General features: G+C 45.7%; 1 protein-coding gene and 1 long non-coding RNA gene across 2 annotated transcripts in view; one reads left to right on the forward strand and one right to left on the reverse strand.

The window, feature by feature from the left end:
* Positions 1-15,022: 15,022 nt before the first annotated feature.
* HAPSTR1 (HUWE1 associated protein modifying stress responses) lies at positions 15,023-43,376 on the reverse strand. Its single transcript, XM_047780526.1, has 4 exons — positions 42,449-43,376; positions 41,718-41,798; positions 29,844-30,119; positions 15,023-18,122 (listed from the first exon to the last, which is right to left on the reverse strand). Exons 1-4 carry the CDS (start codon positions 43,212-43,214, stop codon positions 17,878-17,880), a joined length of 1,368 nt encoding a protein of 455 aa, XP_047636482.1. The 5' UTR covers positions 43,215-43,376; the 3' UTR covers positions 15,023-17,877.
* A 20,205-nt stretch (positions 43,377-63,581) lies between these two features.
* Positions 63,582-72,089, forward strand: part of LOC125126764 (uncharacterized) — an 11,570-nt gene continuing 3,062 nt past the window's right edge. The window contains exons 1-2 of the long non-coding RNA XR_007134781.1: positions 63,582-63,638; positions 68,037-68,199. This is a non-coding gene — a long non-coding RNA (uncharacterized LOC125126764). The remainder of the gene's footprint in view (positions 63,639-68,036; positions 68,200-72,089) is intronic.

The raw sequence follows: 72,089 nt of genomic DNA on the forward strand, positions 1-72,089 counted from the left end.
AATTACAATACTTTCTGGGGTTTGGGGGTCCAGCAGCAGGTGTGGAAGACACAGGATGAGTTTCCTGTTTCATGACTGTGTACTAAGCCAAGGTCTTGTGCATGACTGTGAAACAACTATTCTTCAAATAAAGCTTTAAAGTTTTCTAAGCACAAGTCCCTGATCCCAAGGACACCTAATGAAGCACCTACTGAGGCCAAAGCAAATACCTTCAGAGGGGTGGATCTGGGCATCTCTTAAAAATATGGGAGCCATACCTCTGCTGCCATCTAAATCTAATTTAAGAGGTACACAGGGGAGCATCACATAACAGTGACAGGATGAGAAAGTTACTCCCTTTCCAATGATCTTGCCTTTTTTTTTTTTTTTTTTTTGCACTTCAATGAGAAATGCTCAGTTAGGTGCTAATGGATCTTTAACATTTCTTTCTTTTTTTTTTTTAATTGCCTACGGTACACCTTGACTTAGATTGCTTGGACAGTGAAACTTGGACGGTGAAAGAATATCTTAAGACAGGATATTTTTTTTTTCCTTGCCACACTCATGGCATGCGGAAGTTCCCAGGCCAGGGATCAAATCCAAGCCACAGCAGTGACAGAGCCAGGTTCTTAACCCTCTGAGCCACGAAGGAACTCCCAGGATTTTCTTAAAATTGTCAGGAACCCATGCAAAAAGGACAGATTAAAATGCCCGGGGGCCCAAAGCCTCCCCTTCACACTATTGTTCCTGCACTCTGTTTAGGTTTCTTTAGAGGAAAGCTGTGCTGGGGTGGGGGCCTGGAGGCGCTGCCCTGAGGACAGGGAGGGGCACACACAGGGCTCGCCAGAATTCAGCCTGGCCTACCCCAGCTACATTAGCCCCCACCCCAGACCAGAGCCCAAGGCACAGGGAATTCCGTAGACTCTTGGAACTTTGTTTGTTCATAAACTCAGGCTCCAGGGAGAGACAGAAGGGCCCAGCATGTGCAGTTACTCAGCTGCAGGGGCAGCTTTTGGAAGCCTGGACATAGGCCATGGGCCACTGTCACGTGTGTTTATCCAAAGCCCAGCAGGGGGGACCTCCATGGGAGGCTGGAGGGAAGCCCAGTGACCTCCAGATCTAACACTTGTTTTTTTCTTTGTTTGTTTTTGTTTTTTGTCTTTTCTAGGGCCAGAACCATGGCATAGGGAGGTTCCCAGGCTAGGGGTCTAATCAGAGCTGTGGACACCGGCCTACGCCACAGCCACAGCAACACGGGATCCGAGCTGTGTCTGTGACCTACACCACAGCTGATGGCAGTGCCAGATCCTTAACCCACTGAGCGAGGCCAGGGATGGAACTCGCAACCTCCTGGTTCCTAGTCGGATTCGTTAGCCACTAAGCCGTGACAGGAACTCGCAGATCTAACACTTGTGACCTCCCTAAGACTCATGCAGGCACAACGTCCATCTTTCTTGGCCTGAGCTCCCTGCTCCCTGGCTCTGCTCCAGCCACACTGGCTTCCCCCCACCCCTAAAACTCACCAGGCACCCTTCTGCCTCAGGGCCTTTGCACGTCCTATCCCCTCATGGTTCACACCCGCTCTCTTTCCCTTTCTACCTCGTTCCCATTCTCTGCCTTCTTTTCCCTATAGCATTTATATCCTTCCCACTTGCTAAATGATCCCTTTTTTCATTGTTTAATGTGTATATAGACTTAGGAAACTTGGGGACTTGAACCCCATTGGTCACCCAAGATCACACATCCAAGAAGTGAAGCCAGGAGTCTGACTCCAAGCCAAGCCGCCATGCAGGACAAGGAGTGTGACCCTCAGAGGAATGGCCCTGAGATGGACAACAGCCGGCTGGCCCCTAGAGGACACTCACTGATCACCAGGCATACCACTGAGCACCCTCCTTTTTTTTTTTTTTTTTGCCTTTTCTGGGGCCGTTCCCACAGCATACGGAGGTTCCCAGGCTAGGGGTCGAATTGGAGCTGTAGCCACTGGCCTACACCACAGCCACAGCAACACAGGATCTAAGCCGCGTCTGTGACCCACACCACAGCTCACGGCAACGCCAGATCCTTAACCCACTGAGCGAGGCCAGGGATCGAACCCGCTACCTCATGGTTCCTAGTCCGATTTGTTAACCACTGCACCATGACAGGAACTCCATGAGCACCCTCCTTCTGAGCCGTGTAATAGGACCATTCACAGCACTATTCTACAGGTGAGGAAACTGAGGCTCAGACAGGTCACATGACCTGCTCAAGGTCATGGAGCTAGTGACTTCCAGAGCCAGAGTCCAGCTCAGGCATGTGGCCCACGGTTTTCCTTTACAATCCCGTGGCTGGGGCCTCCCAGGCAACCCCCCTTCCCTGGAGTCCTGTTTCGTCCCCAGTCCAGGGGACCTTGGGCAGGTTCCTTGCCCTGGGCCTGCTCACCTGGAAAGGGGGCCGTCTGGACTCTTCAAAGATTCCTACACTAAAGATTTCAGAAGATTCACATGCGGTGGGCAGTCCTCACCCCCCTTCATGTGGTTAAGTACTGAGCCCTAGAGATGCGATATAGAATATGTTAAAATACAACCCATTTTTACAGTTCTATATAGAATTTTTTCTTTTTCTGTAAAATTGATTTCACACATAAAATACTGCTTTATGCCATAATAAAGCGCTAATTACTTACTGGTTTCTTTTAATTATATCAATGTAGAGTAGTAACAGGCTTTATTTTCCCCCCAAATGATATATTTAATATTGTTCATTCTGAAGGGTGTTTTTTTGTTTGTTTTGTCTTTTCTTGAGCCACTCCCGCGGCATATGGAGGTTCCCAGGCTAGGGGTCTAATTGGACCTATAGCCACTGGCCTACACCACAGCAACACGGGATCCAAGCCGCATCTGCGACCCACACAACAGCTCATGGCAACGCCAGATCCTTAACCCATTGAGCAAGGGCAGGGATCGAACCTGCAACCTCATGGTTCTGACCTGGATTCGTTAACCATTGCGCCACGACGGGAACTCCTGAAGGGTTTTTTAAATTTAATGTTTAAAATTTAATATTTACTCTTTAATGGAGTAACCATCTTGATGTTTTTCGTCTCCTTCCTTTCATCCATTGATTACAAATCTTGTAACAATTTTATTTCTTCAATTTTATTCTCATTGTTCTTTTTCCCTTAGGATTCCCTAGGAATCAAGGTTTGCATTCTAAAGACTGGCAATATTTTGCAGAATCAGAGAACGTGAGAGCTAAACAGGATCTTCGAACATTCTGAGTCAAATGCTAACTGGACGCAGTAGATATTATTGAATATTTGATAAACAGACCATCCATAGGTTACAAAGCACAAAGTTGGACTGGGGCCATTTGACTCCCGGAAAACATTCCAACATGTTTTCTAAAACAGAGAAAGCAAAGGAAAAGAATGCACCTAAATTTTTTTGAAAGGCTGGGTTTCAAATGTGAAACAATTGAGCTTTGTGTTTGTAAACACAGCTATTTAAAAGAATGTATGACTTATCTTTCAATTGAAATACCACACAGCGTTCCCCTCGTGGCTCAGCAGTTAACAAACCTGGCTAGGATCCATGAGGATGCGGGTTCAATCCCTGGCCTCACTCAGTGGGTCAAGGATCTGGTGTTGCCATCAGCTGTGGTGTGGGTCACAGACACAACTCAGATCCCAAGTTGCTGTAGCTGTGGTGTAGGCTGGCAGCTGTAGCTCCTATTCAACCCCTACCCTGGGAACCTCCACATGCCCCAGGTGCAGCCCTAAAAAGGTGGGGGGGAAATGGAGTCAAGGACCTTCTTAAAATACATCTATATGAAAAAAAAAAATACATCTGTATGTATGTTTCCAGGGAGAAGGTCAAAGGCTTTATGCCAAGCCCCCCCCCACTTTAAATTATAAAATTTCATTAAATTATAAAATTACTTAAATCATAAAATATCACTGGTCTGGATTGATGGCTCTCAAACTTTAGTATGTATCACGATCACCCAGAGAACATGTCAGTATTCTCCATACTCAGCATCCCTGCGCAAACCCCAGCAAGGTCTGCTTCAGGGGGGTTGGGATGCACCCTGGATCTCTGCTATGAGTCTCCCACCAGCCAACGCTGATGCAGGTTCAAGGACTACATTTTTTTTTTTTGTCTTTTTGCTATTTCTTTGGGCTGCTCCTGCGGCATATGGAGGTTCCCAGGCTAGGGGTCGAATCTGAGCTGTAGCCACCGGCCTACGCCAGAGCCACACCAACACTGGATCCGAGCCGCGTCTGCAACCTACACCACAGCTCACGGCAACGCCGGATCGTTAACCCACTGAGCAAGGGCAGGGACCGAACCCGCAACCTCATGGTTCCTAGTCGGGTTCGTTAACCACTACGCCAAGACGGGAACTCCCAAGGACCACATTTTAAGAAATACTGCCCCAAAGGCTTCCTTGATCCCTCTAAGGGTCTTGACAGAAGGCATCTTGAAGGGTATTTCTAGTGGTGACATTCTCAAGAGGATTCAAGCGGCCCTCCCAGGGGGCAGGTGTCTTGGTCAGAGCCCAGGGTCAGGAGGAGCGGCTGCCAGGAACAGCTGCCCTGTGGACCAAGAGCCTCTAGATGGCAGTGTTCAGCTAGAAACAGAGCCGGCTGAAGGCCCAGGGCACCTCCCAGAGGGAAGCAGGAGCCAGGGGCCACTCCCACAACCTCCTCAACGGAGCGGGGACTGAGGGATGAATGGATGAGGGACAACTGGAGGGTTTGACATGATCCATAGTGTATCGATCACATTTATTGAAGACTTGCTGCCAGGCACTATTCTGGGCAACTTAGGACAAATGAAGATCACGTTTTATCATCAACGCTGTATACGTTTCCTGTTAAATCATCAGCATTTCCCCATTTCTTTTTTTTTTTTTTTTTAGGGCCGCATCTGTGGCATATGGAGGTTCCCAGGCTAGGGGTCAAATCAGATCTGTTGCCACCGGTCTACACCAGAGCCACAGCAATGCCAGGTCTGAGCCGCGTCTGCGACCTACACCACAGTTCCTGGCAACGGCGGATCCTTAACCCACTGAGCAAGGCCAGCGATCAAACCTGCAACCTCATGGATACGAGTCAGATTCCTTTCCCCTGTGCCACAACAGGAACTCCCCTAGCGGATCATGTTTAAAGATCTTTCTATATATGGCCAACTTATTTTGGGGGTCATCGTTAAGTTTGCCGTCTCAGGAGCAGCATAAGCAAAGATACATCGTGGACTTCCCAGAGCTAAGCAGTATCCACTTAGCTTTTCAAATGTCTTCAAAACACAATATCTTTTTCTAAATCTGAATTTCACAAAGTAAGGTTGAACTTTTTAATTCATATATTGTTTGGTCATTTGTATTACCATTTCTGAATTTCCTGTTCATATCTTTTTATTTTTCCTTTTTGGTGTATTGCTTGTCACAGTCCCATTTTCTTTCAATTTTGTTTACATCGGTGATGAACAAAAGTAAAATTTATGCTCATAATCAGCCTTTTTTTTTTTTTGTCTTTTGTCTTTTTAGGGCCGCACCTGCAGCATACGGAGGTTCCCAGGCTAGGGGTCGAATTGGAGCCTCAGCTTCTGGCCTACACCACAGCCACAGCAACTCGGGATCCGAGGCACATCTGCGACCTACACCACAGATCATGGCAACACCAGATCCTCAACCCACTCACTGAGTGAGCCAGGGATCGAACCTGTGTCCTCACGGATGCTAGTCAGATCTGTTTCCACTGAGCCACAAGGGGAATTCCTCCTTATCCACATTTGAGATGAGGAAACAGGCACAGAGCAGTTCAGTGCGTTTGCTCAAGATCACATCTCACTGGTGGTAGAGCCAGGATATTCCAATCCAGGCAGCCTGTGTCCAGAGAATGTCTATCAGCATTATGTGTTTTTTTAGCCCTGCTGTGTTGTTCTACTTCTTTAGTGTGCCAGGCATTTTAATTAAAATTTTCCATTTTTATACTAAAGAAAAGGCATGATTGAGTAGAAAAGAAGCTATTATCTCTCTTTATGCTGAGGCCACGAAATACCACCATTTAACTGGAGTGAATAAAAAGCAAAGGTAAACATGCAAAATGATCCTGAATGACAACTCCCCACTGTATTACAAGATCCATGGATTTTTTTTTGTCTTTTTTTGTCCTTTTAGGGCCGCACCCATGGCATAGCTAAATATGGGTGCTGTAGCCACCAGCCTACGCCAGAGACACAGCAACACGTGGGATCGGTGCCGCGTCTGCGACCTATACCACAGCTCACAGCAACACCAGATCCTTAACCCACTGAGCAAGGCCAGGGATCGAACCCGCAACTTTATGGTTCCTAGTCGGATTTGTTAGCCACTGAGCCACGACAGGAACTCATGATTTTTGTTTTTCTTTTTATGGCCACACCTGTGGCATACGGAAGTCCCCGGGCTAAGGGTGAATCAGAGCTGCAGCTGCTGGTCTACACCACAGCCACAGCAACACCAGAACTGGAGCCACATTTCAGAGAGGCCAGGGATCGAACCCACATCATCCTCATCGACACCATGTGGGGTTCTAAACCCTCTAAGCCACATCGGGAACTCCCCACAAACTCCATGGAAACATGGATTGTACCTTGACCAGGTAAAGAAAGTAACACAGGAGGAGAGAGTCTAGACTTTAGAGAGAGAAAATTCCAAATTTGAGTCCCAGCTGGGTATCCTCAGACAAGTCACTCAACCTTTCTGAGCAGCAGCTTCTCCCATGGCAACAAAGACACAGACACATGCCTTAGGGGTTGCAGCAACCTTGCCATGGGATATGCATGTAAAACACCCAAGAGAAATGGGGTTATCAGTATGACTAGCCCTTCATCTCCCTGTGGCCATAACACAAATTCCTGCAGGACTGGTGGACTTCCTGTTTGTTTTGGCCCACCCTGCTGCACTCAGAGAAGCCCAAGCCTGCTTTGCCCACAGCCATGTCTCCTGCCGAAGGCTAACAGAAGGATGACAGCCATAGCTGGGACCTAGGAAGGACTTCTGAGACAAAGCCCTGGAGGGCAGCCCTAAGGCACCACCAGAACCGGGGTGGTACAGTCTGGGAATGGGAGGGAGTTGGGGGGTCAGAGAGCAGGAGCCAAACCCTGAGAATAAGTAACTGCACATCACAGGTCAAGAGTCCCGAGTGTCTCAAGCCAGACCCCAAATCCAGGACTGGTGAGAGGGCCCATTTTATTTACTTATTTATTTATTGCTTTTTAGGGCCGCACCCACGGCATATGGAGGTGCCCAGGCTAGGGTGTTAAATCGGAGCTGTAGCTGCTGGTCTACACCACAGCCACAGCAACATTAGATCTGAGCCGCGTCTGCGACCTGCACCACAGCTCATGGCAATGCCGGATCCATGACCCACTGAGCGAGGCCAGGGATCGAACCTTCGTCCTTGTGATGCCGGTCAGATTTGTTTCCGCTGAGCCATGACGGGAACTGAGGACCCATTTTAAAGGTGGGCAAGATGAGCCCCAGAAAACTGAATAGCCATTCTTAAAGGAGCTTGGAAAGGCATCCACCCATCGTCCCAGGAGCCCTGACCCACAGAAGGTGCTTAATTGGGCCACCAGCATGTGTTGAACTAAAGCTTCCTTAAGCAGCTGTGCACCCTGCAATTCACCTTCGTCACAGGCATGACAGCTTCACTCATGGATCTGACCCCATCAGCATCTGAGTGTACCACCTTGGACGAACAGGACTTCATGGAATTTTCACAGTCAGCCTAGGGTACTGTTACCCAGTTTAACAGCAAAGGCCCAGACCAAGCACCGAGCTCAACAGGATTAAGGAGTGAAGTCCTGGCAGAGCAGGTCCTTCCACAATGGGCCAACAACTGGATTGGGCACTGGGAGGTGGAAGAGGGTGGAAGAGAGTCTTTAGAGGAAAAGAGGCCTATGGGATCTGGCGGCAGACACCCCCCGCCCCCGCCGCCCCTGGGCTCTCAAATCCTGACTCCCGATCTCTGGCCCCATGCATCAGCACCCCACTCACCACCAGGAATCCCCAGGACAAGCCCTGCCCTAGGAGGGCTGTCCCTTTAAGGCTCTGGTGGGCAGACCCATCCTTTTCCATGGAGCTGACACAGTGCTGTTTCTCTGTCATCCAAATTCCAGGCCGAAACAGGAAGTGAGTTGCCACCGGAGAATGTGGGACTCTCAGCCTAAGGGACAGGCTCAAGGCCAATGCTGGGTCCCTACAGGGGTCAGGCCTTTGGGAGGGTCAGGCCTTTGCCAGGTGCATGGCTCTTGGGTGAAGGAACACCAGTATCTGCTTGTGTCACTAATAGTATGCAACTGAGAGTCGTTCTCAAACTCGATCCAAGTTCATCCAAGTTTGACCAGATCACTCAGGGATCTTTCAGTCCCCATCCAGGCCCCCAAAATGAAAGCGTCGGGTAATCTACACGCTCATATTCCTGGGCTGTAGTTAACCCAGGCCATCCCCACTCTGCAAGAGGACACTGAGGCTCCAGTTAAGGTAATCTGCCCATGGTCCCAATCCTCGTGAATTTGATCCACCTGGACGTGGAATGCTCAGGCGCCTTCTACACAGGGCGGAAGCAGACAGATGTGGGTTCAGATCCTGGCTGAGGCACCGCCTGAAGCTTCTGGTGCCTCTGTCTTATCTGTCAAATGGGGATCCCCTCATCCCATCAACAAGTATTTCCTCCCGGATGTCTGCTCGGTGGCAGGCACAGTGACAGGTAAAGGGCCCACGACACAGTCCAGGAAAGGCAGACGCAGCTCAAAAGTAAACCAGTAAATGAAATGACCACCGGATGAGAACAAGGGCTTGAGAGGACGGTGGGGAGGGGCCGCTGAGCTGAGTGAACACAAACCAGGAAGAATAAAGGGGCGGCCTTCGCCACCAATGGGTCAAAGGGAGGAAATCAAAAGTCCAGCACCCCTAAGACCTGGAGCAAAAGCTCACAAGGATGGGCCTCTGGGGAAGGGTCCAGTGCGGTGACCACCCTCCTCCCCAGCCCCGTACGACCTGCTAGGTCATGCCCAGGAAGGGGACGCCCAGGCCGCCACCGTCGGAGAACGCCAGCGCGGGTGACAGCACTGCGGCCTCGGGCCCTGGTCCTCCCCAGCCTGGGACAGAGCCGGCTCGCGGCCCAGGGCTTGGAAACGACCCCCTGAGCCTTGAGGCCCCCACCCCCGGAGGCGTGAGCCCCTGTGAGGAGGAAACAAGCCCCAGCGGGGACGCGCTGGCCGCCTACCCTGTCGGCGCTCGGGCTTCCTGAGCTGGAGGCGCGCCCGCTGCACGGGGCCCAGCGAGCGGGTTTAAAGCGAGGTTCACTGCGCAGCTCCGTCTCCCGCTCGTCGGGTCCCAGGCGGCGCCGCTGGGCACAGCCCGCCCCTTCCCTCCGCGGTGGTCCCTCGCCGACCCCTCCTCCCCAGAGCGCCCCCTCTGGCCTGGGGGCCTCGGCGGCCCCGCGGCCCCGCGGCCTCGCAGCCGCCGGGATGAGGCGCTTGGTGCTCACTGGAAGCCAGGGCCCTTTCCCCGTGAGGCACCGCCTCATCCCGCCCTCACCAACAAGGCCCTCACCAGCGGGAAACCGAGGCCCGGGTGGGTGGGTGGGTGACTGGCCACGAGGTTCCAGGCGCCCCGCACACGCGCCGGGCAGCGGCCACCCAAGCCTCACTCTTCCTCATCCGGAAAGTGGAGCTGGCGGACCTTCCTACGAGGAGCTTTTCGTTGCAATATTCATGACTAACACAAGGTCCACATCTGTAGGGGCGGGTGAGGGAAGAGCTCTAACCTGTTTTATCTGAAAAGCAAAAATGCAGTTGAAAGCGCTTGTGACCTTTTATATATAGTTTCTCGAGAACACATATATTTAAGTACATGCGTAGCAGTTCTTTTTCATGTGCACCCAGTCACTCTGGATGAGATAGGAAGGCTTAGGGTCTGCAGGGATGGGTAAGAGGTGCACCCCACCCTCATTTTCTGGAATGCTCTTCCAAACTGAGTTAATGCAATGGCTGGCATTGCTCGGGGACCAGAGTCCTTTGTTTTCTGCTGTTTTCATCAACCTTGGCCCAGCTTCCCTCATGGTCGCAGGCCACACAACTCCAGGCTCAACTACACACAGGATGACATCCAGGAGACTTTTCACCTTGAACTTTTTCGTACTATTTTTCCAAGTGCACGTATTATGGACGTACGATGTACACTGAGGTGGAGTTCTCTCGTGGTCTAGCAGGTTAAGGACCCAGCATTATCACTGCTGCAGTGCAGGTTCAACCCTGGCCCAGGGAACTTCCACATGCCAGTGTGGCCAAAAACAAAAACAAACTAAACAGAGCTAACCAGGTAGTAGCACTTAGGATCCAGTTTTACTTTATCCTTTAATTTACCTTCTTTACAAAGAGAAACAGAATCCCCACCCCAGACCTTTGGATTCAGTGTAGGTGGGTCGTTCAGGAATCTGTTTTGATTTTTGGTTTGTTTTTTCTAGGGTGCACCCGAGGCTTGTGGAAGTTCCCAGGCTAGAGGTTGAATCAGAGCAATAGCTGCGATCCTTCGCCACAGCCACAGCGACCACACCACAGCTCACAGCACTGTGGGATCCTTAACCCACTGAGCGAACTCAGGATGAACGTGTGTGTGTATGTGCGTGCGTGGTGTGTGTGTGCGTGTGTGTCTTTTCTAGGGCTGCTTCCCTCGGCATATGGAGGTTCCCAGGCTAGGGGTCCAGTCAGAGCTGTAGCCGCCGGCCTACACCACAGCCACAGCAACTCAGGTTCCGAGCTGTGTCTGCGACCCACACCACAGCTCATGGCAACACCGGATCCTTAACCCACTAAGCAAGGCCAAGGATTGAACCCTCAACCTTATGGTGCCTAGTCGGATTCACTAACCACTGAACCACAACGAGAACTCCAGGAACCTGTATTTTTAAATCTCTCCAAAGGTGACACAGCCCTGCCAGGTGCAGGAGAGCCACCTCCCGGGACACAGCTGCTTGCTCCCTCCTGGTGGGCCAGGATTCCCAGCGCCCTGGGACCTTGTGAGTATAAACTTCCTTCCGCCAAGCCCAGTAAGACAGCCTCCCCAGAGGAACAGACTGGTGGTGTCCAGACTTCCTCAAAGCCTGAGGGGCTGAAGGTGGCTGGGCAGGCAGCCAAGGGGAGGGGAGGGGTGGAGTCCTCTGACAGCTGCCCTCAGCCTCAGGGCTGGCCCTGAGAAGCCCAGTGCCATTGGCGACCTGCCCAGTCAACAATCCAGAAAGGGCCAGGCCACATTCCCCTCTGCACTCTTGGCTGAATGAACCAGAGGTCCTCAGACAATGGTTCTGACTGCAGAAGTTTGAAAAATGCTGCTGCTTAGGTGCCACCCCCAAGGAGGCCCAGCTAGTTGGTCTGGGGTACACTTGACCACGGCTGATTCTACTATGTGCAAGCAGGGCAAGGACCATGGAACTGGGGGGGGGGGAAGAGTGGACATAAGGAAAGGACTTTGCTGGAGGCGAGTGTAGAACCCAGAAGAGATCCTTCTCACGCTCCGAAATGGGGATTTTATCCAGAGGGACGATGGTGGTGACTATTTCTGGGCTCCTGTGTGTGCTTACCACGTGCCAGCTGTCATCCGAGGCATCTTCACCTCTTCCCGGACCTGAGGGAGGGCTCACCTCACTCACCAAGTCCTGCTCTTAACCAGCTGGTTCTTGGAAGACTGTGAAGGCTCACAAAAAAAATAGTGAAGACTTTTCATGAAAACCTAGAAAACTGCAAGCTACTTTTCACCTACTCATTCAAGAAATGTCCAGCTTTCCTACCCTTTGTGCCTGGTGCTGACGTCCAGAGCTGGGCACTCAAACTGGATGGGAAAGCACGCAGTAGTTCACATAGCATCCTGTTCAGAGAAATGGCAAGAAACCGAAAAGTGGAGTGCACCACCCTCAGAGAGCTAAGAACTTTCTACAAGTTGTTGCAGTGGTGTGTGGGTCTGTGTGTGTGTGTCCACACTAGGTCTTGATGGGAAAGGCATTTCTTATTGTCAGTCACAGTCCGAAACACTTGAGAAACAGAGACAGATGGGCAAGAGACAAGCCTTCGTGTACCGAATATAATTGTGTAAGCAAACGCAGTTCTGTTAACCTAAGAAGCCCCCAACTGTAGCTGCGTGGTAGTTACAAATTTCTAGATACACCTTGAAATTCACACTTTGTGGCCATGAGACCCAAAGTAGAAGAAATGGGTGAAAAGAGTATAAACAGCCTTCTCCATGGTTTGGGAAGCGTCCCCCACTCCCCCAGGAATTTCAGCCCAGCACCACCATCACCCCTAAGACCGACCAATGGTGGGCCTTAATGTCTTCCTCAAGTCTCGAAGGTACAATAGCACATACCTTGGTAGATTTATGGAGAAAGATCTCCGGACTATTAGTCCACGGGGCCCCCAGGGGCTGAATCGGCCCAGGGAAACCAGGAGTGGCAAGCTGCCCCCAGCATCCCCAAACCCTTCCTTCTTCTCCGTCAGGCTGCTTAACCGTTTTCAGCCTGCTGAGCATGCTAGTTGTTGCAGCTGGATGGAGCCCAGGATTCCTAGAGCTCTCAAAGGCGATCCCACGAATGATGGGACTTCAGGCCGCTCAGAGCACACATCCAGCAGACCTGCAGCAAAGGACCAGCACAGCTACCATGTACGGCTGTGCCGCAACAAAATGCACAGCAAACACATCGGCCCAGCGTTACCTGCCCTCGGGTTCAGGGGGCCTGGCTCCCCCAATTCCAGAATTAAGGATGATCCCCTGTACTTGCCAGCCTGTGGCATCACCGGCAGGCACTGGCTTCACTCTGGAAAACAGCATCTCACCCACCTGTGGACAAGCTTTTGTCCTAAAAACTGATCATTTCTCAGACTACAAGCTTCACCAAGTGCTTGATACCGGCCCTCGGTCCGTTTGCAAGACCGGGGCTTCCACGTTATGGTCTCATAACACTGAACTCTCACGCAGCCACCCGTCAGTCAACCAGCAGCACAGCTTAGTGGTTACATCCACAAAGGACTAGGCAAAGTATTGGGAAGGTTACGCTCCAAAACGTTTCAGTTTTTACCTTTGGGGAGGGGTGAAAGAGGACAAGTTGAAAGGGTCTTTAAGGTGAAATGTCTGACATTTTAATTTTCTTCACAAAAATGCATGAGTGTTAATCTCTTCAATGGCACATTTAAAAAAAGAAAAAGCTATCAGAATTATTTAGCGTTGATATTCGACTTAAGGACTCCTCTGATGAGAAGCAGATTCAAAGAGTAGATGTAAGTCTACTCACAGAATTCAAGGCACTAAGCTTCGCATTGTTTTTTTTTTTCTATTTCAGAGATGATGAAACAGAACCCAGAGAGGGAAACTTACCCAGGTTCCCACACCTAGTAAATGGTGAAGTCAGCATTCAAATCCACATAATTTCAAGCAAAGATTCTTCTTTCATACAAGGGAGCAGAAGGTAAGTGAACACTGTAAGATCTTTTCTGTCCACTAGTAGTAGATACGCAACACCGGCTAAGATGTAGGGAGAAAAGGCACTCTCATCACCATGGTGATGCAACTATTAACTGATCCTTCTACTTTGATAGGACCGTTCAATATTTTAAATATGTGAATTCCTTTGAACCAGCCATTTCCCCTGCAGAAATTTATCCTAGGGAAACCTAAAAAAAAAAAAAACCAACCCTAGACTGTTCACTGTTACAAACTATAGAAAACTGGAACCCCATAAAGGCTCAGACACAACAGAATCCTATTCAGTCCTAAAATATCACCATCATGTCTATGTTCTGATGTAGAAAGATGTGCACATACTATAAGCTGATGTGTGGCTGGATTTTGGCAATTTCAAATTTTGAAGCATTAACTCAATACAAGCAAAATTAGGGACTAAGAAATTTGGAGTAGCAGAGTTCCCGCTATGGCACAGCAGGTTAAGGATCCAGCGTTGTCTCTGTGGCAGCGCAGGTTCGTTCCCAGCCCAGCACAGTAAGTAGATTAAGGTTGAGTATCCAGTGTTGCCGCCGTTATGGCACAGTTCGCAGCTGCAGCTAGGATTCAACCCCTGGCCCAGGAACGTCTACACACTGTGGGTGCAGCCATAAAAAAAGAAAAGAAATTTGGAACAGCATCAATGAAATGTCTCAGTTTTGCCAAGGGCCACAAAATTTGTGTTGGACTCTCAAAAACCCTTCTGTGTCACAGGCTAACGTGACAAAGACCAAGCAAGTCCTGTAACAGGAAGTTAAACTCAGTCAAGTGCATCAGTACAACACATGGAGTCGACAGCTAAAACACTGTCCCCACAAACATTCCAGTGTGGAGTTTGGAAGCTAGGCTTCCGAGGTACAGTCATCTGAACTGATTAAAGTTGCAGCAGCTGTCAAAGAGGGAGCAGGTCCTAAAAAAAATCAGAGCAGAATCATCTCCCAAATTTAACTCAACATAAATCTTCAGTTTCTTTTAACTTTAAACAAATGTCTCTTCTAGTAGAACCTTCCACAGCAGAGTTCAGAATCTATCTCTGAAGGATTCCCAACCTAGTAACTAGACACCTAAGTCATCGATCTAGTGGATGAAATGGCAGGTTGGAACAAGCTCTATGAAGTAAAATGCACTGAGATTCATCTGCTAACAGTCAGTCTGTACACCTTTCAAAAATCCAGGTGGTCATCATGCCAAAATCTTAATGATTCACTCATAAGGATGTTCTGAAATCAGCTCTGCTGCCTGTATCCCCAACTAAAGGCCATTTACAAATCATCTCTTGGCATCTTCACTGGTCGGACCTTGGCCACCCCCAGTCCCCTACTATTCAGGAAGCTGGCCCAACTTTCACTGCTGTGCAGCAGCAACCTTAAGGCCCAAAGCCACAGTGACTCGAGTTTAATGAGTTCCAACAGCCCTTGGGGAAAATATTCAAGCTAATTATTATTTTTAAGGCTGAACTTCATTTGATTATGTCAAAGTTACTCGGATGTGATGACCAAAACAAAACTGCAGACAAGCCCCATAGTTTTTTAGTTTTTTAAATTATTTATTCATTGAATGATTTAAGGTGTGTACCACTACTCCAGTTGGGTAAACCACATTGAAGAATTTGACTGCAGGTCTTTAGATTCAGCCAAATGCTTTCCATTAATTTTGCTCTATAAAATACTAAACATTATATACTTAAGTTTTTAATGCTTCAGCCATGCTCAGAACACTGCAGTATTAAAGGATTAACTCAACCCACTCATGCCAAGTTAGGGTGACAGGAACAGAACTTGCGAGCTATGATGTCTAAAAGAATCAAGAGAATCTAGCTTGAGATGAAAAGAGGTTCTGTTCCCCCAGAGTAAATTGTTATGTTTTACCATTCAGCCTACACTGTTCTCAAAAGATTGGGGGCGGGGAGGGAGAGTTATTAAAAAAGTACCACACAAGTATGCAATCTTCCATGATTTGTTTTGCATCTACAATGGCACAAAGAAAGGCCGCAAAAATCTAGCAGTCAGAACTAAGTTTTCCCAGGAGAAACCATTTCCCTTTCTTCTGCTAGGTCTCAGCTTATTCTGTGCTCAGGTGGCACATGAGAGCAAAGGGATAGAGATGGGGGGGAATGAGTTTCAACTGGAGGGGGAAAGAGCATTTAGAATTAAATGCAATGCAAAAAAAAGGTAACAAATGCTAACGTTTTTAAAAAGTTTAATGGAGCCAATAAGGTATATAAATTGTGTTCTGGCAGACGTGAAGACCTGCTTTTTCTTACCAAAGAAAATGGCACGTTTTATCAAAATTTGACAATCGAGAGTAAAAGGTACGAAGATTAAGCTTCAGAGCACCAACTAAAACAAAAACCACCAAAAAAATTTTTTTTTGTTATTTAACTTGGAAAGAGGAACTAGAACCAAGGCATAAAGGGGAGATTAAATACGTATTCCTCATTCTCAAAAATCCTTCAGGAAGAGGAGTTCTGGCCGCTTGTGAGCAATGCTTCACACCACCAAACCCAATTCCAAAATCTAAATTTACAACGATAGAAAAACAAAGATAACTCCAAATGCCTTTCTTGGTATATTCCAAAGGGAAGCTTGAAAGTACTCATAATACACAGGCTTGCCCATTTCAGGTAAAATGACAGACTGCTATAATTCTTCCTGCTATCATATTCAAACAAAAAAGAAAAAAAATGACCCACTTTTGCAAAAATTTATAAATGCCTCACTGTCATTCCTACTTTTAGTATATGGACTATGACTTCTGAAATAAGGGCTGTGTCAATGGTGAACACAGAACTTCAGTTCACAGGTTTCTAATATTCCATTCACATCCCACCTGGTCAACGAATATTATGGTTAACTTAGCAAAGTTTCTTCACAGAAAGATTATTAAATGGTTGAAGAAAGTGCTGTCATTACTGGAAAAACCCTTACACTGATTTGCAATGGTCTTTTAAGGATAAAAACAGGAAGTAACTGATACTGGTCTACAAATTTGCAAGGAAACATTTTCACTGTCCTACTTGATATATAGATATATAGATATATAGATATAAAATAATATGATAGAATAAATTACAGTACCTGGCAGGCTGACATCAGTTCTTCATCTAAAAAAGACTACCATTCAGTTCAAGACATTAAAAATGAAGATGAAACATGCTCTAAAACATTGTAGCTACAAGAGGTCTTATAATTACTCAAAAGAGGACTCTACTGAGAACTTTTATTTAGTCTCTACCTAACATCTAGAGAACCTCCATGCGATTCCATCTTTTCCAGAATGAGATTCCAAACTGTACTTTATAGGAGAGGGACTGGAAAGGTGGGTTTTGCTAGTTTCAGTTGTGATCACATTATTAGCAGATAAAAAAGACGGGGACCTTCCACCCATTCCAATGGAAACTGCACCAAGTAGAACATTCGTGAAAAATGTAAAACAGGGTATGAAAGACTCTAATACCTACCCTCCCACCATCCATCTCCCTCTCACTAATACTGAACCAAAAAGGAAGCCCATTCTCAAAGTTCATGACCTCTCTACTTCAGGTAACCCTGAATGCAGTCTACACGGGTGCATTTATCATAAGGAGAGGACCCTGCAATGGGAAGCAGTACTTGTCTTAAAAAAATGAGTATTTTAAGCCTACGGGGTTAATCTGGGGGCAATTTAATAATATGGCTACTTTTAGAGCACTAGCACGCACAGAGTGAATCCAATCAAGTTCTGTGTATTGATTCAATAGTAAGCATTAACTGCATGACCATCATATAGCACCTCTTTGACATCACACATTCACCAGAATTAGAAACTGCTTTGAAAACTAAAAATAGGGCACAGTCCAATAATTAGAAATTGCACACTGTCACTGTAGAGGAACCAGGTGCATGGTACAGCACTGCTGCAGAAATGGAAGCCTGAAGATTTGACGAGGAAGCCAAATCGTGTCTTTTAGACAAATTTTAGGAACCTGGCAATACTGTTGAAGCAAAAATACTCAACACAGCAGGAAATGGACGCTCCCCCCCCAAAAAAGCATTCTATAACCAAATAAACATCTGATATTTCCTTTCCCTTTGAGAATAAATACAGTTAAGGTCACTTTTAGCCTTGAAACGGATATATGTTTGCCTATGATGATCTTGCTAACGACTACACGATATCTGATGTCCTCTGCTAGGATTATAGTTTTAAGAAAGCCATAGTTACAAGAGGCATCTACTGTCAATACCTAGGACTTCCTTTTATGGCAACCACTATAGAATTCACGTGTCTTAAACAGTGAACAAGGGAAGATGGCCTCATGTTTCCTTTGCAATAATAGTATATGTTGAGGATCAAGTGGCTTTCAAGCAGCATGGTGGGTGTGAAAATGTCTGCAGTTTAGATCATTCTGTTGCGTTTATGGGTTGGTGAGTCTGTAATGACATCGCCACACTGGGCTGAGGTACGCTTTCTAGTTCCACCATTGTCCAAGTGGAGTGCCATTTCTTCTGATATGAAAGTGTTCAAATCGACATCATGGAGTCCATTTCTCCTTCGACTAGCATTCGATCCACTGCTTACATGTGTAGGAGAGCCTGGGGTACTCGAACGCACGCTTATACTAGCCATTGCACCACTAAGACCTAGGAAGAAGAAAAAAGGTTTTAGAGTTGCTCAATTATTTGACCCTCTTGAAAGCAACCCACTCTACTTTCAATGTTGCCATAGCGTCAAAGGATGTCTGCCTATATTCCTGGCAAGGGGGGGGGGTCACCGGGGAGCATTTTTTTCCTCGAAGAATGAATCATCTGGCTTTGACGTAGCAGATGTTTTATTGGGAACACTACCGATATGTACGATATGGGTAACGACCAATGATTGGAAGCTTATTATGTGGCAGGCACCGTTGCCGTCATGAACCTCTGCAGTCTCCTCTACTAGGCACTTACTGTATGTAACTTAGAGCTGAGGGCGGGAGGTGCTTGCTTTACACAGAATATATTGGTTACCCAAAGTCACCATTCCGACACATCCCTCTGCTGTGCGTGCGTGCATGATGAGGAGCAAGCCGTCATTTCCAGACCTGAATGGGCTTGTTCTAATATCCCTACAGATATGGTGACCTTTAGAACTTAGCATCCCAAACAGCACCCTCCTGAGCCTGAAAAGGGGTCACTATTAAAAATGATCCCAGGACAAATCAGGCTGTAGGATGACCCCAAGGTCTGGACTGTACCTCGTAGATATCCCTTAGAGGCAGCCTAACTCACGATCATCTGATGCTTCAGCAGCAGGGAGAGCAAGAGTGGTACAAAAAATCCTGCTGCCTTGCTCTCAAGGTGAAGAGTTACTAAATCCAAAATACACCCAGCATTCATGGTTGGACACTCATCCACTTAGACCCCTGAAAAGTTACAGGAGGCGAACGTACATTCTGCTTCCCAACGTTCCGGAGAAACCTGTGAAAGGCATGAGTGAGGCCAGGAAACAAACTATAGCCCTGAATTTAATAACTTGACATCAATGCCTGTGGATTTTCCTTCATATGAATCGCCCCCTTACACCACCCCAGCCTCACTTAGGAATTTTGTCACTGCCCAATTAATCTGATATGATTTAGTATAATCAATGTCTCCAAGGAACAGGACTTGTATCTCAAAGCAAGCTTAGAGGTTGTTTTCATAGGAGACCATTCTAATTTACCCTGTAAATGTAACTTAAATTTGAACATTAAGTGGAAAAAGATTCTCTGCTTCCTACCAAAGTTACCCAATTCCCTTTGACACTGTTCTCACTCTACAAATCCTCTGTGAACATTCCAAAACCCATGGCCTCAACCACACTGCCCTTTGGAAACTGCTCTCAACTCCCTACTCTAGGAACCGTCAGTCCCCTCACTTTTCTCTCTGTAGAAGGAGGCGCCCTCCCCTCTGCTGGTGACACCACCCTTCTTTAGCTCTAAACCTTTCCGAGGCTAAATACCTCAATTAAAACAAATAAAAACGCTAATATCAGAGCAGTTCCTGTGTCGGGTACTGCATTAAGTACTTTCAAAATAACCCTATGACATCTCTATTATCTCCGTTTTGCAGATGAAAAGCCAAGGTTAAAAGGTTAAGGAAGCCGCCCAAGGTCACAAAGCCAGTAAACAAGAACCAGGACTCAAGCAAAATCTAAATTCCTACTCCCCTTCTACTAACCATTGTTTAAGTCTAAATTATTTCAGCATGCAAGTAGCCCCAGGACCTAGGGTCAGCCTGCCTCTGAGGCCTCATCCCTGCCACCCTAAGACTGAGTTGTGCACTGCCAGTTTCAAACCATCTGCCCTCACTGCCTGAGGCCCTAGTTCTAGCACCTCCTCCCCTCTGCAGCATCTCTCCTGGTTCTCCTACCTCTCCTTTTTAGTTTCCTGCTGGCTCCTCTTCCCTACTTGAAACTCTCCGCTCCTTCCTTTCTCCAACCTGCCAGCTCCTTCCTCATTGGCCTTTGCAGGCTTCTTTTCCGCCCAACAGGCTGCTGTCACCCAGGTGAAAGCCATGACCCCTTAGCTTACCCATACGCATCATTTTCCACATCCGTGCCACCGGAGCAGACATTTCTCCTACTTCTAACTGCCTGCTGGACCTCTCAAACTTAACATCTTCCCAGAGGAACCATGCTGCTTCTTCCCCTGCCCACACAAGTTTATTCAAAGTAAAAGAGGCAAAGAAAGGTCACGGCTGATTTCACACAGCACAGCACTATCACGCATCTCTTCCTATAGACAAGGTCTTGTCTCAATCTCATGAACTTAACACAGCGCCTGGCACATAACATATGCCTCCAAGGTCCTGCCCTTCACTTGGAAAGCCACTGAAATCCAAAGCTGTTCCTGTGTATTCATCGACCTCTCCAATGCCAGGAAATACACCCAGGCAGCTCTCTTCACTTAAATCTTTGTCATGAAGTTAAAAATCCATTATTCTCAAGTTGCTGGGGTTTTGAGTTCGCCACCAAAACCCTTAACTCCTTGAGGGCAGAGCTGTGCCTTCTTTTCTCATCTTGCAGACTGTAACATACATAATACCACTGAAAGGTGTCTGCGTACTCAAAACCTGTTTCTTAATTCAGGAGGTCCTAAGGTAGTTTACACTGCAATGCAGGGGTCATCAGCAATAAACTGGGCTACTTCGTAATTAAACTCAGGATCCCCTTCATCATTAGAAACTTAAAAAAAAAAAAGGAACTCAGCAAATCCCATCCCAATGCCCCTCCTGTTAATGTAGGAACCACACCTAAGGCTTATGAAACACTCCATCAGAAGGGAAGAGGCATGGCAAGCAATGTTTCAAACTGCTGTTCTCCAAGAAAAAGAGGTCAAACATCATTTTGAAAACTCCCCAGTAACTTCCAGAAAACAAATCCTTTTTCTGTGGGTGTATGGCTCTGGGCTTAGTTTGACAGCTAAAGCAAAATGGCAATGTGCAACATTACCTATTTATTATCTACTCTCAGCAGTGAAAACTCTTTTCAAAGTTTAACTATCTAATCTTCCCCAAAAAGCAGAAGTTCAAAAAAAAAAAAAAAATTAAGATTAACAACCAAAAAATATATATTTTAAACAACCCAAATTTTATTTTATAAACCAATGACAGCTACCAGAAGATGCTTTAGGAAACCTTAGCTAAACCACATGAACAATCAGGCCTATACAAGTACAGAGAATCTAAACATGCTTCAGAACTAAAAACTAAGTTGTATAGCCCAAGGGCATACAACTTAATTTCTACCAAAGAACACACTTTTTCAAAAGGGCTATGGGAATATCAGTTGACAAAAGCAGTAGAACAAGTAGTATGATTAGACAGAAAAGGTCTCAATTGCTTAATACAAGATAAACTTATCAGTTTTAAAGTTTCTGCATTCATTTTAAATGATTAGTGCAGGAAGGGGGAGATTAAGATGATTTCATCGTACTCTGAAAAGAAAGCTCCCACAGGACCTAAAACAAAGTTACAGTCCAGGTTATAGGAATCTAGGTTACACGGCAAAATGTTAAAAATAGCACATAACTATTATTTTCATACCAAGGTCATGCTTAGGATCATAAGAAAATCCTGTTTTCAAAATTAATTACATGTCATTCCAGTTTACCAGCACATAGTTAGGTCACAGAGGCACAGAAAGAGCAAATGCAGAGCCCGGCCAACTCCCTTCCTCCATCCCACAGCCCAGGATGAGGCCTGGAGGCTGCCTCTACCCTCTCTGCGGACCCCTCAGCCCCCTTCAGCACCTGCTCCCTGGAGGACAGAAGACAGCCTGTTTACTTGGATCCACTCAGCACAGGTCCAGGACCCTCTGCAGGTCTGCGCCACCAGCCCTCTCAGCTCCGGCGGAAAGGGGATGTGAAATCCCCCCAACTTGGACAAAGTGATTGACATCCTGACTGGGAGCCCTAAGAACTAGCATTCTCTCATTTGAAATGAATTGCACTATTCAAGTGGACAACACTCCCTTTGCACAAAGTTGTGTTCCGGGGTTTTGAGCAAGCAAACACACTGTATGTAAATGTCATGTTTTAAAGGCACCTGGGGAGGAGTTCAATCATGGAAAAGTGAATTCTACTAGGAAGATTTGGGTAATTTGAAGTAGATACCACTCCCCACCCCAATCTGTAAATTGTAATACTGAATTTTTATTGAAGTAAAGCACACTAAATCAAACCAATTACAAAGATACATGAGTCACACCAAGAAAACATTTTCAGTTATGCTGACAGCCCAAAATGCTTTCAGTTTTTCAAAGACAGTTTTAATGCCATGGAAAAAATGCTCACGACGTTAAAATGAAAAAAGCAAGATACAGTACCATATATGCAGTATGATCTCAACTATGAAATAATTTTAATATTTATACATTGAAAAAAAAGACTGGAAGAAAATGCACCAAACATTAACTGCAGTTATCTCTGTAGAGTGGGAGAACAAGATACTGAATTTTTTACTTTTTGGAAATTTTCAGATTTTCCAATAAATCAGTATTTATGAATCGCAAAACTAGTGGGAAAAAAGTAAATGTTAAAGTGCCTCACAACTACCAATGGATTGTTAAGGAAGTACTAGGCGAGTCAACTGGCTCTGAGGCATGGCTTACATGGACTCCTTTTTCACCTCAATGAAAAAAATGTCCAACACAACTTGCAAATTCGGAACAGTTTTGTATCATTAATGCTGGAAGCTTTAGTGAAGTTCTACCCCCAAAAAACTTCAGTAGCTAATATCTAATCTTAATACACGGAAAACGCCAACTTTTCATCAAAAATTTTAATGCTATCTTAATTGCCTTAATTGTTCTTATTCTCAGAGGCTGGTCTGAAAAAAAGTATAAAATTCCAGCCTTCAGAAGAATTTCAATTAAAGAAGATGACTTAAAACAACCGATTTTAAAGCAATTAAGAGATGAGATTGCTTTGGTGCATTAATCTCTTACATCTTAATTTCCAAAGAAATTTTTAAAACATTTTAATGTTAAATAACTATTGACAGTTGTGTTATTTCAGGAAGATGCAGGCTACAACATTCAACAAGCATTTATTAAGAATCTACTGTGTTCCACACATTGTGCTAGGAGTGTGGGCAAAAGAAAAAGGCGTTCTGAAAGGTGGTTGGATATAAACCTCCCACAGGTCAGTTCTAATTAGTTCTCTGCAACAGAAAACTTTCATACTATACCATCAGTTTAGAAATACTTTAAAGTATCTGTGTTAGCTGTCAAAGTTTGTTTCAATCTACGTAGCTTTATCAACAGAAAGAAAGAAGAGTGGTAAAAACAGAGAACCAAGCATAAACACTCGAATTTCTTCTTAAATGTACAGATCTCAACTGTCTAGGAAATTTTATCAAAAGATCTGTTCTTACCAAAACCTGGTTACTCCTCTAGAACACACAGGCCAAAGAATGTTCTGTCAAAATAACAAAAGCTACAAAACTTGTGCTCAAAGGAACAAAAAAATCCTATTGGTCCATGCTGCCTAAAATCAGTTTTCCAAATAGGGGAAAGAAGTGTAACCATTTTATGCACTGAGAGAATGACAAAATAGGAATCTGCCTTACATTTTTTTCCAGGTAAAAATTCCTCCTAGTCGACCTTATACCCCCTGAATACAATTTCAAATGACTGTGTTTTTCTAAGAAGGCCCTATACCCAAGTCTCTCCAGATCCAAGAATTTTGCCAAGCAACTTAATGACTTAAGAGACTAAGGATCATCATATACACCAGAGACTGTGTTAGAACAAGAAAAAAGAGAAGCCCGACATAGAGGGCAATGGCCCTGTGCCTCAGTCTGACTGCCTGGGATTATGTGCTTCAAATTGTCTAAGACTAGGCTAGAAATGCTTGAGAGTATTTGATTCATCTTTTTATCACCTGCCCCATCACTAGCCTCTAATAAACAGAATGAGAATGCTTGGCGTTTACTGTGTTCAGTCAATGTTAGGCAACAGGAAAGGCTACAGCATGACAATATACACTTTCATTTTTACATGACCACACCTTCCACGGAAGGATTTTAATTGCAGAAATCACAACACAAGACCCCCCCTACACACACACACACACACACACACACACACACACACACACATGGGTTTTCAAACCAGAAAGGTTTCAGACTTCTACCCTCACTTAAAGAACTACCTTTTAATACACAAAGTGCTTTTCTTAAAAACAAAACAAAAAACCTTTCGTTTAAAAATTTCCTTTTTGGGCAGGAAATTCTCTAATAGACCATTAGAAGCTAGAATGCCTGCATCTGCCTGTAGTACTTTCAGTAGCCCACTGTCAACAGACATAAAAGGAACGTGAATTTGAGCAAGGTGGTTATCTTAAAGCCAAAAGCCAAGGACAGCAACGATTCCCACCAGTTACTGACATCACACCCCGAGTGAACTAATAAACTTTACAGAGAGTCAACCAGGCCTAGGGGGGTTTTAGTTCTCTGGTCTTCAGTCAAGAATGCCATCAAAACGACTTTTGGGACTAACACCAAGTGTCTCCAATTGTTATGAAACAGTCTGGAACAGAGCCTAAAACTTACAAAGATCACCTATGAGATGATCTGAGAGCGAGCAAGTTTTTTATAAAGTTAGCAAATGAGTGGAGTCTGACTTGGCACCCAGCTCTCTCTCCCACCCAGGCCTCGATCTTCCCCCCCTCCATGAACACATACGTGCCCCATTCTAACTCTGGACCCTTTTCACCTCATCCCAATGATGACAAATAGAATGAGAAAACCAGATTTCAGTCTGAGGCTTTCTAGACCACAGCACTAGCTTGGGCAAGTCTACTACTCAGAATCTCTCCACCCAGCGGAAAGAGAGAACATCACTAACTTCACCAGTTTATACCAACATGAAGCAAGCCCAAGATCTTATCAAGTAATATAAGTAAGCTTCCTCTGGAATGACATCTGCAATTTAAAAGGCCACCCTTACTGAAAAGGGAGGAGGAAAAGTGTCCTCAAAGGCCTAGGGAGCTCCAGCTCTACTTCTGCAGTGACACCATCCAGAGGCAAAGAGGGCGCTCAGAGGACCTAGAACTACACAGACATCGTCCTCCTCTCAAGGCAAAGAACACTGACAGAGTGTTGCGGAAGGGCGAGTACTTTGTTTATAAGGTGATACACTTTGTGTTCACTTTATAAACAAAACACACCCCTTTCACACAGAAGACTACCTAGGAAAGGTTAACCATCTTGCCCAAGGTCACACTGGGAATGCAGCCCATGTACAAAACCTAAACACTCTTCCTATTAAAATGAACCAGAAATATAGGTCATGAGCCGTTCATCTTCAAGCCTGCTTATCCAGATTCACTTGTGGGGAAGAACGCCTGGAAGAAATACCAAATTCCTGTATATTCTGATGTCTTGAGGGAAGAAAAGTAAGCATAGAGACCTTTCCACACCACCACTCAGCCCTAGTAAGGGAGACAAAAGAAACCCCAAATGTACAAATAAAAGGATGGTACATTTGGGAGCCAGACAGATCTGGAATATCCACCCTACCACTTACTCATCTGGCTCTCCTTTAGCCAAATAAGCCTTTCTTCATCAATGAAATGGTAATAATCCAGGGAAGCATGAGTTGTAAATGAGACCTTCCTCATCAGGATGCTGACATGGCAAGTAAACACTGAAAGAACTGCTCCAATGGGGCATCACCCTCAAGCCCCACTCCAAGCCCAGCTGTTGGGCTTTGAAGAGCTGACTTTTGCAGCACTAAGATACACCCACTATTCCTCCATTCTCTCTCTTTCCACACTGGAGTCACCTGGGCTCTACAGGCCTCAAGTCTTTAAATGTCCTCTGCCCCCAGTGTTGACTTAACGGGCCTCTGAACCCATGTTAGTAAGCTCAGAACACATCTATACTAGTCTGTTACAGCCAGAAGCTGTAAGCCACAGCCCTATCCCACTGCAGTCCTGGTCTATGACAAGGGACAGCTACGGAAACAAAGCAGACAGGGAGAGCAGCTCAGTCAAGGCTGGAGAGAATGGAGAGACCTGAAGGAGAGCTTCGTGGCAGAAAAGATCCGTCTGAAGGGATGAAGAGGCAGAAGGAAAAGCTTAGAAGAGTGTGGAGGTATTCAATAGATTACACAGCATGGCTAAGATATCTGACCAAAGGTCAAACCAAATCACAAGGGCCTTGCAATGTCATGTGACTTCATCCCACAGGCCAGAGGGAAACAAAGGTTATCATCAGCGAAGCGACAAGATCAAAATGATCACTCCAGTGGTCCCAGGAAAGATGGACTGCCAAATGGGTCAACTCAGAAGTGGGAAGCAAGAGCAGGAAAATTATTCCAAGAGCCCAGGGCTCACCTCCTCCAAAAGAGCCTTCTCTGAACCCAAGGCTAGGCTGCATTGTGAAATGTCCATTTCTGCACCAGAACAACTTATATGCAACATTAAAATAAATTATCCGAGAATGCACTGGCTTCAACTGAAAGGGAAGAACCCTGCTCAATTATATGTTCCCGAGAGGATGCACAGAATCTGCCACGTACACATCTGCTGGGTGGTGAAATGAGGAAAAGACATGTTTCTGCTGCTGGGGCTGCAAGGAAGGATGTGTTCAGTGTGAAACCTTGTGTGAGAGGAGTGGCTGCAGGACACACTGGTGGAAATGTCTGCAAGGACACAACGGGGCATACATTTTGCAGTCAGGAGGGGCTCAACTAGAAGGAGAGATTTTGCAAATTAAGACTGAGATGGCCCTTAAAGGGACTGCAGAAGGTGGCGGCTAAGGACTAAATCCTGGGGAATGTAACCAAAGTCACTGAAAGGTCGGAGACCCAAGTAACCTGAAGAGAAGACAAGAATAGGAAAATGTCTAAAAGAGAAAGAATGACTAAGAGAGGGACAATGAGGAAGGCAGGGAACCACAAAATGGTCCAGATGATTTTTTGGTCTATCTGAAATCTGCTTAACTAAAAATTAAATGCCAGCTATTAATTCAGCTAGGTTAGTTTTCTGTAACATTCTTATTTTAAGACAAGGATTAATAAGGGAAGGACAGGAATCAGTTTAGCACATATGTAGGCATTTCTGTGATTTCTCCGAGTTTAGTATCCAGATGAATAGCTATCACGGTACACAAAAAAAATAAGCAACATTTGTTGCAAACAAATGCCAAAATAAAGCACTGAATTATATTCCTTAAGCCTCAATAACCATAAATTAACAATTTTGATTGAAACTTTGATAACCATTAACTGGTATGCTTTTTATGGCAATTGTGTACTTAAGTCTAAGGCTCATGAGGGTATTGATCAAACAACCTTACTCATCACCACACCCTGTCTACACAAAATACCCTAGTTATCTTACATCTGGCATTTTTGTCCCAAAAAAGAAGGTATTTCTAGTAAACATGGGTGCGCTTCTGGCACGAGTGGGAATTTAGGAGCTGATAAAAAAGGAAAAATTAGAAGGGTAACTGCCCTCTCTTTTAAAAAGGGACAGGATGAGGTTTTCTGTGGGAAACAAATCAATGTTTGCTACAATCACGTTTGCTTTGATTTTAAACTTCAATCTGCCTCAGCATATCAATTCTTTTCTTATCTCCCCCTGGCACTTTAAAACTTCATGGATTTAGACTCTCTCCAAGAACTTCAATTTGACCTCACATTTCATAAATCTGGCTAAGCAAATTACATGCAAAACTGAATTCTAACAAGTACGTACCCTAATTAAAATGTTTCCAAATACATGTCAAAAGATATGAACAGATTACACTTCAATTTACAGACTGTTCAATAAATCAGATCATGAAGACATTCGGTTGCAAAGTCAGTCATTAATCTGCTTAACAATGTAGTAACAATGCCCTATTATTAGAAATCGAATTATTTAAAATACTCCAAACAGACTAGCATTCTTCTCAATACACTAACGTCCCCTAACTCCAGGAGAACACAAAACTCAGTATTATTTATGTTTCTATGTACTCTTTTCAAGGGGCCCTATTTATTATAACTTCATGTTTTAACTATATGAATTCAGTGTATGAACCCTAGGAATCCAATATATCCTGGATTGGCACTACTTCGTAAGTTTATTCAAGAGGAAGGTTATTTGTCTATATAGCTTTATAATCAAACGCTTTAAAACCCTCACAATTTAAACATATGTCAAAATTTAAAACTACATCATCGCTTAAAAACTCCCAAATTTCAGTAAAACATCACAAGTTGAACAAGCTCAATTTAAGAAAAAAAGTAATGGGAGCTGGAGAATATAGTGGAAGGGGGTGCTAGCTTGCCCTTTTTACAATATGTACAACAGCATTAAGATTTATAACAAGAGTGGCGTTTATGTTTCTTAAAGCTATCTTCTACAGTATAATATTATACAGAAAAAAGACATTTTAACAAGAGAAATACGGAATGAATCATAAATCCACTTGATGACAAAGACAATCAAAATGCTTAAGGGAAGACAACTACATCAAATACTACCATGCACTAAAATTAATCTGACAAACTGTACACTTTTAGTAATTTTTTTCCAAACTTAATGGTAAAAGATGTGAAACTCAATTCAGTAGAAATAGATCAATTTCTATTTTGCCTGAGTTTCAAAAATTCTGATGGCATTAACTATTCTACCATATTAGAAACAGCAAGCAGTCTTAAGTACTGCATCCATCCATCATGGACTTCCTTGCAACAAAATGTTTTTATGTTCTTAACTTATCATAAGCAAACTCACAATTAGGAAGAAAAAAAACAACACTTTTTCCAACTCCCATGTTTTGACTGGGGTTTCAGGTAAAGGATCAAAGTTTGCCTATGAGAACAAGACAATCTCTGTAAGCACTAAAGATTCAAAGGTATAGAAGCCCTTTGAATATATCTCAGTCCTTTGAATATATCTCAGTTTTTAATTACCAGGTTACTCTGTTTTAGATGACCTATGCTATGGCCCAGAAATTTTAACTTTTAACAAGACTCATAAACTAACTCACAACTTACTTCTACCTGCTTAGTCATCTGCACAACTCATATTTTCATCTTGGCTTAAACCAAGTCTTATTATTTTGTTGTTTCATTTTTACAGTAGTATTGAGTATCTTATAGAAGTGCCTCTCCCAGTTCTCTCTGGAAGTCTGTATTAGAGAACAAGTAACAACAGACTTACTGACCACATACCCCAGGCTTCTCCAGTAATACTTAAACCCCTCAGTCAAGAATGCCTTTTTATGGCAGGTCTGGCCTGAGGAGGTGGTGATGGACCTATCCTCTGACAGTCCTGACTATCAAAGCAAGGACCTAAGGGACAACAGACATAAGGGAAGTCAGTTATTCTTATATCAGCCCACACTCTCTTGGGTCAACTCTCACCCTCAACAGGTACACTCAATAAGCTAAGGTGTCAAAGGGAGTTCCCATGAGAACTGACCAACAGTCATCTGCCTTTCTTGCCTGTCATGGACTAGGCTCTCCAGGGAATTATAAATGCAAAGAATTCTTAAGACACTAAGAACTTCCTCTTTGACTCAGAAGAGTAAGGAAACATGTACAATGTAAGTGGAAAGCAATAAATTCTAGTCAATGTCGCAAAAGACTGTTATTGTTAACACCAATCAGCTCAATCTAACTTTCTAAAAACATTTTTTTTTTTTTAGGATGAGCTGGCTAACATTCAAAAATTGCCCATGTAAGTTCTTAGCTTACATTCTATTAAAACATTTCTAGAGCAAGTAATTACTATAATAGACAAAAAACAGACAATATATCTGGACCTAAACCTAAATGTGAAAATGGGTCCACAGGCACACTCTTAACCATTTTTCCAAAGAAATATGTTTAAACGGCTTTACCATGCAGAGCTATGGCTTCCCGGAAGGGTTGCAAATCAGTCTCTACAGATGAGCTAGTTTCCGTTGAAGTAGCTCGGTTAGGGGACACTACAGTCAGTCTTGGGGGAGCTCTAGAGTTTCGTGGTGGAGGAACTTTTCCACACAGGAAGCTGATCAAATCTTCTCTACGAATAGTTCTTCTGCGCTTTTTAACCCAAGCCAACACATCCTTATTGCGTCGCTGATAGCCAATCTGAATTCCAATATCAAAACTTCGCTGATGGGTATCCACGCTTTCTGTTAGAAAAAAAGGATGAGAAAAAGGCATGTGATTATCAGTACAGCCAAGCTACATTCTCTCCTAAAGAAAACCCTTTCACAAGCTCACCAAAACGGGTGTCAGGAAGTCCATCAGTAATTTACTAAAGTGAACTGTGTTTCATTCATGTTTGAAATGTCATACATGACATATCATCATAATGGTCTAAATTCCGTTAACACATCACACAGTGCTAGAACTTCCACCTTGGGGTTAGCAGATGCAAACTATTACACTTAGAATGGATAAACAATAAGGTCCTACTGTATAGCACGGAACTATAGCCAATCATCTAGAATATACATATGTAAGAGTCACTTTGCTGTACAACAGAAACGGCACAACATTGTAAATCAACTATATTTCAATTACAAAAATGTTTTTAATAGAGGGAATAATTGTTAGTCAAATTACCGTGGGGGGGGGGTTGCTGATGGAAGTTCCCAGGCCAGGAATCAAACCTCACCTCAGCACTGACCAGAGCCACAGCAGTGACACCAAATCCTTAGCCTACTGCACCAGGAGGGAACTCCCAAATTACCGTTTTAATAATGCTATTTCCTTAAAAAGCTTACTAGCTCAAATTAAGCTAGCTTGTTTGATGATGCTAACAGTGGGTAAATCATGAAATGTTTATTGGAACGATATCCAGCTTCATCTGAGAAGAAAGGTACAGGAGAACGGTACTACTACCGGCCCCTCACTGCAAGTGAGGAAACAGGCACAGTGAAAACACGTCCACAGTATTCAAGAGCTGGGATTTTTGTTTCAGTGTGTGGTTTTTAACCACTAAGCAATACTTTGCTCTTTCAAAAAAGAGTAAATCCTCACGAATTCTACATAAAAGCATCACATGGTTCACCCTAACTAAATACTGCAAAATCACTCAGGCCACGCTCCCCCTGCATGTACCAAGTGATTCTGGACAGAGAGGTACTCCCAACGACAGGTTCACCACCAAGAACTGAGAACAGACTCAAAGTAGCAGCAAACATTTTAGAAATAAGGGGAAATTAATTCTGACTACTCAACAAAACCAAACAGCACGGTGAAAACAAAAAGCTTCATTCATTTCCCCAGTATGTTTTCATTCTGCTTCCAGTTCCCAACAGTTTTCTGTAACTCATAATCATTCCCAAAAAATCCTGTCCTAAAATCTCAGACTGGTCTCCTATTTTCCCTGTAAATACAGCCCCCCAACTTTTCAGTAAAATGATGCCTACCTTTTAGTGGTTTTATACAGCTTAAAAAAGTACTTGGGGAATTTCCATTGTGACTGAGCAGAAACAAATCTAACTAGCATCCATGAGGACATAGGTTTGATCCCTGGCCTCACTAAGTGGGTTAAGGATCTGGCATTGCTGTGAGCTGTGGTGTAGGCCAGCAGCTGCAGCTCCAATTCTACCTCTAGCCTGGGAACCTGCATATACCAGGAGTGCGCCTCCCCCCACCCCACCCCCTAAAAAAACTTGGAAACTGAGTCGCTGCAATTTATTTTTAGTTTAGCTGCTATGCCAGCAGAAAATCACAAATATATCTTTAATGACAAAGAATATGGTTCCTTTATCTCTAGACCTTTGTACAAGTACAAATTCTTATTTAACACAAAAAAATCATTCCTCTATTACTTTTCCTGGCCTCAATGTTTTTTAAAAATCAAGATGTCTGCTACATCTAAAGTAGACTCTGAAAAAGAGAGCATAATCAATGAATAAAAGGCTCTGTCCCAGAAAGACAATAATCCAGACATGGAAGCTCTCAAGCTGCATGAATTTGCTTTATTTTAAAAGACAGCAAGAGGGCAGCATAAGCAGAACTTTATAGCAAGGTCCATTCCTTAGCAAATTATTAGTCCTTATTGTTAAAAGTAAAAAAGGAAAATGGAAGTAAGTTACCCATGGGAGCACTCTTAAAAATATTAAACTCCATCACAACTTTAAGATTTTTTTTTTCTTTTTTTTAGGGCCATAACCACGGCATATGGAGGTTCCCAGGCTAGGGGTCTAAGGTGAGCTACAGCTGCTGGCCTACACCACAGCCAGAGCAACTCAGGATCCAAGCCGCATATGCAACCTACACCACCACAGCTCTTGGCAACCCAGGTCCTCAACCCACAGAGTGAGGCCAGGGATTGAACACACAACCACATGGTTCCTAGTCGGATTCGTTTCTGCTGCACCACAATGGGCACTCCACAGCTTTAAGACTATTCTAACTTTACAGATATAAAAAAAGCTACTAGTCAATGAAGTAAATCTCTCCAGTTGTCTCACTACTAGAATGGCCAAGTTACAATGTGAATGTCTTCAGATTTCTCATTTCCTCATAAAGCAAGCATGAATCCAGTTTCAAGAGGATAATATAGCACTCTCCCATCTCTTAGAGACCTCGACGAACCCAACCTTAGATAAGGGAGGGATAATCTCTAGATGACTTTGTCAAGCTGTATGTGGACCTGAAGTGATTCTGAAAGAGTTGGAAACATCTGAAGAGAAATCAAGTCATTGAGTAAAACTAAGCCCATCCCATGGGACCACGGAAAGGAGAATAAGCTAGAGTGCTATGAACCTACAGGCAACCAGGTTTCTACAAACTGCCCTACCTAACAGTGCTGTTATTACCAAGCTCAACTAGAGAAGTTTTTGTTTCCAGGCAGAATGACTCAGGAAATTTTATTTTTCGAGAACCAAATGGGGGTAGGCCCGGAACTGGAAATACAGAGGGGGAAAAAAGCTGAAAGCGTGAAACAGGTACAAGAAACAAGTCTGAAGCAAGCGTGGATAGTGAAAAGATGAAGCAGCCATGTTAATGTACACCTAGCAAACCAGACAGCAAATAAGAAAAGCTGAATTTGATATGAAACTCAAGAAGGGAAGGAGCCACAAGAGGTGATTTAAAAAAAAATTTTTTTTTTAAACTGACAATCCTGGAGTTCCCATCGTGGCGCAGTGGTTAACGAATCCGACTAGGAACCATGAGGTTGCGGGTTCGATCCCTGCCCTTGCTCAGTGGGTTAAGGATCCGGCGTTGCCGTGAGCTGTGGTGTAGGCGGCAGACGCGGCTCGGATCCCGCGTTGCTGTGGCTCTGGCGTAGGCTGGCGGCTACAGCTCCGATTAGACCCCTAGCCTGGGAACCTCCACATGCCGCAGGAGCGGCCCAAGAAATGGCAAAAAGACAAAAAAAAAAAATTTTTTAAATAAAAATAAACTGACAATCCTGAGAAGAAAGAGCTTGGCAAAGTTCTGATTTGTTCTGACTGTGGACGCAAGGAAATCCCAGAAGTCAAATCTGCAAGGGACTGATGCTTTCATCACAGGTGAACAAAAATGGAAAACTCAAATGTTTATAGTTTTAGAAGGAAGGCAATTATGTAGTAAGTTGTGAACCTCTTTTAAAATGTAACCAACTGACCATTTCACCTCAAAACTTCTGCACAAGTCTCAACATCAAAACGAATCAAGAACATACTTAAAAACAAGCATTTTGTAAATAGACTTTTACAGAGTAACAGGATCAGGAGAAAAGCCAAGTGTAACAACCTTTCAGGTCTTCTGGTGCATGCTTTTGCACTACCTGCACATAATTTGGTTTGATACCATTAATAGCCTATCCTGAAAACCAATTCCAATTAATTTACCACCCAGATTAATCCAATCTCAGTTATTTCCTTAAAATCTCATGTTGACACTCAAGTATTTACAACATAGTCCCTTCTGGAGTTCCTGCTGTGGCTCCAGCAGTAAGGAATCCAACTAGTATCCATGAGGACATGGGTTCAATCCCTGGCCCTATTCAGTGGGTTAAGGATCTGGTGCTGCCATGCGCTGTGATGGAAGTCAAAGCTGCAGCTCAGATCCCTCATGCTGACTGTAGTGTGGGCCAGCAGCTACAGCTCCAATTCTACCTCTAGCCTGGGAACTTCCATATACTGCAAGTGAGGCCCTAAAAAAATAAAATAAAATACAGTCCCTTCTGGCATTGCTGCAGCTGTGCCAAAGGTCACAGATGCAGCTCGGATTTGATCCCTGGCCTGGGAACTTCCATACTCTACAAGTGAAAAATTTTTTAATTAAAAAAGCAAATAATTTGGGCTCAGCAGGTTAAGAACCCATGCATAAGGATGCTGGTTCAATCCCTGGCCTCACTCAGTGGGTTAAGGATCCAGTGCTGCTGCAAGCTGTGGATGCAGCTTAGATCTGGCATGGCTGTGGAGTAGGACTGCAGCTGCAGCTCTGATTCAACCCCTAGCCTGGGAACTTTCATATGCTGCAGGTGTGGCTGTAAAAAGAAAAATAAATACATAAATAAAACAAAATACAGTCTTTATGTTTAAGAACTTTAAAGAGTTAACTTGGTTGAAAATAAAACCCTCCTATCATTCCTAAGTAGGAAAGACCTTATTGCTTACTGGAGAATCTTAGGAATGCCCAGACTAGACTTTTAATCACAGGTTAATTTAGTGTCCAGTAGGATCTCACACACACACACACAGCCTCTCAATCAAAGACTGCTTTGAATACACTTGAACCTTGACAAGTAGACCCTCAAATTCTTGAAGTGCAGAGCACAGAAACTACGGGAATAGTCTTGCATCCAACACTATTTTAAAGAAATATGCTACTGAAACGATTTCACAAAGCCACTGTGGAAAAGGGCCATAAACATAAAGGTTAAGCAAAGTCCAAGGGCATCAAAAGGTCAACCCAGCAACACATTCATTTCCTTATTCAAGAAACAAAATTCAAACAAGTCACAGTAGACATCTCGTTTCATATTTTTCAGGAAAAAAAACGTTTTTGTATGAGTAGCTGAAATCAAATGCAGAAGATTTTATTAGTCTCCTTTCCCCACAACTAGCAAGAGCAGCAGGCACAGAATCATACTGATTTATTTCTGAGATGAAGACCAAATGCAGAACTTTTTCACAGGAAACACAGAGACATCAAATTTCACTTTTTATAGCTTTTGATACTCACAAACCTTATGTGAGTTAGCCATAACAGATATCCAAATTTCATAAACAAGGAACTGGAACTAAAGCTCAAAGGGCCTTGCCAAATAGGCAAAATTCTACAGCATATATCTTCCTCAAGAATTAATTTCCCCTTCCCCTTAGAGAACCTACAAACCAGAAAAAAAAAATCACACTGCTAGATCAAAGCACCATTTCCAAAGACAACTAGTCACAAAACATATGACTTAGAATTAAATCTGCACTAACCAACTAGTCTGCTTCAAGGAAAAAAAGTATTTTATATGTTTTAGTTGAAGAGTCCCCTGGTGGCCTAGCTGTTAAGAACTCCGTATTAAAAAAAAAAAAAAAAAAAAAAAGAACTCCGTATTGTCACTGCTGTGGCTCAGGTTACTGCTGTGGCACAGGTTCAATCCCTGGCCTGAGAACTTCCATATGCCAAGGGCAGAGCCTAACAAATGAGAGTCATGGCCAAAATAAAACTGTTTTTCAATTGTTTTGAGGAAACAATTTCTATGTATTCCCTAATGAAGTAGTATCCAAAAAGAAACACTAATTTCTAGCGAAGTTATACATTGACTTAATCTTCACCTGGCACACACAAAGGAAGGAACCAAGGAAAAATCCCAGTGCCACAGTTGCCTGGCATCCAATCCTGTCCTCCCTTGCTGAAATTTTTGTTTGGATAGCTCTAGAGAACATCTTCTCCATATGTGCTCAAGGGGTGAAACTTTTCAGTTAAGTCTGTATAACCCCCGACTGTGGCTATGAAATTGGTTCTTAGTAACCATGCAACCCAATTCTGCCCAAGAGACAAGAGTCATTTACTGGCAGCCCCAGAGAAAGAAACTTCTGAGCTCTTCCAACCTTCCATGAGTGACCCTAAAACGTTCAGTATGAGATGCCAATATACTGAAAGTAGCCTAAGGACAAAGCTAGCACACACGAGCATGCATACACAAGGAGTAGAAAGCCATAGAGCAGGAGGCCTGAGCCACTGGATTTAGTCAATTCCACCCTCAGCCTTTAAGTCAGAGAGCAACTGATCTATGTCCACACCACAGAAGCCAGCCTGACTTGTATGTTCTGGTACTTGCAGCCAACATATCCTTATACCAAAAAAAAAAAAAAAAAAAAAATCACACGTAAGAAAAAGACTATCTTCTACAAAAATTCACAGAAACAATCTATAAACAATATTAATAATGACTGAGACTGCTGCTTCTTGGTTTAATAATAAGACTCAGGGTTTTTTTTTTTTTAGCGCTTCTCTCACAGCACATGGAAGTTCCAGACTAGGGGTCAAATGTGAGCTGCAGCTGCCAGCCTACACCACAGCTACAGCAACTCCGGATCTGAGCCATATCTGTGACCTACACCACAGCTCAAGCAATGCTGGAACCTTAACCCACTGAGCAAAGGCCAGGGATTAAACCTGCAACCTCATGGTTTCTGGTCAGATTCATTTTCGCTGCACTGCAACCAGAACTCCCAGGGTTTCTTTTTGATTTTTTATTATTTTTATTTTTCCCATTATAGTTGACTTACAGTGTCATCAATTTCTGCTGTACAGCAAAGTGACCCAGTCTCTCTCACACAGACACACACACTTATATATATATATTCTTTTTCTCACATTATCCTCCATCATGTTCCATCACAAGTGACTGGATATAGTTCCCTGTGCTATACATCAGGATCTCACTGCTTATCCACTCCAAATGCAATAATTTGCATCTATGAACCCTAAACTCCCAGTCCATCCCAATTCCTCCCCCTCCCCCCAGGCAACCACAAGACTCATGGTTTCTAATCATAATCTATACCAAAACATTTGGAACACTCAAATCACAACAGGTTTTTTTTTAAGAAGGATAAGTCACAAACCAATTCCAGAACGTCAAAATGTAAGCTGAGGAGTTCCCGTCGTGGCTCAGTGGTTAACAAATCCAAGTAGGAACCATGACATTTCGGGTTCGATCCCTGGCCTTGCTCAGTGGGTTAAGGATTCAGCGTTGCTTTGGCTGTGGTGTAGGCCGGTGGCTACAGCTATGATTCCACCCCTAGCCTGGGAACCTCCATATGCCGTGGGAGAGGCCTTAGAAAAGGCAAAAAGACCAAAAGAAAAAGTAAGCTGAAATTTCAGTAACAGCCTTCCGGTATGCTTTCTCTGACCACTTGTTTATAAACCAATCACTCGTCCACAAATTTTCAGTATGGTCCATTCACTTTCAGTTCACATACAGCCCAAGAGGGCCACGATCAAATGAGCCGACATATTACAAAGAGGCTCTGGCAGCAAGATAGCTCATCAAAGACTTTAAAGGCATCATGCTATGATTTTTCTCACCTCTCAATTCTATTTACATTTATAGCCCTTTTAGGGAAAGAGAAAGAAGTACCCACCACAAAAGTTATTCCAACACGAAAATAAGAATCCTTCATCTTAAGCACTGTCCATAGCCAGACATACCTAAAAAATAGAATCTGACCAACACAGTCCATGCTTGAAGACTCACTACATGCCATACTAAGAGTCTGTACTTAATTAACCCTACCTCAGTTGACAAAATGAAGGAACATAATGGTGAAATATTTTGCTCCATTTTCTCCAGGACCATGCAACTAAGCAGTAGTTAACTGTCTAAAATGTAGCAGAAGACTCCATAATGATGCTGCTGGCCTTCAACAAGTACTGCTAGAGTACAGTCACACTTCCGGGCAAAGGCTGGTGGAGGAGAAGATCCGAAACACCTTTAATATAAATAGTATCAAGAGAAAGCTCTGGGAGTTCTCCTCATGGCTCAGGGGTAACAAACCCGGCTAGTATCCATGATGACAAGGGTTCAGTCCCTGGCTTTGCTCAATGGGTTAAGAATACAGTGCTGCTGCTGTGAGCTGTGGTGTAGGTGAGTTGTGGTCTAAGTTGCGCTCGGATCCTACGTTGCTGTGACTGTGGTGTAGGTCAGCAGCTACAGCTCTGATCAGATCCCTAGCCTGGGAACCTCCACATGCTATGGGTGCAAGCATTTAAAAAAAAAAAAGGGAGAGAATGCTCAACATATGTGGTAGAACTCTCCAGGCAGTTAACATTTCAGACCCAGTTTTAAAATGTGAAGGTAGGAGACTGGAGCTTAACTTACAACAAAAATCAAAGAAAACATTATAAAGCTGAGAGAAATAACAATTAAATCACTGGTCCATCTGACCACAAGAGGTTCAACAGGACAGTTTTGTTCCCAAAAGACAGCCACCTATGCAACCTCTATTGAGCAAGGAGCCCCAATGATAGTAAGAATTTAGAATTCAGTAAAGGATACTTCCCTAATGAGGAGTCACAAGCGAGACTGAAACCAGTCTCCCAAGGAAATGGGAGGTGGATTTAAGAAGCAAGACAGAGACAGGCGTGACCATGCATTTGTCAGGTAACCATGAACCCAGGCTTGGTGAAAACCACCTCAGAAACTTCACTGCCTTTAGCTGCAAAAATCAAACAATGTACTAAGCCAGATACACAACCCTACTGAATATTTAATAAACCAATCACTTTCTTTACATTTATCAAATCAAAGCAAAAACAAAAAACAGCCATTTTCTTATCTTCCAAAAAAAATGATGCCAAAGGCTGACCCAACAGTTTACTATGTAGGTAGAAGTACTACCACTCCACTTTGCTGAATTCTGTCCACACTAATGATGCCCGCCTCTCTCTCCTCCAAGTCCCCCCACCCAGCCACACTAAACCAAACGAATGTTCAATTTTTCAAAGCCCCACAGGCAATCAAAAGGGGCCTTCTGCAAGACTTTAACCTCAATTCTGACTTTCCCTCATGCTCATTTTAGGTGTTATCAAGGAGCTAGTTCAAGTGCCAACCTCTCCCCAGGCTGCAAAATGAGCCATTTTTAGCTCGTCAGATAAGGGCTTAATCATACAAAACACAAGAGCATTGCCCATTTCCAGATATCCCCCCGAAATCTCCCCCCCGTAAATCCCATGTAAATATTTCATCAAAACTGTGAGCACTCCAAATTTATCACTACTTAACAGCTACATGAACTGTGACACTATCTTGCTAATTTTATTGGTTCTATTTAAGAACCCAATTACTCCTACAGCTGCACTCTTGCTCTTTATAAAGACCACGCCCTGAAAAGGAGGAAGAATCTGAAGATCCTCAGAGCTTATCCACACTTTCTGTGAATCGGTTAATAATGATGCTATACTACTACCAAACTCCACAAACCACAGCTAACCATAACCATTAGAGACGTATTTCATTTTACAGAAACACGATACAAGACAAAACTAACATTGGCCTAACAATACAGCATTTGCAGTAATGCAAGAACTTCCCATGTTTATTTAAAAACAAATTTAAGGCCTTTAATTAAAGTTTCTTAAACAAAGAAAACATTTTAAGAAGCATTTTCAAATCAAGTAATCAAATTACGGTTTATTTCCAAGTTCAGCTTCTGAGCCTATCTTTTTATACAAAAAATTAACAGAGGAGTTCCTGTCATGGCCCAGAGGTTAACGAATCCAACTAGGAACCATGAAATTGAGGGTTCAATCCCTGGCCTCGCTCAGTGGGTTAATGATCCGGCGTTGCCCTGAGCTGTGGTGTAGGTCGCAGACACGGCTCGGTTCTGGTGCGGCTGTGGCTGTGGCTGTGGTGTAGGCTGGCAGCTGTAGCTCCAATTCGACCCCTAGCCTGGAAACCTCCGCATGCTGCGGGTGCGGCCCTAAAAAGGAAAATAAACAAACAAATAAATAAATAATACCAAAGAAAGCTGCCAGCTGTAGTCCTAAAGAGATAACATTCTGGGAGCAAACAGTACCAAAAACTGAAAGCCAGAGGATATTCATACTTTTGTATGACCTAGTCAAAGAGCCTGGCACATAGAAGGAACTAAAGAAACAGGCTGCCTTCCCCTTAAACAAAAAATAACTGCAAAAAGCAAATGGCTAAAGTGTGATACCTCCACAAAACAGAACACTACTGAGAATGAAAAAGCCCTGAGCTATCACTACCTGCAAAGCCTACTCTGTAAATCAACCCCAAAAACATTAAAAGTAGAAGCCAGACACAAATAGCTACATACCATAAGATTCTATTTATTATATTATGAAAACAAAAACCCTACATACAGCAAGCAGATCCGTGGTGTTCACGGGTGAGGGTGGGAGATAAATATATTCCATTCACTAACAATGTATGTCAAACTCAAGCTATACATCTTTAAAAAGGTGATTCGCTGTATATAAGTTTATACTCCAAGAAAGTTTTTTTTAAAAAATGAGTTTCAAATATTTCAAAATTTCCTGCCTCAGTGAAACCAAAAGCCATTCCAGAGAATGTTCAAAACTCTCAAGCAGTAATAGATGTCAGAGTCAAAATCTAAGGAACTGAATTACATAAAATCAAAGTTGACCACTGGCACCCTTTAATACTGTTTCCCTTTTCTCATTAAGCCTAGCCTATCAGTTCCTCATTCCCTAACTTTCCATTCAATTCTGTTTACGTTCTCAAATTACGGTTCCCAAAACCTGCAAGTTCTACCCAGGTAGTCCAAAATAAAGGATATTTCTTCCATAAAATGCTACCTTAATTTGCTCATTCTTATGCAAGAAGAGGAATCTGAGAATCAAGTCGATCCACAGCCTGTGCTTCAATAGTTGAAACAAAGTTCGATAATTTTGAAATGCACAAAACTTTACAGCATTTATCAGCACCTTCTAAAAGTTTAAAAGGATTTAATTACACGTTTACTAAGACTAGCATTCAAATTCAAATCCTTTTTCCAGAGAAACCTTGCCAAAAATCAAACCCAAATTTCCAAATCTTCGAAATGAGAGTAATGCACAAAATCTAAGCCCATCGTTATTAAGGAAGCATGATGGGCAAGAACATTTACCCACATACCTTCACGTGGGGGCGGGGAGGGGATTAACTGCAGAAAAGCACTACCATGAAACACAAATCAACTCAAACTCCGATCACAGATCTGCTGCCAACAAAGTACAATTGGTTTTGAAGGCAAACATCCATGACTTGCTAGGAAAAAGCAGGGTGCTAATATGCGCACATATTATTCCAATTAACTACTTTTCGACGCACTTAAATGCTATGCCACCACTATTCTGGGAATTGTCTAAACTCAAAAAAACCTTTTCCAAGAGATGCTTTTCCACCAGTGTGCCTTCCACCTCTCTGTGAGACATAAATTCTTCCCAGGGTCTCCAGCTTTGAGCTTTTCAACCTCGACACTACTGCCAGGGCCGACGTGGGAGTGGGGAGGCTGTTTCAGCACCACAGGATATTCAGCAGCCTCCTCTAAATGATGACACCCACAAGTGCCCCCAGACATTGCCAAATGTCGCCGAGAGGGGACAAATGCCCCCTAGCTGAGAATCGGCTATCTAGGTATATACCACCACCAGCATTCTCTAGTTGCAAGCTATTAATGGCTGAATTCAGGAGCAGAAAACACTCCTCGACCCGGGGCCAGGTCACGGTGGCCAATGCCCTCGGAACGCCGTACTTATCCCCTGACTCAGGCTGCCCTTCCCCTTAGTCGGCAATGCAGCAAGGTTAGCGTTACCTTTGTAGAGGTTGGTGACAGCGGTGGCTGCGTTTTGGAAGGGGACCCAGAGAGAAAGTCCTGGCTGCTGACACACTCGGTCTGAAAGACGACAAAAAGAAAAAAAAAAAAAAAGAAAGAAAGAATGCACAAAGACGGGGCGAGGGGGGAGGGGGAGAGAGAGAGAAAGCAATGTTATTTGGGCGTCAATCACTCCGGAACGGCCATATTAGGTTTCGCCATTTTGTTCAAGGTTTTCGGGATCCCGCACTGGGTCGGGGGCCGGCAAGAAAGGGGTCGCGGCGGGGCGGCCAGGGGGAGACGCGGGACGCGGGGCGCAGCCGGGGCCCAGGCGCGGCGGTGGGAGGCGCCCCCTCGAAGTCCCCGCCCCGAGACCGGCTCCGGCACAATAGGCCGCCCCGGAGCCTCCCTTCGCCATTTTGTGACCGGGGGCCCCTCCCCTCCCCTCACAGGCCCCGGGCGCCCGGCGGCCCGGCCCCAGAAGCGAGGGGCCCCCCGGGCGGCCCCCAACGCTGGAGCCCCCAGCGCCCGCCCCGGGCGCCTCCCGTCGGCCCGCCTCCCGCGACGCCATCTTGCGGGGAGGGGGCGGCAGGGCCGCGACGCGACGGCCGGAGCCTCGCAGGCCGCCCAACCCCACCCCCCACCCCGGACTCTCCGCCGACCGCCCGACAGCCGGGCCCGAGGCGGCTGCGGCGGGGGCGACGGCGCAAGATGGCGGCAGCAGCCCTCACCTTTGTAGAGCTGGGCCACGGCGGTGGCCGAGTTCTGGAAGAGGTGCCACAGTTTCTGCTGCTTGTGCTCGGGCTGCGCGGCGGCCGCCGCCTCCTCCTGCAGCTCGGGGGGCAGCTGCTCGTCCTGCTCCGCCTCGGCCAGGCACTGCCGCTCCCACTTGGAAAACCAGTGCTCGGGCCCGTGCTCCTGGATCTCGGCCTCGCCCTCCTCTTTCCGCTCCTCCATCCTCCGCGGCCTCCCGCGGCCTCGCCGCCGCCGCCGCGTCCTCCTCAGGCGGGGCTCCCGCGGGAGCGTCGTCGTCGAGCGGCCCGGTGGCGGGGCCCAGCGGCCGGCGGCGGCTCCTCGCGGCGACCCAGACCTCCTGCACCCCGACGGCCTGCGAGCCCCGCCCCGCGGCCCCGCGCTGCCCGGGACGACCCCCGCCCCGAGTCTCCCTACCCCCGGGCCCCGCCGAAGGTCGCCGCGGACCGGATGATCGCCGCCGCCCCTCGCCTCGCCGGCCTGAGCCGGTCTACCACCACGCCATAGCGCCGCGGCCTCTCTAGGGCCGCCGCCGCAGACCGCCGAGACCTCCGCGAAGCCCGGCCTGCGCCACCGAGCCCACCCCGAAGACTGAGGAACGTCGTCGTCGTCGCCGCCGCCGTCGACGCCTCTGCGGCTGCTGGTCACCGCCCTCCCCCGCCCACATGCTGACTGGGGAAGCACCGCCCACTCGGCCCCGGCTCCCCTGCCCAGTTGGGGCGCGCCCACTCCGAGAGCCCCCATTGGTCCGATCCGACCGGTTCCGCGTGCCGTCCCCTGAATATAGAGCCGTGATTGGCTCGTAGGCCTGTCCGCCTGACGTAACCAGTGGGCGGGGGAAGGGAGTGAAAGTCAGGAAGGATGAAGACTGGGACAGAGGGGAGGAGCTGACTGTGGTTGCGTCGGAGCCAACCGAGGTGGGGAGGATAGAGAAATGCGCATGCGCGCTAGTTGCAGCCGCAGCTGCCAGGCGGCGTGCGGGGGTCACGTGACCTGGCCCCGCGACCGCACCCCGAGGGGGCTTTTCCGGCGCTTCCGAGGCCCCGGGGGACGCAAAGTCTCGTCCAGCTATTGGGCCGCTGGGACTGAGGGATGTAGTGGGTGACAGCCTCCTACGCCAGACTCTTGGGCTTCCAAAGAGAAGAGGGAAGTGAAGAAGGTGAATGAATTTGCGAAGCGAGTCTTCGTTTATTTCAGAGACCAATTTCCTAGATTAGCAAATTGAGCCTCGGAGTCCACAAAAAAACTTCTAAGTGGCTAGGCCGGCGGGCCGCCACCACTCACGCGGCTCGCTTCTCGTTGCGTCCAGGGGGCTCTTGCGCCCGCCCCCCACCCTGACCCGTCCCTTGACTAGACCTCTGCGGCCGCGCAGCAGACTCACAAAGCCGAAAATAAACCCCGGCAGGAGAGCTGTGCCTCGGCCAGGCTGCGTCTGTGCCTTCGTGAAGTTGGCGGCCCCCGCACCTGTCCCAAAAAGCACACTCCTGGGCCATGTGCTGCAGCCTGCGTCACGCGCCAGCCCCCGCCTCCTCCGGCCGGGAATCCTCGTGGCCGCGCCAAGTGGGAGGCCGGGTTTCCAGGGGGTAAGTTCTGCGCCGACTTCTTAATCACCTGCCGTGTGCGATCGCTGCATCACCCGGGCTGCGCGCCTGCTGTGGACCAGGCGCCGAGCTGCGCGCTGCGGTCACCAGGCTGGGGACGTCCCAGGGGCTCAAGGTCTGGAGAGGAAGAAGCCACGTAAAGGGGCGATGACCGCACAGATGCAAAACTGGCCCTTAGACTCATACGCTGACGGCGGGGGTACGAGCCACGGGGGCTTGGATAAGTCCCACGGGCTGCGAAAGCGCCCTTCTACAAAGCGGTTTGGCTGTAAAGCCATCACTTTTGGAAGAAAATCTGATCTCACTGTGGGCTACAAGTCCGGGCAGGATCTGGCCCCGCCGCCTCCTCTGCGTTCATCTGAACTCCACTCTGCTTGGCTAGGGCTGCCCAGCCACACTGGCCTTCTTTCTGCTTCGTCAGACCGCCAAGCTCTTCTCTGCTTCAAGGCCTTTGCCCTCGCAGTTTCCTCTCCCTGGAATCTCTCCTGCCTCGTCGTCATTCCTCAAGATTTTGCCCAAATGGCCTGGAAGTAGAGAATGCTTGTCAGACCAGTTGAGTTAAAGTACCTCCCTCTACACTCTCCTGTGGCCTGATTTTAGTTTTTCATAGCCCGCATTGCTCTCTGAAATGATTTACTTGTGTGCCTCCTCTCACCACAAAGTAAGTTCTTACAAGGCAAGGATCTTGGCAGTCTTGTTCTCTGTTGAATCTTAAGAGATTAGCAGAGGAGGAGTTCCCTTTGTGGCTCAGCAGGTCAAGAACCCAACTTAGTGTCCCTAAGGATTCGGCTTCTTTCCCTGCCCTCCGCCACTAGGTTAAGGATGCAACGTAGCAGCAAGCTGCTGCATAGGTTGTAGATGCAGCTGGGATCCAGTGTTTCTGTAGACCAGCCGCTGCAGCTCCAGTTGGACCCCTAGCTGTTGGAACTTCCATATGCCCCTGGTGCAGCCCTGAAAAGAAAAAAAAAAAATTACTAGGGGAATTACCTGCTGTCCTATTGGATTAAGGACCAGCTGTTGTCACTGCTGTGGTATGGGTTCCAACCCTGGCTAGGGAACTTACATTTGCCCTGGGCACAACCAAAAAAAAAATATATATATATATCAGCAGTGTTTTTATAATAAACCATAATGGAATAGAATATTAAAAATATATATAACAATCACTTTACTGTAGAGCAGATATTAACATTGTAAATCAACTATAATTCAATTTAAAAATAATAATAAAAATCAGTAGTGCTTAGAAAGAAAAGGGGATAAAGGCCATGGCAGAAAGGACATGCCAAGCAAAAGTGGGGGCTTTAGACCAACCTCAGTTCCTTAGTTCATCCGCTAGAATGGGAGGTAGCGGCAGGCAGGGCACCTTGTCCATTTGGTTAGAGGCACACAGCCTGGGTTTGTTTTGTACAGCTACTACAAAAGCAATATATTGAGGGAGTTCTCTGGTAGCACAGTGGATTAAGGAACCAGCATTGTCACTGCAGCAGCTCTGGTCATTGCTGTGGCACAGATTCGGTCCCTGGCCTGGGAACTTCCACATGCCACAGGGACAGCCAAAAAAACCTGGGATTCCTGCTGTGGCACAACGGGATCAGCAGCATCACTGGAACGCTAGAAGGCAAGTTTGATCCAGGCTGGCAGAGTAGGTGAAGGATCCAGCATTGCTGCAGCTTCAGCATAGGTTGCAAGTGCAGCTTGGATTTGATCCCTGGCCTGGGGAACTCCATGGGCTGCGGAGCAGCCAAAAGAACAAAATTAATGATTCTATAATATGGAAAAAAAATTTCAATAGGAAAGACTCTTCAGTTTTTTTTCCTGAAGAGTTTTTGAACTGGGACCTACCAAGGTCTTAAATGAAGCTCTGTCGCTCGCTCTCTGTCACTCTTTCTCACACACACACACACAAATGACTCTGGAGACCTGGCTACTAACAGATGATTTTTTTTTTCTCATTCTAAACTGCCTTTTTAAAAAACTAAGCAATATTGTTACACATCCGCACCTGGTGGGTGCTCGCAGCCAACCTTCAAAAGCTGTGCAGTGAGGCTCACGTGCAGCCACTGTGAAAAGCAGCGTGTGCCAAAGGCTGCTTCCCAGTGGCGAGTATCGGGAAGGGCTTCCTGGGGAAGGAAGCATTTTCTTTTTCCATTCCTTCCTTTGCGGGGGGTGGACTGCTATTTCTACAGTGACAACATCAGATCCTTAACCCACTGTACCACAGGAGAACTCCATTTTTTTGGTTTATTTATTTTTATTTCTTTTTTTTTTTTTTTTTAGGCCCGCACCTGCAGTATATGGAAGTTGCCGGGGTGGGGGTTGAACTGGAGCTGCAGTTGCCAGCCACGGCAATGCCGGATCCAAGCTGCATCTGCAACCTGTGCTACAACTTGCAGCAACACCATATCATTAACCCACTGAGCTGGGCCAGGGATTGAACCCACCTCTTCATGGATACTGGTCAGGTTCTTAACTAGCTGAGTCACAACAGGAACTCCTCTCTTTCTTTTTTTTTTTTTTTTAAAAACAGCATACACAACACTTGGAAGTCCCCAGGGCCAGGGATCCACCCATGCCACAGCGGCGACAACACCAAATCTTTAACCACCAGGCCACCAGGGAACACTAGGAAGGAAGCTTTTTTTTTTTTTTTTTTGTCTTTTTGCCATTTCTTGGGCTGCTCCCTTGGCATATGGAGGTTCCCAGGCTAGGGGTCGAATCGGAGCTGTAGCCGCCAGCCTACACCAGAGCCACAGCAACTCAGGATCTGAGCCGAGTCTGCGACCTACACCACAGCTCACGGCAACGCCAGATCTTTAACCCACTGAGCAAGGGCAGGGATCGAACCCGCAACCTCATGGTTCCTAGTCAGATTCGTTAACCACTGCACCACGACGGGAACTCCAAGGAAGCATTTTAATTAAGCCATGAAGCACAGGCAAGGCTCCTGGAAGGAAGAAGCCCCTCAGAGTGGAGGGACCCATAGATTCAAAGGCACAGAAATGGAAAAGACTTCAGGAGCCAGGAATGATCTAGTTTGACTTGAACCACATTTTCTTTCTGATGATGCTGAGGCAGTGCCATCCAGTTTGGCTTCCTAGATAATTGTACAGGCACATCCAAGCTGGGTGTCCTTGGGCAAATTATTTACTCTCTCTGAAGATGATAAATGGAGATGATGATAGAAAATCCTGGGACTGGGAGTTCCCATCATGGCTCAGCGGTAATGAACCCGACTAGTATCTGTGAGAACACAGGTTCAATCCCTGGCCTTGCTCAGTAGGTTAAGGATCCAACGTTGCTGTCCAGTTTGCAGCTGCAGCTCTGATTCAGCCCCTGGGAACTTCCAAATGCCACAGGTGAGGCCCTAAAAAGACAAAAAAAAGTGGAGTTCCCATCATGATGCAGCAGAAACGAGTCCAACTAGGATCCATGAGGTTGCAGGTTCGATCCCTGGCCTTGCTCAGTGGGCTAAGGATCCGGCACTCCCGTGAGCTGTGGTGTAAGTTGCAGACACGGCTTGGATCCAGTGTTGTTGTGGCTGTGGTGTAGGCCAGCAGCTACAGCTCTGATTAGATCCCTAGCCTGGGAACCTCCATGTGCCGAGGGAGTGGCCCTAAAAAAGACAAGAAAAGAAAAAGAATTATCTGGCCAGAACGTTAGTAGTGCTGAGATAGAGAAACCCTGATTCATATCTGTCATTTGTCCCCTTTTACAGATGAAGAGACTGAGGCCAGAGAGGTTAAATAACTCATATAAAACTGCTTGGCTTGTAGGCCGGAGAACCAGAATTGAAACTCAGGGCAGACCATGTCCAGAACCCCCTTCCTTTGCTGAAGCAGAGATGCCAGGAAGAGGATGCCTTAGATGTTCTCTTGGAGAGGTACGAATCCAAACATCTCACCCAGAAGCCCCCGGTCTGATCTTTCAATGAGCCATGTTGGTGAAATGAACAGGTGAGGAGCATCTGGAGTGACCGCAAGACATGGCACCTGGCTTCCCCCAGAGTAAGTGAGCTGAGAATTCCAGGCAGAAGATGTCTGTTTGCGGGGGGTGGACTGCTATACCTCAGAAGCCATACACCATTGTTCCACTGCATTTTACTCCTCGGAAGCAAGATGCTGAGTCTGGGACACATTCAAGGGGAGGGGTATTAGGCCACATCTTTTGAAGAGAAGAGTGTCATAGATTTGGGGGACATATTTTAAAACCAGCACATCAGCAGTTCCTGATGGCTCAGTGGTAGCAAATCCATCTAGTATCCATGAGGATGTGGGTTCAATCCCTGCCCTTGCTCAGTGGGTCAAGGATCCATTGTTGTTGTGAGCTGTGGTGTAGGTCCCAGATGCAACACAGATCCCATGTCACTGGCTGGGGCATAGGTCAGCAGCTGCAACTCCAATTTGACCCCTAGCCTGGGAACCTCCTATGCTATGGGTGCAGCCCTAAAAAGACCAGAAAAAAAAAAAAAAAAGCAAATCTAGGAGTTCCCATTGTGGCTCAGCGGTTATGAACCTTAGTAGTATCCGTAAGGATGTAGGTTCAGTCCCTGGCCCCCCTCAGTGGATTAAGCTGCAGGATAGGTCACAGATGTGGCTCGGATCTGACGTTGCTGTGGCTATGACTTAGGCTGGCAGCTGTGGCTCTGATTGAATCCCTAGCCTGAGGACCTCCATATGCTGCAGGTGCAGCCCTAAAAAGAGAAAGATAAATAAAAATAAAGCAGCACATCTAGATTTCACCCAGGCTGTGTTCAGCTCTACGGAAGGTGGGATTTGTTGTTTGTTCATACAGTCCTAGACTCCAGAGGGGGCGGCATGGCTTGCCTGGGGATGAGGGTGACCTAGAAGGTCCACAACTCAAATTCCGTAGTCACCTGGTAAGGGAACAACTAAGTGAGTGTTCAGGCAAGTAGGGGAGGGAGGGAGGAGGAGATGGGTTCTGATTCCCCGCTTTTAATACCTTTCTGAGCAGAAGTGGCAAGCTTGGAGTTCCTGTTGTGGCGCAGCGGAAATCCAGCAGGAACCATGAGGTTTTGGGTTTGATCCCTGGCCTCGCTCAGTGGGTTAAGGATCCGGCGTTGCCATGAGCTGTGGTGTAGGTTGCAGATGCAGCTCGGATCCCCTGTTGCTGTGGCTCTGGCATAGGCCGGCGGCTACAGGTCCGATTAGACCCCTAGCCTGGGAGCCTCCATATGCCGCAGGTGCAGCCCTAAAAAGCAAAAAGACAAAAAAAGAAAGAAACAGTCACAACACACTTACCTCATTTGGTAAGCCCAAAGTAAACCCTTTATTTTTTTAAACTCTTGAACAGTAACACAGATAGAAAACAAAATTGTGGTGGGTTTGGGGTTTTTTTGGTTTTTTTTTTTTTGGCCCCACCCGCAGCATACAGAGGTTCCTGAGCCAAGGATCGAATCTGATGCTGCCGCAGACAACAGTGCGCTACAGCGAGAACTCCAAAAAAAGTTTTAAAGAAAGAGATTTTTAATAGAAATTGGAATCTTTCTATGTTCCCCTTCCCTTCTTAATGAAATACAGCTAATCTAGAGCAAGTAAATCCTGTTTGCCTTAAAAAAACAATAGAAGTTAGTGCTGCTAGTGTGTTATCTATGAGACAGGAAAATTTTACCCAGAAGTGTCGCAGAATCTCAGACATTAAGAGGGAAATGGTGGATTTTCTTAAGAGTCTTAAAAGTGACTGTAGAATAGGATAATACATACATTACAGAGTCTCCTAGCTCCCTTCCCAGTTAGCCTTCCACAGTTGTTCTTGGCTAACACAGCCTAAATTGTATTCAGGTGGACAACCTGTCCACCTTATGAACTACATTTCCCAGCATCCCTTGCAACTAAGGGAAGATGATGAAATAATAAGAGGAAGTTATTGGGTGGGACTTCCAGGAAAGCTATGTAAAGGGAACTGACTTAGCTTGCCTTCTTTCTACTTCCTCCTTCCTTCTACCTGGAACACAAACAAGATTGCAAGGGCTGCAGCAGCCATTTTTTACAATGAGGTAACCTTAAGGAAGGAAGCTCAATGCCAAGGATGGTGGACCAGAAAGGAGGAAGTCACAGATGTATTTCTGGATGTCCTTGGGCTACCTCTAAAATTTTTAAGTAAAGGAAAACATTTTCGGGGTTTATAACTGTAACCAGGTCTCTATACTAACAGCTAAACACAATCCATTACTGGGTACAGTATGTAAAGCTCACAGTAATTTGCCCAGTGGTAGTGTGTGTGTGTGTGTGTGTGTCTTTTTAGGGCCACACTCGAAGCACATGGAGGTTCCCAGGCTAGGGGTTGAATCAGAGCTGTAGCTTCTGGTCTACACCACAGCCACAGCATCGCCAGATCTGGCCGTGTCTGCAACCTACACCACAGCTCACGGCAACGCCGGATCCTTAACCCACTGAGCGAGGCTGGAGATCGAACCCACAACCTCATGGTTCCTAGTCGGTTTCGTTTCTACTGAGCCACAACGGAAATTCCTACCCTGTTCACTTGTACGTCTCCAGCACCTAGAACAGTGTCTGGTACATAGTAGGTGCTTAATAAATACCTTCAAACATCTCCTTTGGCCAGAATGTTCTTCCAGAGGTGAGGTGGACGCTCTCAGAAATCTCAAAACTTGAAAACATGTTTATTTGTCTGATGAGGAAAATACTGTGTCAACTATGAAAGTATTTCCAAAAGTATGAAACTGAGGCAGTTACCATGTTGGGTTCTCCCAGAAGCAGAATCTGACACAAGGAGGAGAGAGCAAGCTGCTGATTGGGAGGCAACCCTGGAACAGGCAAGGAAGGCAGAGCTGGGAGGAGCCAGTTTGGGGCAGGTAGTAAAGAAGTCACTGGTGTGGGCAGCAGGGGCACAGTTTCACTGGGGACCCCCAGGAGTGAGGAAGCTGGGCCCCCTCCATCATTGGTCAAGGTCTGGTGGGAAGCTGTAATGCCACCCATTAGGTCAAGCCCACTGCCACACAGAGCAAGGCTTTGCCAAAGCATCACAAGTGCTGGGAGGTCCCGCCATGGCCCAGCTGTAACGAACCCAACTGGTATCCAGGAGGACATGGCTTTGATCCCTGGTCTTTTTCAGTGGGTTAAGGATCCAGCATTGCCACAAGCTGTGGCATAGGTCACAGATGTGGCTTGGGTCCCATGTTGCCATGGCTGTGATAAAGGCTGGCAGCTGCAGCTCCACTTTAACCCCTAGCCTGGGAATTTCTGTATGCCACTGGTGTGGCCATTAAAAAATACATATATATATATATGAAACAGCTGCTATATTGAATATGCTCCTTTTATCCTTTTTTTCCCCATATCGTATCATGAACAATTCCCAAGTTATAACAAGATCTAAGAGTTATTCTTTTTATTTTTTTAGGGCCGCACCCATGGCATATGGAAGTTCCCAGGCTATGAGTTGAATCGGAGCTGCAGCTGCCGACTTACACCACAGCTCACGGCAGTGCCAAATCCTAAACCCACTGAGCGAGGCCAGGCATTGAACCCACGTCTTCGTGGATACTAGTCAGGATCGTTACTGCTGAGCCACAATGGGAACTCTATATGTGGAATCTTAAAAAAGGGTACAAATGAATTTATTTGCAGAACAGAAAGAGACTCACAGACTTGAAAAACCTATGGTTACCAGAGGGAACAGGTGGGGGAGGGAGGGGAGGACTGGGGGTTTGGGACTGGCACATGCACACTGAGGTCTGTGGAATGATTGGCCAACGGGGACCTGCTGTGTAACCACAGAGAACTCTACCCAATATTCTGTGATAATCTATATGGGGAAAAAAAAAAAACCTGAAAGAGAATGGATGTGTATACAGGTCTATCTGAATCCCTTTGTCGTACAGCAGAAATTATCACAACATTGTGCATCACCTGTGCTTTAATGAAACTTTTCAAAACATGGAAAAAAGAAATTCTCAGGCACCTCTCCAGATACAACTAACAGAATTGCTTGGACCAGGCAATCTGTGTCTGAACAAGCATAAGCCCCCAGGGGATTCAGATGCACACTCCAGTTTGGTAGGGGGCTGGAAGGAAGGTTCTAGAAATCAAAATAGCGTTTGCGGTGGGAGGCTCCTGCAATGCATGTTTGTGGTTGCATCATGGTGATGTTTTCCCCTCAGGCTGATCCAACACTGGTGTAGGTGATTAGGGCAAATTAGCGGAGTTCAGGTGTACTTTTGATGTAAGTACCACCTTTCAGCTCAGGATTACCAAACACCACTTATTTTTACCCCAGGGAGGCTATGTGAGGCTCTAGGGCCAAAGGCAAACCTAAGAATAGAAAGCAAATGGGGGAGTTCCCCTCGTGGTGCAGCAGAAACAAATCCGACTAGGAACCATGAGGTCTCAGGTTCGATCCCTGGCCTCACTCAGTGGGTTAAGGATCCAGCGTTGCCGTGGGTTGTGGTGTAGTCTGCAGATGCGACTTGGATCCTGAGTTGCTGTGGCTGTGTGTAGGCTGGCAGCTGTAGCTCCGATTTGACTCCTGGGCTGGGAACTTCCATATACCGTGGGTGCAGCCCTAAAAAGAAAAAAAGAGAAAGAAAATGGGTCCTCTCCCTCTCTGCTCTAACCACCACTTGGGTTTCACCACTGCATGTAACCCTTAGTTCTTTATATAAAGAGCATTTGGTCTTTCCAGATACTGAGGAAATACAGGATGCAAGGTCAAGCCAGGAAGTGTGACGAGCAGCTACCTCTCGCTCTTGTTATTATCTTGGACCTCAGGCTACCAGGGGTTCAGTTCAGAAATACAGGTTCATGAGTTTTTTTGCATGGTTCCTGTATGGGGGCAGATCCTTGCTTACCTGGAACCAAAGGGTTCCAGTGGGTCTCAGTAGTGAGAGTACTGCCCCATCCCAGGTAGCATTTGTAAAAGGGGCTGGAGACGGGGTTATCACAAGGACAGGGATCTCTGACATTTGATGAGTTAGTGCCACGGTTCGTTAACCACCCTGCAGAGGGCTCAAGTGGAAATTAAATTGGTGCAACTACTTTGCAAAATAATTCAAGTTTCTTTCTCTCTCTCTCTCTCTCTCTTTTTTTTTTTTTGTCTTTTTAGGGCCACACCCGAGCCATAGGGAAGTTCCCAGGCTAGGGGTTGAATCATAGCTGTAGCCACTGGCCTACGCCACAGCAACACCAGATCCGAGCTTTGTCTGCAATCTACACCACAGCTCAGGGCAACCCTGGATTCTTGATCCACGGAGTGAGGCCAGGGATCAAATCTGCATCCTCATGGATACGAGTCAGATTCGTTTCCACTGAGCCACAGCAGGAACTTCTAATTCAAGTTTCTTTGAAAATTCAACATACACTTTTTTTTTTTTTTTGTCTTTCTGCCGTTTCTAGGGCTGCTCCTGCAGCATATGGAGGTTCCCAGGCTAGGGGTTGAATCAGCTGTAGCCACCAGCCTACACCACAGCCACAGCAACGCTGGATCCTTAACCCACTGAGCAAGGCCAGGGATCGAACCTGCGACCTCATGGTTCCTAGTCAGATTCGCTAACCACTGAGCCAAGGCGGAAACTCCATACACTAATTTTTTTTATTTTTTTTAAATTATAGTTGATTTACAGTGTTGGGTTCCTTTCTGCGGTAGAGCAAAGTGACCCAGTCATACATATATATACATTCTTTTTGTCGTATTATCTTCCATCATGTTCTATCACAAGTGATTGAATATAGTTCCTTGTGCTCTACAGCAGGGCCTCATTGCTTATCCATTCTAAGCGTAATAGTTGCTTTATTAAATCCAAACTGCCAGTCCATTCCACTCCCTCCTGCCCACCCCCTTGGCAACCCCAAGATTGTTCTCCCTCAGCGTAAACTTATGATAAGACCCAGCCATCCTACTCCTACACACTTCTCAAAAAGAAAAAGAAAGCCTACCCTGCATGTGTATACATGACTTTTCACACCATCTCTGTTTGTAAAAATGGAGGGAATTGCCGCAACTCGGCTTCTATCCACCCATGGGGACTAGAAACATGGAGACAGTTTTGGGTGAAGGAGAAAAAGGTAGCTTTTATTGGAGTTCCCGTCATGGCACAGTGGTTAACGAATCCAACTAGGAACCATGAGGTGGCGGGTTCGATCCCTGGCCTCGTTCAGTGGGTTAAGGATCCGGAGTTTCCGCGAGCTGTGGTGTAGGTCGAAGACACGGCTCGAATCCCTTGTTGCTGTGGCTGTGGTGTAGGCCGGTGGCTACAACTCCAATTAGACCTCTAGCCTGGGAACCTCCATATGCCACGGGAAGTGGCCCTAGAAAAGGCAAAAAGACAAAACAAACAAAAAAAAGTTTTAATTACCTCGCCAGGCAAGGGAGGCCACAGCAGGCTAATGCCTTGAAGACCATGCCCCCTTGGGAAAGAGTAGGACGTAGTTTTATAGTTTGGGGAGTAGAAAATAGGGCAGCAGATAAGGATCAGGGTAAAGGCAAGCTTGCATTGTGTGGTGGCCCCAGGACTGGTTTTGGTGGCCCCCCTTCATTCTGGGATGAGAATGATCCATCAAGTAGTTAACATCTTCCATTTGTTGGGGGTTTTAGTTGGACAGAACTCAAAGATGGTGTCCTGTATATTCCTTGAAGAGGAATCAGGACCCTGCCCCAAGGCTGCCATATTGTCTCCCGACTGCTCCTCCCCGGTCTCTGCATCTCCTCCCTTCTCTGATTAGCATCTGCCCTTTGGAACTCAGGGAAGGTCCTGAGGGCTGAAGCTTATTCCCTAAAAATGAGGACACAGAAAGGTATGTCTGCCCAGGAGCCCCACAGGGCCTGGCTGGGTTTTATGAGTAAACTGAACATCCACTCCTTAGTAAAAACTAAGGCGTTCCCCTGTGGTGCAGTAGAAACAAATCCGACTAGTACCCATGAAGACGTGGGTTCAGTCCCTGGCCTCACTCAGTGTGTCAGGGATCCGGTGTTGCCATGAGCTGTGGTGTAGGTCACAGGCATAGCTTGAATCTGGTGTGGCTGTGGCTGTGGCTGTGGTGTAGGCCGGCAGCTGTAGCTCCGATTTGACCCCCTAGCCTGGGATCTTCCATATGCCATGGGTGTGGCCCTAAAAAGCAAAAAGGAAAACAAAACAAAATTAAAAATATAAACAGGAGTTCCCATCGTGACGCAGTGGTTAACGGATCCGACTGGGAACCATGAGGTTGCCTTGCTCAGTGGGTTAAGGATCCAGCGTTGCCGTGAGCTGTGGTGTAGGTTGCAGACGCGGCTCGGATCCCGCGTTGCTGTGGTGTAGGCCGGTGGCTACAACTCCGATTGGACCCTTAGCCTGGGAACCTCCACATGCCGCGGGAGCGGCCCAAGAAATAGCAAAAAAAAAAAAACAGGTGGGAGTTCCCATCATGCCACATTGCTCTCTCAAGTCACCCAATTTGATTGGCCACCTGTCTGGTGGAGGAACCCTGGCTGATTCAGAAAATAAGCAGTAGAGCTGGGATTGGCCTAGTGTGATGATACAGTTCCTTGTCAGATGTCTTTCTAAAGTTCACTTTGAACAATGAAATATTAGAAAAGAAATACAAAAAATACAATACCTTTTAAAATTGCACTCCAAGGAGTTCCTGTCGTGGCTCAGTGGTTAACAAATCCGACTAGGAACCATGAGGTTGCGGGTTCAATCCCTGACCTTGCTCAGTGGGTTAAGGATTTGGCATTGCCTTGAGCTGTGGTGTGGGTTGCAGACTCGGCTGGGATCCCGAGTTGCTGTGGCCCTGGCGTAGGCCGCCGGCTACAGCTCTGATTCGACCCCTAGCCTGGGAACTTCCATATGCCACAGGAGCGGCCCAAGAAATGGCAAAAAGACAAAAAATAATAATAATAATAATAGTAAAATAAAATAAAATTGCACTCCAAAAAATTAAAATACCTGGGAATAAACACGACCAAGGAGGTGAAAGACTTATATGCTGAGAACTAAACATTAATCAAGGAAATTAAAGAGGATTCAAAGAAATGGAAAGATATCCATGCTCCTGGGTTGGAAAAATTAGTACTGTAAAAATAGCCATACTACCCAAAGCAGTCTACAGCTTCAGTGCAATCCCTATCAAATTACCTGTGACATTTTTCACAGAACTAGAACAAATAATCCAAAAACACATGGAACCACAAAAGACCCAGAATTCCCAAAGCAATCCTGAGGAATAAAAACCAAGCAGGAGGCGTAACTCTCCCAGACCTCAGGCAATATTAGAAAGCCACAGTCATCAAGAAAGTGTGGTACTGGTACCAAAACAGACAGACAGACAGACCAATGGAACAGAATAGAGAACCCAGAAATAAACACAGACACCTATGGTCAATTACTCTTCGACAAAGGAGCCAAGAATATAACATGAGAAAAAGACAGTCCTTTCAGCAAATATTGCTGGGAAACCTGGACTGCCACATGTAAATCAATGAAACTGGAACACACCCTCACACCATGCACAAAAATAAAATCAAAATGGCTGAAAGACTTAAATGTAAGACAAGACACCATCAAACTCCTGGAAGAGAACATAGGCCAAACATTCTCTGCTATTAACCTTACAGATGTTTTCTCAGGTAACTCTCCTAAAGCAACAGAAATAAAAGCAAAAATAAACCAATGGGACCTAATCAAACTGACAAGCTTTGCCACAACAAAGGAAACCATACAAAAAAAAAAAAAAGACAGGAGTTCCCATTGTGGCTTTTTGGTTAAAGAACCCAACTAGGAGTTCCCGTCATGGCTCGGTGGTTAACAAATCTGACTAGGTTGAGGGTTTAATCCCTGTCCTTGCTCAGTGGATTAAGGATCTGGCATTGCCATGAGCTGTGGTGTAGGTCGCAGACGTGGCTTGGATCCCTGAATGGGAGAAAAGAGTTTCAAATGAAACAACTGACAAGGGCGTAAACTCTAAAACATACAAACAAATTATTCAACTCAACAGCAAGAAAGCCAACAACCCAATGGAAAAACTGGCAAAAGTCCTGAATAGACATTTCTCCAAAGAAGACATACAGATGGCCAATGAGCACAGGAAAAAAATGCTCAACATCACTGATTAGTAGAGAATCAAATAAAACTCCCATGGGATACCATCTTATCCAGTCAGAATGGCCTTCATTAATAAGTCCACAAATAACAAAATTGCTGGAGAGGTTGTGGAGAAAAGGGAACCCTCCTGCACTGTTGGTGGGAATGTAAGCTGGTACAATCACTGTGAAAAACAGTACCTCAGAAAACACTGTAGAACTACCATATGACCCAACAATCCCACTCGGGCGTATATCCTGACAAAACTTTCCTTGAAAAAGGCACATGCACCCGTATGTTCACTGTAGCACTATTCACAATAGCCAAGACGTGGAGTGGAAACAACCTAAATGTCCACTGATGGATGAATGGATTAAGAAGCTGTGGTATAGATACACAATGGGAATACTACTCAGACATAAAAAAGAACAAAATAATGCCATTTGCAGCAACATGGATGGAATTAGAGACTCTCATATTAAGTGAAGTAAATCAGAAAGAGACAAACACCATATGATATCACTTATATCTAGAATCTGTTATATGGCAAAAATAAACCTTTCCACAGAATAAACTCACAGACTTGGAGAGTAAACTTGTGGTTGCCGAGGGGGAGGAGGAGGGAGTGGGGATGGACTGTGAATCTGGGGTTAATACATGCAAATTATTCCTTTGGGATGGATTAGCAATGAGATCCTGCTGTGTAGCCCTGGGAACTATAACTAGTCACTTATGCTGGAGCATGATGGAAGATAATGAGAGAAAAAGAATGTATATATATATATGTGTGACTGGGTCACTTTGCTCTTCAGTGAAAAATGGACAGAACACTGTAAACCAACTATAATGGAAAAAAATAAAAATCATCTTAAAATTTGCTAAACTGATAAAAAAGTTCATTTTGATGGCTAAGTACATAGAAATCATATCATGTAATTTAGTAAGTCATAAATAACTTTTAAAATTAAACATAGAGAGTTGTCATTGTGGCTTAGTGGGTTAAGAACCTAATTAGTATACATGAGGATTCAGATTTGATCCCTGGCCTCTCTCAGTGGGTTAAAGATCCGCCTCAGCCAAAAGCTGTGGTGCAGTTCGCAGACATGGCTTAGATCCGGTGTTGTTGGTGGCTGTGGTGTAGGCTGGCAGCTTCAGTTCCAATTTGATCCCTAGCAGGTATGGCCCTAAAAAGAAAAAAAAAAAAAAAGAGAGAAGTCAGGAGTTCCATTGTGATGCAGTGAGATAAAGATCCAGTGTGGTGCTGCTGTGACACCTTTCAATCCCTGCCCTGGGAACTTCCACATGCTGTGGGCAAGACAAAAAAAAAAAAGTGAGAAATCATACTCATTGCCCATAATCAATATGGGCATGAGGGAGTTCCCATTGTGGCTCAGTGGTTAATGAACCTGACTAGCATCCATGAAGACACAGGTTAGATCCCTGACCTCGCTAAGTGGGTTAAGGAACCGGCATTTCCGGAAGCTGTGGTATAGGTCGCAGATGCAGCTCAGATCCTGTGTTGCTGTGGCTGCAGTGTAGGCCAGCAACAGGTCTGATTTGACCCCTAGCCTGGGAATCTCCATATGCCATGCATGCAGCCCTAAAAAAGCCAAAATATATATATATGAGAAGGGTACTTTACCTCAGTGGTGTCCCTCCCCCAAACCCATAACCAGAGCATCATCATGAAAGACACATGAAGGACATTCTACAAAATACCTAAGTGATACTCCCTAAAACTACTAAGGAAAGTGATAACTGCCGAAAGTGAGTATGCCATCATTGATACATGGATAAACAGAAGTGCTATATCCATTCAGTGGAATATTATTCAGTCATCAAAAAGGAACAAAGCACTGATATCTTCTTCAACGCTGAGAAACCTTGAAGGTATCATGCTTAGTGAAAGAAGCCAGATGCAAAAGGCCACCTATTGTATAATTCCATTCAGATGAAGTTTCCAGAATAGGCAAGTCCACAGAGACAGAAAGTAGATTAGCAGTTGCTATGAGCTTGGGGTTGGGGCCATTGGGTGTGAGTGCTACATGGTTTCTTACAGAGATGAAGAAAATGTTCAGGAATTAATAGTGATGGCTGCACAAATTTTGAATGTACTAAAACCCACTGAATGGTACACTTTGTTTTTGTTTTTGTTTTGTCTTTTTGCCATTTCTAGGGCCACTCCCACGGCACATGGAGGTTCCCAGGCTAGGGGTCTAATCAGAGCCATAGCTGCCGGCCTACACCGGGGCCACAGCAACGTGGGATCCGAGCCGCGTCTGCAACCTACACCACAGCTCACAGCAACACTGGATCCTTAACCCAATGAGCAAGACCAGGGATCGAACCCGCAACCTCATGGTTCCTAGTCCGATTCGTTAACCACTGCGCCACGACGGGAACTCCCGAATGGTACACTTTGAAAGAATGGATATTGCAGTATGTGAATGACATCTCAGTTTACAACAAATAAAAAAAGAAAGAAACACTGAGAAAGTGTCACAACTTAGAGGAGTCTCAGGAGAGACGATGCCTCCATGTAAAAATGTGGTGTCCTGGATGGGATTCTGAAACAGAAAAAGTGCATTTCATGAAAAGTAAGGAAATCTGAACACAGTATAGATGTTCGTGAATAACAATAATGTGTTAACGTTGGTTCATTAATTGTGACAAATGTACAATAATGATGTGAGACATTTATGATACGGAAAAACCACAGGGGAAAGTGAGTATAGGGTATATTAGAAACCTCTGTGCTACCTTTGCAACTTTGCTGTAAATCTACAACCGTTGTAGGACTTTCCTGGTGGCACAGCAGTTAAGAATCTGGTGGTGTCCTGGCCCAGAAACTTGTGTGTGCTGAGAGCATGACCAAAAAATTAAAAATGAGTTCTGGTCATGGCTCAGTGGAAACAAACCTGACTAGCATCCATGAGGATGCAGGTTTGATCCCTGGTCTTGCTCAGTAGGTTAAGGATCTGATGCTGCCATGAGCTGTGGTGTAGGTCGCAGACGTGGCTCAGATCCCGCGTTGCTGTGGCCCTGGCGTAGGCCGGCAGCTACAGCTCCAATTCGATCCCTAGCCTGGGAACCTCCATGTGCCGAGGGAGTGGCCCTAGAAAAGGCAAAAAGACCAATAAATAAATAAATAAATAAATTTTTAAGATAAATAAATAGGTGTTCCATTGTGGCTCAGCAGGTTCAGAACCATGAGGATGCAGTTGGATCCCTGGACTTGCTCAGGGGTTTAAGGATCCAGCATTGCTGCAAGATGTGGCATAGGTTGCAGATTTGGTTTGGATTCTGTATTGCTGTGGCTGTGGCATAGGCTAGCGGCTGCAGCTCCAATATGACCCCTAGCCTGGGAACTTCCATATGCTGTAGGTGCAGCTATAAAAGACAAAATAAAATATAAAATAATTAATTAAAAATATAAATAAAATAGTAGTAAAATAAAAAGTTTATAAAAAACAAAACAGGGAGCTCCCGTTGCGGGAAAGTGAGTATAGGGTATATTAGAAACCTCTGTGCTACCTTTGCAACTTTGCTGTAAATCTACAACCGTTGTAGGACTTTCCTGGTGGCACAGCAGTTAAGAATCTCGTGGTGTCCTGGCCCAGAAACAAACTCGACTGGTATTCATGAGGACGCGGGTTCTGTCCCTGGCCTCACTCCGTGAGTTAAGGATCTGGCGTTGCTGTGAGCTGTGGTGTAGGTGGCAGACACAGCTCAGATCCCTCATTGCTGTGGCTGTGGTGTAGGGTGGCAGCTGTAGCTCCAGTTCGACCCCTTAGCCTTGAGAACTTCCACATGCAGCAGGTTCAGCCCTAAAAAAGAAAAAAAAAAAATCAATGTACACTCAATTGTGATAATTTGGGCCACTTTAATAAAAGCACAGGGGTTCTCCTCTCTGAGTTTAAGGACTCAGTGTCTTCTGATTTTGTCATCAGGAAAACTGCCAGTTTGGTAACTGAAGCCAGCACTGGCATGTCAGGGCACCAGGGAAGCTATTGGCTGAGCCGAGGGTAAACACGAGCAATTCTATTCTCAGTAAGCGATTTTGGCCACTAACCATCTTTCCTTTTTAGTTTGTCTGTATCATGCCCCACCCTGAATTATCCTGTCTGGGTAAGATCTGATTCTAGGAGCCTTTGGTGTTGAAATATATAGGGAGATTTCAGTGGATCTGCCTAAAAAGAAAAGTTTTACTTTTTGTTTAAACAGGTGGCTGTCTTCAACATCAATGCCAATGCTTACGACCAAGGAGATCAGGTGATGCAAAGCTGAGCAGGACTTATAAATGACTTGGGACCCTAGGTGACATCCAGGACACTGGTTTGCAAGAGTGCACTAGTGTACAGCCCTGAGAAGTTACCCCTGCGGAAACTCCTAGAACATCAACATCCTAAATAGAAAACAGCCAGCCCAGGCCTGGGAGTCAGGATCTTCTGAAAGTTTGTATTAGGAAAAATTGTACTTGAAGAGCTTAAAACCGCATGGAAAAACAAGGTGGTGGACCTCACATCTGTGAACATTCTGAGAAATCATTTCAATGCACTAAAATATTATTTTAACAACAATAAAAATAGCCACGGGTAACATTTTTTGCACGTGCAGCAAGGCCACGTTTGCTCCCTAGTTTTAGAGAAATCCTGTGACTTCTCTCGCCACAAAAAACGAGCCTTGAGACTGAGGCCTGAATCATTCTGGATACAGCCCTTAGAGAAGCTTGACCCAAACCAATTCAGAAAAAAAGGAAATCACCAAAGAGCCAAATTCTTGGCTTTTAAAGGTTTCCTAAGCAGGCTTTTGAAATTCATGGCAGAGACAGTAATCTTGAAAGCCAAGGCTTTTGATATGCAAGATTTTTTTTTTAAGGGCTGTTAACTTTGGTTTTGAGTTTTAAAACTTTGGATTCAAAAGCAAATCCCTGAAGAAATCTTGGAATAAAGTTGATGCCACGGCCATCAACACATTTGCAGGGGACTTGATGAAAAGTCAGATTTTTCTGTCCTTAGGGCTGAAATTTTATTTATTTTTTTTTTTTGCTGGCAAAGCAAGAGACTTTATTGGGACTTTAAAAAACAAAAGTCTTCTATTGGGAAGGGGAGCCTAGGCAGAGAGCAGTAGGGTAAGGGGACCTAGGAGAACTGCTCAGCCATGTGGCCCATGGTCTCTGGTTTTATGGGAATGGAGTTAGTTTACAGATCGTCCCTGGCTGATCATCTTGCTCAGCCCATATCTGGTCTGGCCCTGGGTCCTTCTTGGTGGCATGTGCACCTCTCAGTCAAGATGGGTTCCAGCGCCAAGGATCCTGGGAGGTTGGTGGTCTCCTCCCTCCTATTGGGGCAGAATACTAATCAGGTAGTCAGTGTAGGAGCAGGGGCTTCAATGCGTTCTTTGATAGGCTGTTGATTAACATTTGTGGTTTAAGGGCTCCAGGGAGTAATTCCCCACAGGCCTTGTTTATTATAGGGAGTAGCATCCCCACAAGCCTTGTTTACTCTAGGGAGTGTACCTACACCCAGATGGGCATTAATCCCTAACCCCTGTGACTCAGTTTATAGGAAGAAAAGGGCAAAGAAATCATAAGACTTATGGGACATTTCTACCCCTAAGACCCCTACTGGACAAGGACTGACCTAGGTAACTGGCCAGAGCCAATGGGAGAAAACCACATATTTCCTGGACCCCATGTTGGTGCCCCCCTATCTTTAAGGGATAAAAACCCCTATAGAACAATAGAGAGCAGGGGCCTTCTCCCCTCTCCCAGCAGCCCTGAGAGCTATTTGCTTCCCTCTACTAATGGCTTCGCCTGCTTGCTGCCTGTACGCGTTTGCAGAATTCATTCTTCCACTGCGTGAACAAGAAAAGGCTGAAATTAAAAAAACAAACAAACAAACTTAAAAAAACCCCAAAACCCAGGCAGGAGGAATTAATAAATCCCAAGGGCCTAGGGAGTAGGTAAAACTGGATTAGCCATGAACTGATGAGCTGATCATTGTTGAAAGTATGCTTATTATCTCTTCTCTCTACTTTTGGCTTTAAAACAAACAAAAAAATACCATTATAAAACATTTGCTCTTGTTATTTTTAATGTGGAAGCTGGGAGACTAGCAAATTATTCCAGTGGTGGTACCTGGACGAGGGCAGCCGTGATGGAGAGGACGAAAGAGGCTAGAAGAAGGCTTTGGATTCAACATACATCCGTGGTGGGTTAAGGATCCGTTGTTGTCGTGATCGGTGGTGTAGGTCACAGACGAGGTTCAGATCCTGAGTTGCTGTGGCTGTGGTGTAGGCCGGTGGCTACAGCTTCAATGAGACCCCAAGCCTGGGAACTTCCGTATGCTGTGGGAGGCGGCCCTAGAAAAGGCAAAAAGACCAAAAAAAGCAAAAAACAAAACATCCTGGTACCACACTGGATTATCGCATTATCTCACGCCTTATCCGTGCATTTTCCTTCCTCCTTAAGGTCCGGAGATGACGGTCCCCTAGCTCTTGACTCTGGGGAGAGATGGCGGGTTGGAGGTAGGTTCCTGAGAAGGGTCTCTGCCCTCAGTCTATAGCCTGAAGGGCTTCAGAAACATGCAGGTGCCTGTGGGCTTCAGTCTAGGAACCTTGGGAACCTCAAAGAGTTTTCAATAGGCAGTGGATTCAGCTGGTTATTTACTTATTTATATATTTATTTATTCCTTTTCAGGGCCACACCCACAGCATATGGAAGTTCTCAGCTAGGGGTCAAACTGGAGCTGCAGCTGCAACAGCCACAGCAACACCAGATCCCAGCCACATCTGTGACCCACGTACACTGCACCTTGCAGCAACCCCGGATCTTTAACATGCTGAGTGTGGCCAGGGATCAATCCTTCATCCTCACAGAGACAACACTGGGTCCTTAACTGGCTAAGCCAAAATGGGAATTCTTTTAGCTGGTTTAAAAATTTCCCTCTTCCCAGCTGCTGCACGGAGCAGTTTAGAGTGGGCTGCCTGTGGAAGTGGACGAGATATGAGAATCGAAATCAGTGCAAGTCCTTTTTTTTCTTTTCTCTCTCTCTCTCTTTTTTTTTTTTTTTTGGCTGTGCCTGCAGCCAAATCACACAGCTCATGGGTAAATGATGAACCCAGGGAGCTGATATCAGAACCTACACTCTTACCCACTATACAAAATACACTATACTAGATTTTTGTTGTTGTTGTTGTGGCCTTGCCCCTAGCATACAGAAATTCCCAGGCCAGGGATCAAACTTGAGCCACAACAATGACCTGAGCTACAGCAGTGACAATGCTGAGTCCTTAACTGCTAGGCCACCAGGGAACTCCTCAAGTACTCTATATAAACATGTTTTTTTACTCCTCCTAGCAACCCTGCAAAATGGGGATCAGTATCCTCATTTTCAACACAGGAAAGCTGAGATCAGAGAGGTTGAGTGATGTACCCATAGTCACACAGCAATTACCTGTAAGGTTGCCAGATAAAATACAAGGAAACTCTGGCATGGAATATAGTTATACTAAAAGATCATTCACCATTTATCTGAAGTTCAAATTTAACTGGATGACTTAATTTTTTTTTTTTTTTTTTTTTTTTTTTGCTTTCTAGGGCTGAACCCATGGCACATGAAGAGTCCTAGGCTAGGGGTCGAATCAGAGCTGTAGCTGCCAGCCACAGCCACAGCAACGCAGGATCCAAGCCGTGTCTGTGACCTACACCACAGATCACAGCAATGACTGATCCTTAACCCACTGAGCAAAACCAGAGATCGAACCTTCGGCCTCATGAATGCTAGTCAGATTTGTTAACAGCTGGGCCACGAAGGGAACTCCAAAGATTATTCACTGTTTATCTGAAATTCAAATTAAACTGGATGATTTACATTTTTATTTGCTAAATCTGGCAACATTAATTACCAACCCAGCAAGGATTTGAGTCCAGAATTTGGCACCAAATCCATTCCCCAAATTGTCCTGACTCTAGGGTAAGAATTCACTCTGTTTCATCTCCACACCCTGCTCATCACCTCATGGGGAACTTCCGACAGACAGAGCCCCTGGCAAATGTTTGTCTATTTGTCTGCTTGCTTTTTGGCCATGCTCATGGCTTTTGGAAGTCCCTGGGCCAGGGATCAAACCCGAGACACAGCAATGACAATGTTGGATTCTTTTTCTTTTTTTTTTTTTGTCTTTTTGCTATTTCTTGGGGCGCTCCCGCGGCATATGGAGGTTCCCAGGCTAGGGGTCGAATCGGAGCTGTAGCCACCGGCCTACGCCAGAGCCATAGCAACTCGGGATCCAAGCCGCATCTGCAACCTACACCACAGCTCACGGTAACGCCGGATCAGTTAACCCACTGAGCAAGGCCAGGGATTGAACCCGCAACCTCATGGTTCCTAGCCGGATTCGTTAACCACTGCGCCACGATGGGAACTCCCAATGTTGGATTCTTAAGTCACAGAGCTGCGAGGTAACTCCTGGCAAATGTTCATTGAGTGAATATACAGAAGGACATGCAATGTCAGAGAACCTGGGGTTTTTTTCTGGACAATCAAAAGTTCTAGGAATACAGAAGGACATGCAATGTCAGAGAACCTGGGGGTTTTTTCTGGACAATCAAAAGTTCTAGGCCTAGTGGTTAAGGAATCAGCATTGTCACTGCTGTGGCTCAGGTTTGCTCCCTAGCCGTGGAACTTCTGTATGCTGCATGCAAGGCCACCAAAAAAAAAAAAAAAAAAATATATATATATATATATATATATATATATATATATATATATATATATGGTAGAGTGAGTTCTGTGTAGTAATTAAGAGATAAGAGTGTAGATTCTGATATCAGCTCCTGTAGTCATCTTTTACCCAGCAGCTGTGTGATCTGGAGCAGGTCACTTAAACTCTGTGCCTCAGTTTCCTCATCTGTAAAATGGGCATGGTAAAATTGCACTAATAATGGTGATTTCCTCAGAAGTCTGTTTTGAAGCTCAAATGAGCAATGCCAGTGCCATGCAGAGAGTAAGACCTCATGAAATATTGGCTGTGACTAGGGGTCAAGAGGAAGGTAAAGAAGTAAATAAAATTCTGCAGACCCTCCTCACCTGCCAGGAATACACAGGAGTTCGCTTTCAGGGTGGGAACTGTTTCCTTCCAGGTCATCCCACTCCCAGTAGGGGGCGCAGTAAATACTGATTCAACAAGGAAATTAGCCAGGAGAGGTGTTTGTAAGGGGACCAGAACTGATCGCTGAAAATAACCAAAAAACAGCACAAGGCGCTATATATTCAATACCTTGTAATAACCTATAATGGAAAATAATCTGAAAAAATGTGTGTGTATAACTGAGTCACTTTGAGACATTGCAAATCAACTCTACTTCAATAAAAAAATTTCTTTTTAAATCTCAAACCAAGAGTTCCCATCGTGGCTCAGTGGTTAACAAATCCGACTAGGAACCATGAGGTTTCGGGTTCGATCCCTGGCCTTGCTCAATGGGTTAAGGATCCACCATTGCCGTGAGCTGTGGTGTAGGTCGCATACGCAGCTCGGATCCCACTTTGCTGTGGCTCTGGCGTAGGCTGGAAGCTATAGCTGCGATTGGACCCCTAGCCTGGGAACCTCCATATGCTGTGGGTGCGGCCCTAGAAAATACAAACATAAAAATAAGAATAAAATGTCAAACCAAAAGAAGAAAGAACCCCACAAAGCAAAAACTCTATCAGAGGGAAACAATTTGAGGGACAATTTCAGAATATGACCGTGAGTTAGTCAAAGCATCTGTTATTGAAAAGACTTGTATTCTGAGGGAGACCTTTTGGTCGCTTAGAAAAAGCAAAAATGGTTTGGGGGTGGCAAGCCACAGCAAATCCTGTCATTAAAGCAAAATTAGCACCGGTCTTAAAATTCCAGGGGTTACAAAACAGCCTGGCTGAGGATATTCATGCCTAATTATTGTGCCTAATAATTACCTCGACTAATTAGAGCAAAGGTTTTGGAGTATGTTTCTATTCCCAGACACTGAGTCATCAGTGACCCAGAATAAATCATTTTGCTCTATTTGCGTCTTGGATTATTCACATGGAAGCACCCTCAGCCAGTCCCTCAGGGAAATTCCAAAGGCTTCATTAATTAATATTTGGAAAACAGTGTAATTTGTATATGGTGGGACTATAGAAACATGACGTCAGTCCATTTGTTTTGCATGGCGGGTTCGTTTTTAATTATTCAGCTATGCTCCAGGGATACTTAATATTTATTAACCTCCTACTCTGAGCTTAGCCTTGAGGTAGGAACTGGGGGTACAGTAGTGAACAAGATAGAGTACGCCTGTCCTCATGATGCTGAGAGTCTAGTGGTGGAGAGAGATGATAAACAAGGGAAGCCACAAATAAAATAATCACAAACTGTTAAGAACTGTGAGGAAAGCTAATAGGATTCTGCCATAGCAGCAGGAGGAGGTCTATATTTTATGCAACATATGGAAGTTCCTGGGCCGGGCCACAGGTCAAATCCAAGCTGCAGCTGTGACCTATGCCACTGTCTGGGGCAACTGCAGGCCACAGCAGGAACTCCCAGGAGGGGTCTACTTTTGGTGGATGGTCCTGGAGGGCTTCTTGGAGGCAGTGAGACCACCCAAGCTAAGACCACCCAGGTGGAGTTGGTGCTTAGTATCTGTGCAAGACATGGAAGGAAGCAGAACAGAGCAGTGGGTAGTGAGTGGTCGTGATGAGCACGGCCTGTCCTGGGTTTGAATCCTGCTCTGCTCTGACTTGCTGTGTGATCTTGTGCAAGCTAGTTGCCCTTCTCCCCTGCCTCAGTGTCTCCATCTGTAAAATGAAGGTAGTAATAGTACCTGCTTCATAGGGCCGTCATAATCAGTAAATTGACATTCGTTTTCTGTTTTATTTATTTGTTTGTTTTTGGCTGCTCCCATGACAGAAAAATTCCACTGCCAGGAATCGAACGTGTGCCACAGTTGTAACCCGCATCGCAGCAGTGACAACACCAGATCATTAACCCACTGAGCCACCAGGGAATTCCTGTGAATTGATATTTGTAAAGCATTTAAATGTCTGCCAGGCATGAATCAAGCATCACACAGGTAAGGGTCCCAGGGGCTGTGGATGTTCTCCACATCCCTGAGCTCACCTGAGCTCACCTGAGCTTAGCACTTCCCAACTCTGCAACCTGCATCTCTCATATCCTCCACCTGGGGCCGCTCTCCAGCTCAACCAAACACAAGCTCACCATGGAAATATGGAGGGAGTTAAAGTCGCGAGGGCTACCCTAAACTGGAGAGGACAGATGTTGATGGTAAATGCCTCAGGTTCTCCATCTCCACGGAGGCCACGCTGACCTGCACCCCACACTGGATCTCGGGGGAGCCCCAGTGCAACAACCCCAGTTGTCCAACAGCCTATTAACACACCCTTTACTGGTTCTTCGCCCTTCCCTGACTCACCTCGCTCCCTCTCAGTGCTTCCTGGAATCGGCTCCCAGGGTGAGCGCTGTGTCTAGAGTAAAACATAGGATGCTCTTCAAAGGAGGAAGAGGTTAAACACATGTGGTCCATCCCGGCCACGGAGCAGTATTCCGCCATTGAAAGTGATGGAGTTCTAATGCATGCCACGGTGTGGACGAACCTCAGAAACAGTACACTAAGTGAAAGCAGCCGGACCCAAAAGGCCACACGTAGTATGCTTCCATTTGTAGGAAATAGGCTGAGGAGGTACATCCACAGAGACAGAAGGCAGACTAGTGGTTTTCAGGAATTTGGGAGGAGGAAGAGTGGGTAGTGAGTGCTTAGTGGGTGCAGGGTTTCTTTGCGGTGCTGAAGAATGGCTTGGAACTCAACAGAGGCGACGTTGCACAACATTTTGAATGTACTAAAAGTCACCAAATTGTTCGTTTAGAAATGGTTCATGTTCGGAGTTCCCGTCTTAAGGTAGCAGAAGTAATTCCGACTAGGAACCATGAGGTTGCAGGTTCGATCCCTGGCCTCACTCAGTGGGTTAAGCATCCGGCATTGCCGTGAGCTGTGGTGTAGGTCGCAGATGAGGCTCAAATCTGGCGTGGCTGTGGCTATGGCATAGACCCCTAGTCTGGGAACCTTCATATGCTGCAGGTGCGGCCCTAAAAAGCAAAAGCAAAAACAAAAAACAGTTCATGTTGGAAATTCTCTTGTGATGCCATGGGCTAAGGATCTGGTATTGTCACTGCAGTGGCTTGGGTCACTGCTGTGGCAAGGGTTCGATCCCTGGCCTGAGAATTTCCACATGCCACGGGCATGACCAAAAAAAGTAAAACAGAATAAGTAAAATGATTATGTTAATTTTATGTTGTATGAACTTCACCTCAATTTAATAAACATATTAAACACACACACACACACACACACACACATGCACACATACACACACTCACTGAGCAACCTTCTCCTCCCCTGCCCCAGGGCTGGAAATCCTCAGCCTGTTTCAGGACCTTGTGTGGGAATCGTTTCAGGGCATTACCTTCAGGGAGAGGAAGCCTCTTCAGCCCTGAAAACCATGTGGTCCTTCCTTCCTAAAATTGCAAGGAGGGGAATTCATGTTTCTTTACTGAGGCCCTACTATGTGCAGGCTGTGTGTAGGACCCTCCGTAGGAACCATTTCCATCAGCCCTCTTGACCCTCTCTTGCCTCCCCCATTTAATTTTTCTTCCCCTTTCTTATCACCAACTGATATTACATGATATATACCTATTTTCTCATTGTTTTTTTTTTCTCACTAGGATGTAAGCTTCACGGGGCAGGAAGTGTGTTTTATTTATTGCCATATCCCCTATGCCTGGCACATAGTAGGTGCTCAATAAATGCTCATTACATGAAGGCACTCAGCACAACAGGAATTAGCATCTCCAGTTTACAGATGGGGTGATGCAGGCTCATGATTTGTCAAAGTCCCATGACTAGTAAACAGCAGAGCCTGAATTTGAACTTAAGGCCACCTGGGGGCACAGCCCATGTGGCAGGGCAGGGAGCTTTCCTGTGCCCTGCTGGGATGAGTTAGATGTCTGAAAACTAGAGGCGTCAAGGTGATGACTCATCCCTTAGGCAAAGAAGAGCCGAATCATGACCCAGAGTTGAGTCACCGTTTCTGCCTCCCTCTGTGCTGACTCGTTCATGCCTCCAGTTCTTGGCCTCCCCAGCTCTTGGTGGGGAGGAAGCCAGGGACTTAACATAGCCTGGGCCTCCTTTCTTGTCTGGCCTCTGCCCTTTTGGCTGGGACCATCTGACCCAGATGAAACCACAGATGTGGGCCCACGCCAGCTGTCACTGTACAGCCACGGCAAGGTCTGAACGCTGGCAGTGATGAGACCTTGAAGCCATTCCTGCTGCAGGGTTTTCCTGGATGGATGGCACCAGCTCTAACCCCTGGCACAGCTGACTTACTTAAAGCACTCACTTAGGAGTTCCCATCATGGCTCAGCGGTAACGAACCCAACTAGGTTCCTTGAGGATGTAGGTTCAATCCCTGGCCTCGCTCACTGGATTAAGGATCTGGCGTTGCCATGAGCTGTGGTGTAGGTTGCAGATGCAGCTTAGATATGGCGTTGCTGTGGCTGTGGTGTAGGCAGGCCACTGTAGCTCCAATTTGACTCATAGCCTGGGAACTTCCATATGCTGTGGGTGCAGCCCTAAAAGCAAAACAAAAAACAAACAAAAACACTCACTCAATCTAATGTTTAAAAAAGAAAACAAGGAGTTCCCGTCGTGGTGCAGTGGTTAACGAATCCGACTAAGAACCATGAGGTTGCGGGTTCGATCCCTGGCCTTGCACAGTGGGTTGAGGATCCGGCGTTGCCGTGAGCTGTGGTGTAGGTTCACAGACGTGGCTCAGATCCCATGTTGCTGTGCTCTGGCGTAGGCCGGTGGTTGCGGCTCTGATTCAACCCCTAGCCTGGGAATCTCCATATGCTGCAGGAGCAGCCCAAGAAATGGCAAAAAGATGAAAAAGAAAAGAAAACAAGCCTTAACATCAGAAAGAAATGGGTTTGAAGCCCAGCTCTGCCGTTTATTAGTTGTGTGACCTTGGGCTCACTCTTTGACCACTCTGTTTGTCAAGTTCCTCATCTGGAAAACTAGGTAGTAATGTTATTTGCTTCTATGTGTTTGCAAGAGGATAGAATAGGACTTTTTTTTTTTTTTTTTTGCCACGCCCAGAACATGCAGAAATTCTGGATCCAGGGATCGAACCCACACTCCAGCAGCAACTGAAGCCACAGCAGTGATAACTCCCTGAGCCAACAGGGAACTCCAGAACAGGACTTTCTGAGTGGGAGCCCTTTGCATAGCGTCAAGGAGGGAAAAGTGCTGAGAACTGAACCCTAAGGCAGGGAAGAGAATGAGGTGGGGTTGGAGGTAAACAAGGTTGTGGGTGTGGGCCCCAGGCTGACCGGTGAGTCAGAGACGGAGGCTGGACAGATGGCTTAAGCTCAGCTTCCCCTTCTCCAGCTGCACTGGAGTGGGGGTTGGATTCTGCTAAATCCTGCCCTGTCCCCCACAGAATGAGAAAACGATCTCACACAGAATGAGAACAGTCCACAAAAGGAAGAACGTTCAGCACTGTGGTCAGGCCTTTGAGGATGGGCGATATTGAAACCATCACTCTAGGAAGTTCCCATGGTGGTGCAACGGAAATGACTCTGACCAGTACACGTGAGGATGCGGGTTCAATCCCTGGCCTCACTCAGTGGGTTAAGATCCAACATTGCCATAAGCTGCGGTGTAGTTTGCAGACGCTTCTTGGATCCCGCGTCGCTGTGGCTATGGTGTAGGCTGGCAGCTGTGACTCTGATTTGACACTAGCCTGGGAACTTCTATATGCCACGGGTTCAGCCCTAAAGAGCAAAAAAGAAAGGAAGGAAGGAAGGAAGGAGGAAGGAAGGAAGGAAAGAGAAAAAATGGACTAGGTTTTTTAATATGGATGATATTACCCTAGTAATCCATGAGTA

Source organism: Phacochoerus africanus, chromosome 5 (assembly GCF_016906955.1).
Source record: "Phacochoerus africanus isolate WHEZ1 chromosome 5, ROS_Pafr_v1, whole genome shotgun sequence".
In the NCBI taxonomy this organism is placed as follows: domain Eukaryota; kingdom Metazoa; phylum Chordata; class Mammalia; order Artiodactyla; family Suidae; genus Phacochoerus; species Phacochoerus africanus.

Coding starts and splice junctions, on each gene's coding strand:
- HAPSTR1 (XM_047780526.1), bottom strand. CDS start 43,214: ATGGGGGCTCTCGGAGTGGGCGCGCCCCAACTGGGCAGGGGAGCCGGG. Junction 41,799..42,448: donor CGTGGCCCAGCTCTACAAAG/GTGAGGGCTGCT, acceptor GTCGTCTTTCAG/ACCGAGTGTGTCAGCAGCCA. Junction 18,123..29,843: donor GGAAGCCATAGCTCTGCATG/GTAAAGCCGTTT, acceptor TCTTCTTCCTAG/GTCTTAGTGGTGCAATGGCT.